Source organism: Saccopteryx leptura, chromosome 7 (genome assembly GCF_036850995.1).
Source record: "Saccopteryx leptura isolate mSacLep1 chromosome 7, mSacLep1_pri_phased_curated, whole genome shotgun sequence".
Classification (NCBI taxonomy): domain Eukaryota; kingdom Metazoa; phylum Chordata; class Mammalia; order Chiroptera; family Emballonuridae; genus Saccopteryx; species Saccopteryx leptura.
Window position 1 is genome coordinate 9460585 of NC_089509.1, and position 71107 is coordinate 9531691.

The following is a 71107-nucleotide window of genomic DNA, read 5'->3' on the forward strand; positions in this document are numbered from 1 at the left end:
TCTCCTAGTCTCCCCTTCCTGAATTAGCAGCCTGGTGATCCAGCTATAAGGCTGCTACTGCTTCTGCCTGGGGAGTAAGAGGCTCAAAGAGCTAGGAAATCCCCACTCTATCCCCACTCAGCGCAAGGCTTTGGGAAAGGCTCTGGCAGTCAGAGCCTCCAGCGTAATCAGGCGGGGCTGGGAGTCAATTGTTGTCAAGGTGACTGTTCAGCGCCTAGCATTCAGTTGGACCACTCAACCCAGGCTTTCCACACTTTGTAGCCTGTTTAGGCTGGGAAGAAGAGGCACTAGTCGCTGCTTGCGACTAGTGTATTATAGATCTTATTATCTGCCAAGTCCCTCTTGTTAGCGTTTATTCCTGAATATGGAGGCTCTGTCAATCAGAAGCTGTCCCCGCCCCTTTAGCAAGAGGCACTAAAAAATATCACGCCTCTTGTCTTGGATCGCTGAACTGAGAGAGATCTTATCAATTAGAGCCCCGTGGGTGCGCAGATTTCGTGGGTTAAGCTAATTTTAGTGATTGGATCCGCAGCTGTGCTCCAGAAAGTATTTCAGGCTGCCCGTGCCCCTCCCCCAATGCTTGATTGTTAGCTTGAATGGCTGGGTGAGGTGCCCCGCCCACGCAGAGAATCTCCCAAATAGGAAGACAGCCCTGGCGCCTCTCCTGCTCTCCCCGCCGCTGGCGGCTGGGGCGCACCAGGCGCGCGGGATAATGGGGCACCCTGGGTGTGCGGGCCAGTGGGGCGCTCTGGGCTTGTGGGACGCCCAGGGCACGCACGCGAATGGGGTGCTCCGGGCACCATGGCTGGGAACTCTCACTCGCAGTGCGCGGGCCACTGGGGAAGCTGGCGGTGCTCGCTCTGCGACCGGACCGCGGCACCGGGCACACGCCGGCGGCTGCTCGCCGTTCCTGAGTGTGGGCCGACTTACCACAGGCGCACTCCCTCCGCAGCTTGAATGAACGTCCCTTCGGTAGTTAGCTTCCTCCACACCCTCGTCTCTCAGATTCAAGTGATAACAGTCCTTTCGCTTTCAGTTTGTGTGGAACTCCAGAATGATCCGAGGATAAATTTTTCTGTTTCTAGTTGATAAATTTGTTGAGATTTTGGGGAGATCTATTGGACGCGCTGCTCACGGTGCCATTTCCGTGACGTCACTCCCACATGTCATTCTTAAACTTCATCCATTAAACAACAATGTCCGATTTTGAAATCCCTCTTTAGACAAGGAGAAATGGTACACGTGTGGGATAAGAATCCTCTAGATAGGTGAACCTAAATTTAATTATGCAAGGAGAACAGGGGTTTAACTTCATTCTTCTTGAAAGTGGTATAATTAAAACTCACTTAGGGGCAGTGCTGGCCAACATCATTATTCGAGTGTCACCTTATTGAAGAGACAAACAACTTGGTACCTCTCACATGGATGCTGGCCTGAAGCCCTTGCGAAAGAAAAAGAAAAAGAAAAAGAAAAAGAAAAAAAAAGGGAGAGAGGTCATTTGGACCCATCCTCTGTCTTTCAACAGTCTTCTAAAAAACACCATTTGTACAATTGCTTCCTCTTCATTTATAACTCTTTGAAATGGTTCTGTCCAAACGTCTAGGTCAAAGGTGGAAAGGGCCATTCAGATGTCTTGTCTAATAATAATCTCTTAAGTGCTTTGATGGACCAGGAGTTTTATATGCAGTATCTCATTTAATCTTTACTTCAGCCATAAGAAGTAGGTATTGTTTTTATTTACAGGTAAGAGAACCAAGGTTCAGTGAAGCTGAGAACCTATAGTCACAGTGATATGAAATGTTAGGGCCAGGATTTAAACCAACCAGCCACTTCCAGAGTCTGCGCTCATTACGTTACACTGACATTTCAAAGTAGTTTTCCAAATAGGTGATATTTGATGTTAGAGGGTATCTCACTCCACTTTTGATTGTGTGACAAACAAAACCCAGAATATTCTGAACTGTTCTTGCATGCACTGTGTTTGCAGGAAGGCCAAGGAGCCGGGAGGTTTCATGGTAAACTCATGCTGGGGTTGGAGAGCGGAGAGCGAGTGGCTTCGAGGGTCATGAAGGTGAAGCACAAGGACATGGGTTATCAAGGTGGAGGTTAGATCTGCACCTGAGCCCCATCTTCAGTTTTACGATATTATCTAATATTATAATCCATTGGATGGGTGACTGCCCACCCTTGACCTCTGAGGACAGGTTGGTGGCAGATCAGAGGATGGCACCTGGGCTGCTCTTCCTCTGCAGAAACGGGCACCTGCCTCTGTCCTCCTAGTGGGGGATGCTGTTTCTTTCTTTCTTTCTTTCTTTCTTTCTTTCTTTCTTTCTTTCTTTCTTTCTTTCTTTCTTTCTTTCTTTCTTTCTTTCTTTCTTTCTTTTTCTTCTTCACTCTCTCTCTCTCTCTCTCTTTTTAAGCAAGAGAGAGATAGGTGGACTGAAGTGATAGACTGGAAAGGAGAGAGATAGAAGCATTAATTCATAGTTGCAGCACCTTAGTTGTTCATTAATTGCTTTCTCATATGTGCCTTGACTGTGAAGTTCCAGCCGAGCCACTGACCCATTGCTCAAACCAGCAACCTTAGGCTTCAAGCCAGCAACTTTGGGCTTCAAGCCAATGACCCTTGGGCTCAAACTGGTGACCTTGGGGTTTCTAACTTGGATCCTCAATGTCTCAGGATAACACTCTATCCACTAAGCCACTTCCTGGTCAGGTAGGAATGCTGGTTCTTTAGGATCAGCTTGGTTGGATTTCCTGCCAAAGCAACTGCTCTTGGAATGTGGCTGAAAATTAGGGGTTAACCTAGGCGGCTTGAGGACCCTCGGTGTGGTTTCCTGCACAAATGGAGCAGCCATGATTCAGAAGAGGGCAGCAGGTGAGTCCAGTGAGCTCATACTAGATTGGAGGATGAATGGTTTGTTGAGTTGTTCATTTATTTATTCATTGATTCATTAATTCATTCACTTAAAACCTACCTGCTTCCAAAATGTACTTGAGATGAATTTAAAACATGTCTAATGTTGAAGGTTAAACAAAAGAGAACATAATGAAACCACTTTAGAAAACTAGAAGTTTTTTGGCCTGACCTGTGGTGGCGCAGTGGATAAAGAGTCGACCTGGAAATGCTGAGGTCACTGGTTTGAAACCCTGGGCTTGCCTGGTCAAGGCACATATGGGAGTTGATGCTTCCAGCTCCTCCCCCCGTTCTCTCTCTCTGTCTCTCCCTCTTCTCTCTAAAATGAATAAATAAATAAATAAATAAAAATTAAAAAAAAAAAGAAAACTAGAAGTTTTTAACAAATGTAAACATACACCTACCCTTTGACCTAGCAATGTTATCCCTAGATCTTTATCCAAGAGAAATAAGTTTATATATGTGCACAAAACACTTGACAAGCATATTTGTAATGTCTTTATTCAGAATAGCCCAAAATGGGAATGTCCTGTTTTCTATCAAAGGAGAGTGAATAATAATAATAAAAAAAAACTACAGTATATTTACACAATAAATTTTTATTCAGTAATAGAAGAGAATAAATTTTGGACTGATAAGACAATGGGGATGAATCTCACAGAAATTATGTGAGTGAAAGAAACCAGACACAAGAGTGTGAGTCCACTTATATGAGGGTCAAGAAGCATCAAAACTAATCTCTAGTGACAGCAGTCAGAGTAGCACTTGCCTCTGGATTGGGGCAGCATGAAGAAGGTCAAGTGCAGAGGGCACAAAGGAACTTTCTGGGATGATGGAGATGTTGCATATGTTTTTATGAGTTTTTTAAAATTTATTTTTCAATTATAAATGTTGTATAGCTTGATTTGAGTATGAATTACACAGGTATATGCATCTGTCAAAACTCATCAAACTGTCCACTCGAGATCTCTGCTTCATGAAGAATAAGCCTAACACAAAGCAGAACCAGCAAAACAACAGAAACCTCCGTAATGACTTTGAAAACAAACAAAGGTGCCATCTAGAGCCAGACTGGCTGCCTTCACACCTTGGCTCAGGTTTTACTAACAAAGTGACTTCAATCATAGTGGATGGTAAGCTCTCAACACTGTTTACAAGAAATATTAACCAACCTGGCCAAATAGCTCGGTTGGTTAGAGCATCATTTTGAAGCACAGAAGTTGCTGGTTCGATCCCTGGTGAGAGCACATACAGGAGCAGATTGATGTTCTCTCTCATTCTCTCACTCTCTCACTTCTTATCTCTAAAATAAATCAAATAAACATTAAAGAAAAATAGAGAGAGCCAGACCAGGCGGTGACACAGTGGATGGAGAGTCAGACTGGGACACGGAGGACCCAGGTTCAAAACCCCGAGGTTTTTGCAGGCTTGAGCGCGGGCTCATCCAGCTTGAGCCCAAGGTCACTGGCTTGAACCAGGGGTCAAGCACCCCGGGGGGCTACTCTGCTGTTCTCAATGAACAACTAAGGAGCTGCAATGAAGAGTTGCTGCTTCTCATCTCTCTCCCTGCCTGCCTGTCCCTATCTGTCCCTCTCTCTGTCTCTGTCTCTCTGTCTGTCATAAATAAATAAATAAATAAATAAATAAATAAATAAATAAATAATAGAAAGAAATATTAACTATTCAGAAAGCTGACCCTTTACCTGGAGACCACAGATGGCAGTCTCCAAATTGGGGCACTATAATGCTGGGCACAGCATGCATTTGTGTTGGCAACCAATCAGACCCCCCAGGAGGAGGTGATTCTTACAAAGGAAGGACAAAGTGAAACACTGAGTCTCCTGGTATCTACCCCCAACAGTGAGCTATTAAATCCAACTCACCTTTAAGGAGAGGGGATTACCCAGAGTATGGCTCTTTGAGGTGCCACCTACAGGTGGGAAAGAATATCACACATGGTTTCTTGGGATTTAACTGAAAACAAGCCTAGGATTGAGTTTTCTCAGCCTTGTAAGGGCAATGATGCTTGTCAGTGTGGACCTCTGAACCAGGGCCAGAGGAGCCAGAGCTGGGTCATGGAAATGAAGGTGAGAGAAATTTCCGAGCTTGTAGAGAAGCTGTGATCTGGAGTCCAGAAAGGAGTGAAGAGGGCCTGAGAAGCAGATAGAATTGAGGAGTGGGAATCCAGGCCCAGGTAAGGGGACTCTCCCCCTCCTGATCCCCCTGTGCCCACTTTCCCTCCAGCACCAGTCCCATCCTTGCCTACAGGCTTCCTGCACTAGGAGAAAGCTGCTGGTGTCTCTCTTCAAGGTCCTGGCAGTGGTTTCTACTCGGAACAGGAAGAAGAACAAAGGACCTTGGTCTGCCCCGCTGTGAGTTGTTGCTGGGCAGCCCAACAAGATGGAAGCAACTTCTTCTGAGACTTTGGAGCCAGGCCAACCAGATTAGAAAGCACCTCCAGTGCACATTTGCTGGAGACCTTTAGGAAGGCTTTTGGCTTCTGTGTGTATAAATGCATCATCTACAAAATGGGGATAAAAGTCTGTCCTTCCTATGGTGTCAATGTCTGAACTGGGTGGAACCTAGCACTTAGTAGGACTCTGCATACAGTAGTCACTGCATGCTCTGACCCACAGCTATGACGGACGCACTGGGAGCTCCTGACCTCTTTATGTTCTGTCACCTGATGAGTTTAGTTAGTGCCATTTGGATATCTTACTCCATTCAGTTAATGAGCCACGAGCCCCTGCTCAGTGCCAGGTACTGTGCTAGAGCCTGTGAACATGGTAGAAAGTAGAATGGGCATGGCCCTGTCCTTCTGGAGCCCACAGGTATCTCTGGAGCCATTGGGGTCTGCTGAGGTCACAGCAGCCTCTGCTGCCATCCAGGGACTTCTCAAGACAGACCCCTGGCACTCCCCTGTCTTCCTCTGCCTGCAGGACATGCTGGGGCAGAGCTGTGACACCCTGGGCCTGGGCTGGGGTGCTGGGCTGCTCACAGGCAGCAGCTGGCTCCCATAGTCCTGGCTGAGAGCACCTCTGATGAAGGTGCTAGATATAATTGCCTTGTTATCTGATTACTCCTGGATGTTGTCAGCCACCCTGGCATCCTCCCCAGCTTGTCGAGGACTCAGAGCCACAGTACATCCAGCAACCCAAGGGGTAGATCCACACATGTGTGAGTTGGGAAAGCAGGTCCAGTTCTAGGGGCTCCTGTATGGGGACTTCGCCCTGGTCACAGCTTTGAGCACAAGCAATGGTCCTTCCTGAGATAGGGCTGATGCAGCCGCCACAGGCCATGGTGGTGATGGTGTCTGGGGACCAGCAGTTCCTGGGAGAAGGGGGAGGGAGAGGACAGAGGGGAGTGCAAGAGGAGGAGGAAGGTTTTAGTCCTGACACACCTCCACCACTGCTAAGTACCAACAATCATGTCAACAATCATTCTCTATAATAAGACCCCTAATCCCTTGTCCAAAACTTTGGGAGCCAGATACATTTAGAAAGTCAGAATTCGAATTTAGCGTTTTCGGAAGGTCATATAGTATAAATACGATGTGGTACCTGACCTCCCCAAGAGGGTCTGAGCAGTACCCTGTAATCAAACACACACGTGGGTGAATGTTCAAACTGAGCCAGAGAAACAAAGATGACAAATGATTCCACACCCACTCAGGAAGGGTTGACTGCGAGCAAGTTGTGCAGAATCATGGTTTCCTAAGACCCTCTGAATTCATGGTCACAAAGAAGGGATTGTGAGAAAGGGCTAATTATAGGAACAGTTATAACAATAATAATATAGTCTTTACAATTGTTTTCCAGATCTTGTTCTAGTGGGTGAAAAAATACCTCTAGAAAACTGCATTTGTATTTTTCTAAAACATGCAGTTTAGGCAAAAATAGCGTTTTGCTTGGTCTGGGCCTGCCCGTACCCCACGCCACCCCCATACCAAGCCCCTACAAAGGTGGTTTCCTGGGCGGCCTGTGTGAAGAGATGCCCAGAGCACTCCTGGAGTCCTCCTGCTTCGCGGAGTGCTTCTCCAGGCCCCGCCCACCAGAGCTGAATGCCATCCTGGTGCTTCTGCCTGAGGCTTTGGCAGAAAATGTAGTCTCTCTTCTTCCTCCAAGGCTGTGAGGGCTGTTCTTGTCTAGCTGTAGGTGATTCAGGTGTGTGTGCGTGAAGAGGGTAGAGAGATGGCCTCATGGAGGGGACATGAGAACAGGATTGGGTGCGGCGTCTGGAGGGGGCTTCTTGGCTCCGAGAGCAGGAGCCACAAAACAGCCAGCTGGATGGACAAACCACAGAAGTTCTTTCATTTATTCCTGACCTTAAATAAAGAAAGGCAAAAGAGAGGCAGAGTCTGCTCTGGCCAGAGCCTCCAAGGACAGTTAGGGCTCTGGGGGCCTCAACTCTGGGGGACTGGTCTTGGGTCACGGGAAGACACCAGGGCAGGTCGGGGTGGTGCACGTGTGTCTGAATTTCATGGAGACTGGTCCAGACGCTGAAGTTTTAACTGCATCACTGGAGAGCATCTGCACACTGAAGTTTAGGGACTTGTGGCAAAGGAGAAGGGGCATCTCTGAGATGCAGGGATCTGAGGATGGGGTTTGAGTTCCAGCCCCTTCAGCCCAGCGGGGATTCTCCACCATCACCAGTCCTGGAGGATCAGGGCTTCCTTAGTGAGCATTATGATTTAATGAGCACACACTATGCTTACATGATTATTATATTGTATCATCAACCTCTGAATAAGGCTGTGTCATTCCCATGCCAACTTTGCACTGAGAAAGGAATGAACCAGTGGCGGTGTTGGGATTCAAACACTGGTCTTTGGAGTCTGAAAGCTTGTTGTCTCCTGCTGCTGTCTGTAATCTAGGAGCACAGGAGCAGTGTGGAGTCTCCACAGTGCTTACACTGTATCAAGAGAACAAGGGAGATGATGCTGCAACTGAGAGAATCCTAAGAACCTCTTTCTCCCTTAGCTTTAACTCCTGTTTTTAAAAGTCAGTCTATTAATCCAAATGACACTGCCAAGCATTGGTACATAACTCACAATTTTAAGTCCTCTCCCATATTGCATAGTGTTGTGATATTCTCAATGAAAAAGCCAGATCCGTAGAGGAAGACCTTGTGTCTCTATTTTAGGAATTTGGGAGTGGGGGCTCACGGAGAACGGGCCTCCCACGGCTGCAGGCCGGCCGGCAGCAGCGACTGGAAGCCAGGCTCCTTCATGACTCAGCCCTTCTTCTTTTTCACACTTTCCTCCCGGGCCCCCTGAAGTAGCCTCTACCTGATTCAAGAGAGGCTTCCTGCTTCAGGTTTCAAGAACCTGAAGATGTATCTTGACTTAACTGACTGATATCATTATAACTAATTGCACTCTAAGAGTTCGTTTCAGGAGGTTGACATCCAAGGTGACCACCTAGCATAAGAGTAACCATTTTGTGACTCCAAGGCCAAGGAAACCTCCCTGGGGACTGTGCCTTCATCAAACCAAACTCATTTCCACAGTCTTAAAAAAAATCTTACTAGGAAAAATTAGCTCCTGTGAAATTTAGAATTCGAGTGCCTTCACCTATGTTTGTGTCTGTTAACTAGATGGTGAGTTCATTTGGGGAAACTTTTTTTTTAAAAAAAACTTTTTAAAATCACAATTGAAAAACAATATTATATTTGTTCCAGATATATGACATAGTTATTAGACATTTGTATAACTTACAAAATGATCACCTTGATAAGCCTAGTACTTATCCATAGTACTTATACATAGTTATTGCAATATTATTGATTATATTCCTTATGCTGTATTTTTCAACTTTTTTTTTTCAATTAAACTTCTGCTCTAAACTATTGATGGGCAAAAATATTGGTTTAGATACATGCAGTGGAGTAGCTTCTATGTGTGTTCCCACTTATCAAATGCAGTCAAGCCCCAGTTGGGGACAGGGTACGAGTCACTCATCCAGCCTGCTGTGTAAGTTCATCCCACTGACTTCATTAACCTCCAAATACTGTGACTCCACATGTTTGGTGTCTGATTTCCTTTTATCCACTTAACACATTGTAGCAGAGTTTTATTCTATTTGCAGGTGCACTCTGAAGTTTTTTTATTCTATCTTATTTTTTTGTTTTTAATGCTGGACCTATTCCACTATATTGATTTTATAATTCATTCATGGGTTTGAAAATTACTGGCTTAAGAGTTCTTACCCACTGTCTTGTCTCCAGTCACCCCTATTTATGAGATGAGTACTTCTGAATCTCTACTTTCAGTTCTGATCTCTCTCCTGAGTTTGGGACTCTAGTCCCAACTGTCAACTGAAAGTCCCTACGAGGGCAACTCAGAGTGAAGGTAACACAAGCAGAGTTCAATGTCTTCTACCTCCTCCCTTGTGTTCCCCATCTTCAGAGAGGATCATCCTTGACCCAGGTGGACAAGCCCGAAAACCTGCTAGGTGTTTCTCTCTATCCGCTCCTCAACACTCATATCCATCAAGTCCTGTCCAATGTCCTTTCTAAATACGTATGTATTTCTTTTTTTTTTTTTTTTTCCTGAAGCTGGAAACGGGGAGAGACAGTCAGACAGACTCCCGCATGCGCCCGACCGGGATCCACCCGGTCTGTTAACTAGATGGTGTCGTCACCAGGGGCGACGCTCTGCCCACCAGGGGGCGATGCTCTGCCCCTCTGGGGCGTCGCTCTGCTGCGACCAGCGCCACTCTAGCGCCTGGGGCAGAGGCCAAGGAGCCATCCCCAGCGCCTGGGCCATCTTTGCTCCAATGGAGCCTTGGCTGCGGGAGGGGAAGAGAGAGACAGAGAGGAAGGAGGGGGTGAGGTGGAGAAGTAAATGGGTGCTTCTCCTATGTGCCCTGGCCGGGAATCGAACCCGGGGCCCCCACACACCAGGCTGACGCTCTACCACTGAGCCAACCGGCCAGGGCCGTATGTATTTCTTAAATCTACCTACTTCTTTCCAACACCACAACCACACCCTCTCCTCTATGTTAGGCCCTCCTTGGCTCTGAGTTACCTCAGCAGTTGCTGGTAATGGGGGGCTCATTTCTCAACAACCAGAAACAAACAAACTGATCTTCTTACTTTCCAGCATGGCTCCTCTCCATCTCATCCCCCACACTGGAGAGGGGTCCTTCTAAAATGTGCACATGATCAGTTCACTCTTTTTTTTTTTTTAACATTTTTTTAATTAATTGTGTTTACATAGATTCTAGGGTCACCCCGAATGCCTCCCCCCTGCCCCTATTCCCCTCAACATCTCCCCTGCCCCACTCCCAACAGCGCCCTCCCCCTTCCCTTCAGGTTTATCCCATCCTATTATCCCCTTTCCCTCTGTCCGCTTTTAGTTCGCTCTTCAGCTGAAAGCTTTGTCTGAGACCCTCATCCATTGCCTTACCTCAACTGCACATCATCAGCCTCTGCTTAGCCCCTAGTCATCCTTCACACTTCGGCTAAGATATTACTTGCTATGGTGGCTCTGCCTCTACCTGGACAGCAAAGTCAGGTCACATCTGATCTAGACACTGCAGTGTGTGTTCCTGTAGCACCGTGCCCTTGCCTTCCCAGCATGTAGCACCCTGTACTATAACTGCATTTTCTTTCTCTCTGTTTAACTAAAAGCCATTGAAGACTATGTCTGTCTAGTTCTCCATCATAGCACCAGTGTCCAGCCCAGTGCCTGGCAGCAAATATTTGCTGAATGAAAAAATGAATGTTGGTATATAATTTATTCTTTACATTAAACACATCATAAAATATTCTGCTACTACATTAGTTTAAAGAGGCTCATATATATATTTAATTTATTGATTGATTTTACAGAGAGGAAGAAAGAAAGGAAGAAAGGGAGGGAGGGAGGGAGGGAGGGAGGGAGGAAGGAATTAAAGAATTAAGGGAGGAAGGGAGGAAGAGAAGAAGGAAGGAAGGAAGGAAGGAAGGAATGAAGGAAGGAAGGAAGGAAGGGTGGGAAGGAGGAAGGAATTAAAGAATTAAGGGAGGAAGGGAGGAAGAGAAGAAAGAAGGAAGGATGGAAGGAAGGAAGGAAGGAAGGAAGGGAGGGAGGGAGGGAGGAAGGAAGGAAGGAAGGAAGGAAGGAAGGAAGGAAGGAAGGAAGGAAGGAAAGAAGGAAGGAAGGAAAGAAGGAAGGAAGGAAGGAAAAAGGAAAAGAAAAAAGAAAGACATATCTATCATAATTCAGATTTGACTTGGGTTTATATGAAAAAAGCATGTTCTGTGATGTTCAGCACAGTCTTATTCATAATAGTCCCCAACTGGAAACAAAACAAATGTCCATCGATAGCAAGGCTATTATTAGTGGCATCTCAGACAGTGTGCTGTCACACGGCACTTGAAAAGAGCAAACCACTGCTGCCTGCAGTACTCCAGATGAGCCTCACAGGCACACTGACTTAAGAAACCCTATGCCAGAAAGTATATTTGATAGAATCCCATTGATGGGAACTTGAGAAACAGGCAGAACTGACCTGTGGTGACTGAAGCCAGAAGCCACCTGTGTGGGGACGTGACTACAGGAAACACAAAGGGGACTTTGGGGCTGGCAATGTTGAATTTCTGGGTGGTGGTTGCACAGGTAAGCACATATGTAAAATTTTCATTAGCTGAACATTCCAGATTTATACATTTTACTGACTTCGTTACATCTCAGTAAAAAAAATAAAACAAAACATACCTTAAGCCTGACCTGTGGTGGCGCAGTGGATAAAGTGTCAACCTGGAAATGCTGAGGTTGCCGGTTCGGAACCCTGGGCTTGCCTGGTCAAGGCACATATGGGAGTTGATGCTTTCTGCTCCTCCCCCCTTCTCTCTCTCTCTCTCCCTTCTCTATAATGAATAAATAAAATAAAAAAAAAACAACAAAAAAAACATACCTTAAAAAATATTAATTGCCTATTCGTTCCAATTCTTTGATTTTAAACTGGGCAGATGTACAGACAAGCTGAGCTTGGAGTTTTCACCTGCTTTCTATGCAAATGAGTAAATGGGTAGGATATATAGCAGACGTGCTGAACTCCTTATGAGTGAAGACTTGTTTGAGAATTGTCCTGAAGGTTTGGAAAATTACTGTATGTGCAATCACACGTGTTCACATTGAATGTGCTAATTATAACCATTTCTTATCTGTTCATCAGATCAGGTTTCAAGTACTGCAGCCAAGGCCCCTGGAGCTGTGCAAAGACTTAATTGCCGTCTCTCGGTCTGAGGACCTATTAAAAAGTACTTTCAGCAAATGCTTGAGTTACAGGAGTTCACTGTGCAATGCTAGAGTGAGGGCCCTTCTGCTACTGTCAGGTCACCCTAATTCACTGGTGGAAGTGCAAGTGTACCCTGGTCGGGAGCCCTCTTCACAGTCTTTCTGGTCAAGGAAGTCTTTATGGAAAGTGTGTAGGCTCTGAGTCCCAGATCCCCTAGAGCAGTGGTCCCAAACTTCCGGGCCCTGGACTGGCACTGGTCCGTGGGCCATTTGGTACCAGTCCACAGATAAAGAATAAATAACTTACATTATTTCCGTTTTATTTATATTTAAGTCTGAACGATGTTTTATTTTTTTTAAATGACCAGATTCCCTCTGTTACATCCATCTAAGACTTACTCTTGACGCTTGTCTCGGTCACGTAATACATTTATCCATCCTACTCTAAAGGGCAGTCTGTTAAAATATTTTCTGATGTTAAACTGGTCTGTGGCCCAACAAAGGTTGGGGACCACTGCCCTAGAGCAGGGGTCGGGAACCTATGGCTCATGAGCCAGATGTGGCTCTTTTGATGGCTGCATCTGGCTCGCAGACAAATCTTTAATAATAAAAAATAATAACATTAAAATATAAAACATTCTCATGTATTACAATCCATTCATTTCCTACCGCTCATGTTCATGGTTGAGGGTGGCTGGAGCCAATCACAGCTGTCCTCTGGGACAACACCAAATTTTTATTGGATAATGCGTAACATACACGGGTCATTGTATGGCTCTCATGGAATTACATCTTTATTATATGTGGCTTAAGTGTCTGTCACCGATAGCTTATTGGTTGCTTGCGTAACTGTACTAGCCAATGGGGTGAAGTTGCCACGGCTGAACGCAAATTGAGCAGGTCAGGGGGAAGGTGAACATTTGTTTGCATTGGCAATCATCTGTTTTACATAAAAACTATGTCTTAACGTAATTTCTTTTAAGAATGCCTCCTAGAAAATACAGCACTGAAGAGAAGAGAAAAGAAGCTAAAGCTGCACAAAAATGGCTTTCTCAATAAAAAGAAACCACTGAGCAGAGAAAGACAAGGCTTGCTTCAGTCGCAGAGCAAATGCGTCTTTCTCGGCAAAATGAGACTGATGAGCATAGAGAAACAAGGCTTGCCTCAGATGCAAGACAAAAAAAGCCTGTCTCGACAAAATGAGTCCCTTGAACAAAGGCAGGAGAGAAATGCAAAAAAACGACAGAGTAATGCTGACTGAAACGCAAAAAGGATTAAAACCTGAGCCTGCATTTGCACACGGTCAACTTTATGTTGCCTGTTCAAAAGTTCATGAAAGAACGGACATAAAATTAAAAATAATTGATGGTCCTCTGCAAGGTGAGCTTAAAAATGATGGAAAGATCTACACAAGAAATGTTGTGTACAAAGAGATCTTTGACATGTGAATTAACATTTTATTATTTAAATCACCTTTATTTATTGAGCTAGTGGTGGCTCTTAAGAAATGTACCGCCAGTGGTTTCCTTCATTGCACTCTACTTTAAGCAATTAAGCAAGTAGAAGGGGGAAACCCCATGGGGCACTAAGCAAAGGGGTGTCCTTGCCGCCTGCCCTGGGTAATTCAGTTTGAATTAGCAGACACCTTTGCACAAATCATTTTAATTACAATTTATAATATCTAGAACAGCGGTCATTTCGTATAACTGCCGGGCTTTCTAGTTTTAAAATATGTGGCATTCATGGCTCTCTCAGCCAAAAAGGTTCCCGACCCCTGCCCTAGAGCCTGGATGGGAGGAGAATTCAGAGCTCACAGAGATAATCACAGGCTCACTGGGTAGAGGCATGGTGCTAGGCCAAACATATAACATGCATTATCTAACTTAATCCCCTCTGTGACCTTCTCTGGGAGCAACAAAAATACTAACCATCCTTTTTGAAGATGAAACAGTTGTAACTCAGAAAAGTTAAATGATTTTCCCAAGGTCACACAGCTAGGAAATGGCAGAGCTGGCACTTGAATCCAAACTTTCTGATATGTGGGTCTCACACCAAGGGTTCAACTCACCCAAACACTAAATCGAGCCCTTCCTGTAAACTTCTCCCCTCCATGCACAGCCCTAGCCTATTCCCAAACAGTTGCAGCCAAGGCCCCTGGAGCTGTGCAAAGACTTAATTGCCGTCTCTCGGTCTGAGGACCTATCAAAAAGTTCTTTCAGCAAATGCTTGAGTTACAGGAGTTCACTGTGCAATGCTAGAGTGAGGGCCCTTCTGCTACTGTCAGGTCACCCTGATTCACTGGTGGAAGTGCAAGTGTACCCTGGTCGGGAGCCCTCTTTACAGTCTTTCTGGTCAAGGAAGTCTTTATGGAAAGTGTGTAGGCTCTGAGTCCCAGATCCCCTAGAGCAGGAGTCGGGAACCTATGGCTCGCGAGCCAGATGTGGCTCTTTTGATGGCTGCATCTGGCTCACAGACAAACAGATCCAGTGCTTGGACAAAAACGAGCTATTCATATATGTATCATGGAGCAAGCAAGGGCGTGGAGAACCTCCCTTTAATAGGCCCCATATGTGGGGAGCTGGGGTTCCCCCTTCCTCTCTAGGGAAGCACTAGCATGTTTGTTTTGGTAGCTGGTTAGTGAATCATGGCACTGTCCTCTCAGGGCCCATGCCAGAGAACCTGATAATAAGAGCAACCAAAGCACCCATCTACTAAGGACAACCATCCAGGAGAAAGGCTTTGCTAAAACAGATTAATGATGGAGTCCAGCAGCTTAGAGCAACTGCTTCTGGGTAAAAAATGGTGGCCCTTTTACTAGCTGTGCTACCTAGGGAAAGTCACTTAACCTCTTTGAACCTCAGTTTCCTCAGTTGTAAAACAAAGATGCTAGAAGACATATCATATGTTCATAGAAAGAAAGACTCAATATTTTGAATATGTCAATTTTCCCCCAAACCAATCCATAGATTAAGTGCAACCCCAATAAGTTCCCAGAAGGACTTCCTGCATAAAACTTGACCAGATTTTTTTAAAATATGGCAGTACAAAGGGCTAAAAATAGTGAAGACATACCTGAAAAAGAGTAAGTTGGAGGTAATTTGATATTAAGGCTTATTATAATGCTATAGAAATTATATGGCAAATAAAACTAGATGCCAGCACCAGACTTACTATATGTGGAATTGTGACATGGCACTGTGGCAGTGCAGACAGCAGGGGAAGAGGCTATGGGCTGGCACTACAGATACAATTAGATCTTTTCCTCTTCCATATATTCTGGACTTTGTGGAAATTCCGGATGTACTGAGGACTTACAGGTGAAAAGCATGACTAAAACTTTTCAAAAAAATGTAAGAAGTATCTTCCTGATATTGAGTACAAGAAGTTTATTCCACAAAAGAGAAAAACCACAACTATAAAGAGGAAAGATTAATAAACCTCACTAAATAAAAATTAAGAACTCTGTTCAGCAGAATATACCAAAAAGAAAGTGAAAAGATAGGCCAAAAGCCAGGAGAAAATAGTTGCAGCATCTACAACTGGTAAAAGATTAGTATCAGAGTATATGAAGAGTTCCTGCTAATGTGTAAGAACAACAGAACATAGCATAAAAAGATCAAGAGCCATGAACAGACATTTCTCAGAATGGAGGACACAATAAACAACCCATTAGAATTGAGGAAATGCAATATAAGAACCCATGAGGTGCCATTTTAGAAAAAATGCCAAGTTCTGGACAAGATGTGAATTAACAGAAACTATACCAACACTTTCTTTTTTCTTTTCTTTTCTTTTCTTTTCTTTTCTTTTCTTTTCTTTCTGTGTGTGTGTGTGTGTGTGTGTGTGTGTGTGTATCAGAGACAGAGAGAGAGTCTGAGAGAGGGACAAATAGGGACAGACAGGCAGGAATGGAGAGAGATTGGAAGCATCAATTCTTTGTTGTGGCTCCTTTAGTTGTTCATTGATTGCTTTCTCATATATACCTTGACTGGGGGCTACAGCAGAGTGAGTGACCCCTTGCTCAAGCCAGCGACCTTGAGCTTCAAGGCAGTGACCTTTGGGCTTCAAGTCAGCGACCTTTGGGCTCAAGCCAGCAACCATGTGGTCATGTCTATGATCCTACGCTCCAGTCAGCGACCCCATGCTCAAGCTGGTGAGCCCATGCCCAAGTCGGCATCCTCAGGGTTTCGAACATGGGTCCTCTGCATCCCAGTCCAACACTCTATCCACTGTGCCACCACCTGGTCAGGCCCAGCACCTTTCTGATGCATGTTTATTTGATAGAGTCTCTTGGGAAGCAATTTGGATACTTGTGGCTTAGCAATTTCTCCTCCTCCTCTTCCTCTTCTTCTCCTCCTCTTTCTTCTTCTTTTTTCAAAATTGGTTGGAGAGAGAGAGAGAGAGAAGCAGGGGGAGGAGTAGGAAGCATCAGCTCATAGTTGCTTCCCATATGTGCCTTTACTGGGCAAGCCCAGGGTTTTGAACTGGCGACTTCAGCATTCCAGGTTGACGTTTTATTCACTGTGCCACCATGGACCAGGTGTAATTCCACTTCTAAGTGAAGGGCCAGCAAGTCACAGCTTGTGGCTGTTTTGTTTTGATTTTGCTAAATAAAATTGTTGTGGAACTCAGCCACATTCCTCTGCTTCCGTAATGCCAGTGACTGAGTAGAGCTGAGCACCAGTAACAGAGACCATAAGGCCTACAAAGCCTAAAATATTCACCAAGTGGCTTTTTACAAAGTTTACCACCCCTGATTCAGAGAAATCTTTTCACAGTGTCATTTTGTTTTTACCTACAACTTTTTAAAAAATCTTTTTATTAATTTTTTATTTACTTACTGATTTTAGAGAGAAAGGAAAGAGAAGCATCAATTTGTTGTTCCACTTATTTATGCATTTATTGTTTTTTTATTTTAAATTTTCCATTAAGTTGAAAGAGAATGAGAGAGGAAGGGGAGAAAGGGAGAGAGAGAAGCATCAATTCATTGTTTCACTTAGATGTGCACTCATTGGCTGCTTCTCATATGTGCCCTGACCAGGGATCAACTTGTAACCTTGGCATGCCAGGATGAAGCTCCATCTACCGAGTCACCTGGTCAGGGCCCCATTGATTGATTCTTGTATATGCCCTGATGGGGGATAGAACCTGCAACCTTGGCATATCACAAGGACACTCTAACCCAGTGTTTTTCAACTGCCAGTGGTAGAATGTCCACCAGAAATTTTGTGCTGGTTGACAAAAGAGTTAACCACCTGATGTTGTATGAAGATCATCAACCCAAGAATCTTAGTCGAATTTGCTTAAGCCCAGGGTGATTTCTGCCTTAGTGATTCCTGAAATAATTCTATTTTCACTGGTTCCCAATTGTAAAAATGTTGAAAGCCACTGCTCTAACCAACTGAGCTATGTGGCCAGAATAGACTTTATTTTTTAGAACAGTTTTACATTTACAGGAAAAGTGAGAAATAGTTCAGAGAGTTCCCATATGCCCCTTGCCTAGTTTCCCCTACATCTTACATGAGCATGGCATAATTGTTATACATTTATACATGACTATGAACTAATAATGTCCATGCTTTTGTTACATTTCCTTCGCTTTTATCTGAATGTCTTCTTCTGTTCCAGAATCCCATCCAGTATGCCTCATGACATTTTGTCTCTTGGCTGTGACAGTTTCTCAGACTTTCCCTGTGTTTGATGACTTTGACAGTTCTGAGGAGTCCTGGCCAGATATTTTGCAGTCCTTCTATTGAAATTCATTTGATATATTCCTCATGGGTTATGGGCTTTTGGGAGGAAGACTAGAGAGATAAAGAAAGTGCCATTTCCACTTTATCAAGGGCACATGCTAACATGGGTTATCACTGCTGATATGGACCTTGATCACCTGGCTGAGGGAGGGTGCCAGGGTTTGCTACTAAGCGATTCTCTCCACAGCCCCTGACTTTATATACTGAGCTCTCTGTAAGGAAGGTGCGATGCACAGCTCATGTCTCTGGGGTAAGAATGCTTGTTCTTATTCCTTAAGGGTGAAGTATGTATATAAATTATTTAAAACTTCTCTGAAAGGGAAAGTTACCTGTTCTGCCCCTTAATTTAGTTATTCCATCATTTATTTGTATTAATATGAGCTCATGAATATTTATTTTATACTTTGGGTTAAGATACAATATTACTTTATTTTGTAGCTCAAATTGTTCCACCTTCACCCATGGGAGTTCTTTCAGTTGGTCCTTTGTCCCTGTGACACCCCCCCACCTTGTAGGTTTTGACATTTTTGTGCACAATTCCTTCTCCAAGAAGCCTTGGTTCTTTATTAGAGAATGCTATTAGAGACCAACATTTGTGTGAGTATGCTTACTACTACTGTGGTGTCATTGCTTCTAGACCTTTCAGTTGATAGAACAAGATACATATACCAATCTGTATGTATACACACATAAATAATTCTATACTTAAACCATATTTCTTCATATTAAGCTAAAATAAATTCATGCTGATGTCTCCAACTCTAATCCATTATTACATGGATCATTCTAGTTTCCTCCCTTTGATCACCTGTAAATTCCCACTCCAACAGTGAGAAACCTGGATCTCACTATCTGCCAGCCATTTCCTTACCTGTTTCACTGTACACGTGTGTAAGGTATTTTTCCCCACCGAGGAAGAAGGAAGGGATGTAGCCACGAAGTGTGGATAAGCAAAAGCTTTATTGAGTACAGCACATTCCACCAGATGATGTTCCCTGGTCCCGGGGACAGAGGCCAGGGAAGTCACATAGGGTGACCTGTGTGGGGAATATTTAAAGGGTCTCTAGGATGGTCGAGCTGATATGACATGGTGAAATCTCACTGACTGGAAGATGGTCGCTCTTTTCCAAACTGCTCCTGGGAAGTTTCTTTTGGCGCACATGGTTGTGGGCGGTTCTAGCCAAAGTTCCCGGGTCTGGGTTCCTCACATGACCTTTCCCCATTGCTGACCACCTTACAACGTGGAGCAGTATCAGCATTATTGATGATGTCTGCATGGGAAACAATGTTATTAACCAGAGTGCAGTGCTCCTGTGCTGTTAAGTTTGATTGGTTTCCAGAATTGCACTTTCCCCCTACCCCTGTCAGTGGGGCTGTTTCATCTATTTGTAATGCAGTCACAGTCTGCGTTCCTTCATAGGAACCCCAACTTCCTAAATGATCTTTCAGATTTCATAGTGTAAAGCCAGTGTCCACGGCCACCATCACAGCCGCCCGGCCCATGCAGGTTCTCATTGGATTTGGACAAATGGTAATGAAACAACAGAGCCACGAACTAGTGGGCCATTATCTTGAATCCTAGCCTGCACCCAGCAGGCAAGTAAAAATACACACTGGGCTCCAAAACCCACTAATTCAGTGCTCACAAAGCTACTGACTTATCTGAGTTTTCTAGAATCAAAGGTTTCTAGCTCACCAGCCTTATTCACCTCTGTTCCCCATCTCCTTCCTTCTCCCTGCACAAACTCTGCACTAACTGACTTCTCCTTCAGTACTCCGCCATCTTGGATGCTTCTCCTGGCCTCCTCCACGTGGCCTCTCTCTGCTCTCCTCTCTGCTCTCTCCTCTAATGCTAATCTCAGGAACCAAGAGAGAGCAAGCTCCCAGTCTGCCCCCATTTCATAGTGTAGATTCAAAACCTTTAATCCAATATACAAAATAGGGAAGTCTCTAATAAAAGTCACTTATCTGAGGCATGATGGGATTGCACCACCTCACATCAAAAAGGGTGGGAACGGCTTAGTCCTAAAACCAAGCCCCAGGCTACAAGGGATCCTGCCTGCCCACAGCCCACCCCCAACACACATTAATATCACCTGGGCAACAGGCTTCCACGTGGGCAGCACCATCTTTAACAAAGTGAACATAATATATTTTATCTGCCTAACACATAGATATTAAGGTTCATTCACTCTTTGTGTTGTAAAGTTCTGTGGTATTTGGCAAATGCATAATGTCATTTATCCATCCTCAAAGACTCACACTTTTTGGTAATAAACTAATAATAGTTCCATCACCTATTCAAGAATAGTTTTCCCCACCCTAAAAATTCCTTTTGGTTTCCTCTATTCATACCCCCACACACAAGCTCCTAGCAACCTCCAATCTTTTCATTGTCTTCTGGAGACATTTTTACATGTGTAGACCAAGAGATACAAATGAGAATGCTCACAGAAACAAAGAACTAGAAACAACCCGGAATGTTCATTGACAGGAGGATGAATACATAAATTGAAATATATTACAATAATGAAATCTTACACCATTGTGGATATGACTCAAGTCCAGTTACATGAAGCATGGCTGAATTTGTCAATGTAAGAAACTTCTAAACCTGTAAGAATTTTTATGTGTTTATTTGAGCCAAATGGTTGGCAACTTTTAGGAAGCAACGTCTCAATGAATTGAGAAAATGCTCCAGAAAATGGAGGTTCTACCACTTATTTTGTACATTAGAATCAAAGGCAACGACGTAAGGGGGTCCATGAAATGGACTGGTGATACATTGGGGAGGCGGGAGAAAGCAAAGCGGGGAGGATCTCTGGGATTGGACAAAAAGTATACACTGAAACTTCTTTTATATAAGCAGTCATAACAAGTAACAGTTAACAGTTAACAATTAACATGATAATAACAACAATGAAGAGGTTTGTTGGTTTTACTCTGGTGGGATGCCTGGCCTAAGAGGGCAGTAAAAGAAGATGACCTTTACATTTCAAAGGCATGTTTTCAGGTTCATTATTGTAGATGCAAGACAACAGACAGGCTTGATTAAGGTAAGCGTTGACCTTTGTTAGAGAAAAGTACCCTCCTAGGACATGACTCCCCACTATGAATTGCTTTTATTTATAAAGTTTTAACTTCAGACCATCCTGTGTGGTTACTTTAGGTCTCTGAGTTTGCAAGGCCACCATGAAGGCCTCCCCTGAGCTTGTCAGGCTGAACATGTGGCCCCATTCTCGTGCACAAATCTTAGAAAAGTAATAGCAAGTGAAAAAAACAAGTCCCATAAGACCATATAAAATCATTTTTTAAAACACAAACACAAGTAAAATTAAACAATATATAATGTCGACAGTATTTTTGAAAGCAAAAAAATAAACACAGAATTTAGGATAGTGATTATTCTGGGTAGAGGCAGGAGAATGAGATGGGGGAGGAATGAACATGTAGAAGCAAGCCAGCACTGATGTTCTAGTTTTGGGGGCAGTTTATAGGTGTTTATCAAAGTATTATAATTTTAAATTTAAAAATTAGGAGGAATAAGAGAAGATATTATCAGGAAAAGACATTCTTCTGTACATTTAGGACTTTTGATATATTGGCCCATCCACTGTGGTAACTACAGTAAGTGATGAGTAGCACCAGGGGACCTGTGGATGGTGCAATACCAAGGAATGGCCACACAATGTCGCCAGAAGCCAGTATTTGGAAAGATGTTAACTAGGACTCCCAGCATTTTCTCTGCCCAAGTTCCTATTTAGCAGAAAGGGAATTTTTCTAAAGCCCTGAACTGGCTTCATGCATGTGATTAACAAGAGAAGGAAACTAATGAGCAAGTCCTCAAAATAGTTTCAGAGGGAAGGGATTACCTAGATCAGTGGTATCTGATAGAAAAATAATGTGAGCCCAAATTCGAGCTATGTAACTTCAAACGTTTTAATAACCACATTAAAAGAAAAGAAACTGATGAAATGTATTTTAATAATATATTTTACTTAACCCAACATATTCAAAATATTATTATGTCAACATGCAATCCACATACAAATGTTGATATTTCACATTCTTTTTGTTGTGCTAAGTCTTTGAAACTTGGTGTGTATGTGTGTGTGTGTTGTTGTTGTTGTTGTTTTCCTGAAGTGAGAAGTGGGGAGGCAGAGAGACAGACTCCCCCATGTGTCCAACCAGGATCCACCCAGCATGCCCACCAGGGGCAATGCTCTGCCCATCTGGGGCGTTGCTTTGTTGCAACGGAAGCCATTCTAGTGCCTGAGGCAGAGGCCACAGAGCCACCCTCAGCGCCCGGGCCAACCTTGCTCCAATGGAGCCTTGGTTGCAGGAGGGGAAGAGAGAGACAGAGAGAAAGGAGGGGGAGGGGTGGAGAAGGAGATGGGTGCTTCTCCTGTGTGCCCTGGCCGGGAATCGAACCCGGGACATCCACACACCAGGCTGACATTCTACCACTGAGCCAACCAGCCAGGGCCTGGTGTGTGTTTTGCACTGACAGCCCAGCCACACTTCAAATACCTGTACTGGGAGGCCACTTGGACAGTGGCACCTTCCCAGGCAGAGCTGAGACAAAGTCGCATGTGGCAGCTCTGAGAAGCAGTTTACAGACCAAGGTGAATTTATCCCAAGTGCAAGGATGACTGATCAGATAGCACTGAGACAGCTTAAACTCCCCCACATTCTTTGTCACCCACCCGGTAATGCTTGATTTTCCACCATCAGCTTCTTATAGGCTTCATATCCTTTAAATCCTAAATGTGACACATCTTGTCCTTTTTAAATTCACTAACCAGAGATGGGATCTGAGTTGGTGTCAGGATGTGGACCACGAGGTCCTCCCTCCATGTGAAAGGGTACACACCCAGAGGGAGGAAGAGCTTCTCTGGCCTACCAAAGGCCTGTCCTGAGGAAGAAAGTACAGGGGTCCCCAAACCTTTTACACAGGGGGCCAGTTCACTGTCCCTCAGACTGCCACATACAGTGCTCCTCTCACTGACCACCAATGAAAGAGGTGCCCCTTCCGGAAGTGCAGCGGGGGGCCGGATAAATGGCCTCAGGGGGCCGCATGTGGCCCGTGGGCCATAGTTTGGGGACGCCTGGTTTACAACGTGGTACCTCCTCCACCTTCCCACTCAGTGAGCCTCCCTAACTCCTCACTGAGAATGCTCAGGACAGCCTAATTTGTAGCCCATCAAAGTAGCTTCCCCAAGAGGTGCCAGAGGAAGCCCAGGCTCTCCCAGTCCTGGTGCTTTCATTGCCCCACCACTCTGGACCTGCACATGGGGCTGGGCTGTCCCCTCTACATGGGCAGGAGCAGTTTCCACTGGACAGAAGTGGGACTGTCTCCATGTGCTCCCCACCCCCCACTACCTTTGGGAGGATTTCAGTTTGGTGGTTGCTACAGGCTTTGACCCATTCTACTCTATGGACTCCTGTGGAGAGTGGGGGTGGGGGGTGAACCCTGTCTCCCAGGCTACTTGGCTGTGGAACCTAATAACATGCTATTATCTGGAGGAAATGCTGAACATTTCAGCTTCCAGCGCCAAACAGCCCACAGTATGGAAACATCTGAATTTCTGGAGAAACTGTTTTTCAAAGTCTGGCATTGTGTCCACAGCCCACAGAGGAGGAAAAGGACTTGCCACATCAAAACAGGAGCCTTCTTTCTTGAACAGCCTGCTCAGATCAGTGTTTTTAAAAAGAATTAACCAAAATTATTCAGCAAGATGTATGGGCACCCACAGCCCATGGCAAACATAGCAGCCAGTGTAGAATCACAGATGCCAAATAAAGACAGGGAATGCTGAGCATGGTGCCTGGAAGAACACCAAATGAAGTTTGTGAGCTACCCTGTCAGGGCAGAGGGGCCAGCCTGAGCTCTGGGCCCTGAGCCCCTCTGCATGACCACGCTCCCCCTCCCTGGCACCCAAAGTCTGGCCCTAATCTCCTTCCTCAACCTCACCCCACACTCTTCACCACCAACCAAAAGAAACCAAAATGCCAAAAATTTTTTAAAAAGAAAGTTTTGCTATGAAATTCTGAAGAAGGGAATGTATTCTGGTGAACAATATCTTCATGAAATCAAAATAGCCGAGTGAACACCTGTTGTCACAAACTTATCTGCAATGTCAAGTGTGTGACTTATCTGATTTGGAAACAAATTCTTCATGATGCAGCAGTAATGTTGGGTGGAACTGAATTAAAAAACAATGACTAAAAAAATGTCAAAGTGTTAAAAAGTAATCTCCACTTTCTTTTTCACATGCAGTGACTATTGGGGTGTAGCCTCGACCCAGAAAATAAGCCAAGAGGAGAGGGGACATCCCTATTCCCCATTCCATTGTCCAGGAGGTGTGACTGTATAACCAGCCTGGCCTGGGAACTGACTATGTGCCTTCGAGACTGCTTGTGAGGTGGCGATGTCTCAGTGGGCAAATCCTATTTTTGAACTGCAATATTTGTAGACAACGAGGGTCACATTTGGAAACTGAGGATTGTGCATATGGATTTCCCTCCTTACGCCAAGTAGCAGCATGCAGAATGGTGTGGCAGAAAGGGCACCATAAGAGTGGGCAGTCTCTGCCTGCCACTAAGTGGTGTGTGAGTTTGCCTGTGTCATACACGTCTCTGTTTCCCAACTAGAAAGCAGATGTGGAAGCTGGGCACTGTGGCACCCAAGCTTCTCATTATAAAGAAATTAAAAGCAGAGCCTATATTTACACAGGAAAGAACAAAGTGGAAAACTCCAGAATTCCTTTTAACTGTGAATGTGTGTTGTGTGTGTGAGCATGTGTGTTGTCAGTGTCTGACCCTTAAAAACCTCCTCAAAGTTTTATTGTGAAATCTCATGTGGCCTAGACCCCAAATTTAACATTGGCAGTGTTAATAATATTCATATTTGGGTGACTTAAAAAATAAATTACCTGGGACCTTGGCCGGTTGGCTCAGCAGTAGAACATCGGCCCAGCATGTGGAAGTCCTGGGTTTGATCCCTGGTCCGGGCACACAGGAGAGCACTCATCTGCTTCTCCACTCCTCCCCCTCCCCTTTCTCTCTATCTCTCTCTTCCCCTCCTGCAGCCAAGGTCCATTGGAGCAAAGTTGGCCGGGGCGCTGAGGATGGCTACAAGGCCTCCACCACAGGCACTAGAATGGCTCCGGTTGCAAGGGAGCAATGCCCCAGATGGGCAGAGCATTGCCCCCTGGTGGGCATGCCAGGTGGATCCCGGCCGGGCACACAAGGAGTCCATCTGACTGCCTTCCCACTTCTCACTTTGGAAAAATACACACACACAAAAAAGACCACCTCCATCTAAATAATATGTAAAAAGTTTTACTTTTAAAAGTAAGGTGTTTTTGAGTTACTGAAGCCTAATGTAAACAAAACAAAGAATTTTGTTTTGTAAGCTTAATGAAGACAAGAATTTCTTCCTGTGAGCACTAAAAAAAAAGTCAGCTATTCTCTTCCCAAATGAGACAAGGTATGTTCTCATGCAGCAGTAAAAGCTGAATCTTGATCCAACTCAAGGATGACAAGAAAAGGCAGCAGGAAGGACCCAAATTTGTAACTACTCTCCATGTCACTATGAAATGGAATTAGGGCAAATCCAAAAGTGAGAGGTGTCAGTTAAGTATCTAGGTGACTCTACAAAATCTCTAAAAGGCCCAGCAATTTCTGGGGTGGAAATTCCCAAAAGCCTCAATCGTGAGTCACTGTAATTTCCTGCCTTTGGAGCCTCCACTGGTTTTGGCACATGTTAGCCCAACTCTCCATTCCAGCAACGTTGGGGAGGCTTTGGAGGAAAGAGGATGGGGGTGAGGTTCGGTGGGGGTGATGGATCCGGGTGATGAAACTGCCTTATAAGGAAGCACTAAGTCCTGGGGAAGGCCTGGTGTTAATCAAAGTAGAGGAATGTTAAAGGGAATGTCCTAGGCTCCTAGCTCTTCCCATCCTCCCATCAAGAGCTCAGAGAAAGAGTAGAGCAAGGGGTATGTGTTCCCTAAGAGTGCCTCTTTTTAAAGAAATGGACCTTGACATGAGAGGATCCTGGAGCTTGTCAGAGCCTAGGAGGAAACACAATCCAATGTGCAGAGATGAACACACTCCAGATATTGCAAATTTCCCACTTTACAGGTGATGGGTTCAAGCCTCAGAGAGTGAAGTGACTTAAAAACGCCCAGCCAGGATTAAACTTGGTCTGCCTCCTGGTGACAAGGGTAGGTAAGGGTATGGAGAGGCATGACTTGGAGTTCCCCTCTTACATTTGACTGTTCACATCTGGGGCTCAGCAGCAGAAAGGATGGGTGTTCCCCAGGATCTCGGAGACTAGCACATTCAGGCTCAGTGCTGGGCTGTCGGAGATGTGCTTCCTGGCACATAAGTATCACCATCAAGATTATTATCAGCATTAGGCATTTACATGACACTTAATATTTTCAAAACATTGTACTGCCATTTAATTATATTTTCCTTGCAACATTCCTGTTGAGTCCACACTTGATAGCTGGGAGACTGACAGGGGAAGAGATAAATGCTAAAGGTTGATGGAGAAGAGAGGACAGCACAGCCTCTTGGCTTTCAATTTCTCTGGTGACTCAGCCAAGATAACTTCTTCCATTCCTTGCAAATTCTGCACCCCAACCCTCAGAGCCCCACAGCAAGTACCTGTAACATCCAAGAATGGGGAGGAGGATCTCTGCTTTGATATATTTTGCCTCTAGGTCCACACACCTTAAAAAAAAAAGCCAGTGTCAAGTTCTAGTTCACATTCAGTCAGAATTGCTGACATCTTGTCTTTTTTCCAAGCACTCCATTAAAGTTACCTATAAAATCCCAGGGTTGTGAGTCCCAAACCTAAGGCAGCTTCTGATAGGAAGGTGTTAGCACTTGACAAGTCCTGATTAGATCCATGAACTTGGTGGAGTGGTGCAGGCCAGAGGCACTGCCCCCTGCTGGCAGCAGGGCTTTCTCCCTCACCCTGAGGCTCTTGGAGGGCTTTGTGAAGCCATGGGTCCTACCTCAGAATCAAAGGCCTTCTCACTGCAAGGCCTCTGTTCTGCTCCCCTGTTTAAAGGAGAAGGCTTCAGGAAGAGTACGAAGAGGGAGGAAGCCTCGGCCGGAAGAGGAGGGCAGGGAAAAGGGAGGATTGCAATCTCAGGCGGTTAGCTGGAGACGGCACCCCCCCCCCCCCTCCGCAAAGCCAGCCCTCTCCGCTTGCCGGCGCTTTCCTAAAGCGGCTGTGAATGCCTCCTTTCTCTCAGCCCAAAGGCCTTTCACTGGGCCTGGGTGGGGTGGAACCAACCCTCAGCGCAGCTCTGGTTGCAGATTTGGGGGCCAGTGGAGTTTCCTACTGGCCTGCAGGTGACCTGGGGTCAAAGTAGGGAAAGGGAGAACTCAGCCTCCTGGCAATGCTGGTCTTACGCCTCTCTTTTCTTGGACAAGCGGCTTCCAGTCCTCTCTTCTCTATCTCCACTGGCATCCCCGGCGCGTGTGGTGACCAATGCACTCACGGGACCTCATTGTGGAGCGATCTCCCGGGCGGTTGCCCCAGCACCGTTGGGAAACGTTACACCTCGGAGTTCTGACGCAGGTCTCAAGAGACCAGGAGCCCCATCACCGCGCCCTGACAGTTGAGGTGCATATCTGTAGAAGCCCGGGAATCTGTTGTCTCTGTGGGACTGGAGCTCCCTGCACATCCCCGTCGGGGAGCTCACCTGCGGCCCAGAAGCACGTCTGGGAAAGCCTGGGTCTTGGCTGTCACCCTGGCACCGGCGGAAGCCAGCCACCGTGCGCGGAGACCTGGGCGCAAGGGTTCCCCCGCAGAGGAGCTCGGGACTGGGAATTGACCAGATCAGGTTTTGTGCCTCCGCCGTGGGCAGGTGCAGCCTACCCAGGCAGAATCCATCCGATGATGGCCTCTTCCTTGTTCACTGATCTTGGAAGCTCGAAAAAGGAACAAGGATGACACCAGCAAGGTGCGGCCTAGGCCACGGAGCTGCGCTCAAGTGCGTCCTTCTAGGCACCGGAAACCCAGGGCCATCTCTTCCAGAGGGCCAAGGTTTTGACACGCCAGTCACATCTAGAACCAAACACTGCGAAACGCGGTGCTCTCCTTGTCACACCCAGAGCCAGCCAAGAAGGCGGGGGCGCAAGGCTCTCCAGATGGACCCTGGACCCTGAAGCCACCGAGAGAACGCAGCCCGGCTTGGGCAACTGGGAACAGGAAGTCTAGCGTCCGCGCGCGGGGGAAATTATAACCCCAGTCCTCCCTGGGACCTTCGAGGGGACTTCGATAGTCCCCTGAGCCTACTGGTCCCTGTCTGGCACCTCCAGAGCTAGGAACCGACTGGGGTCTTCATTTCCAACTTGCTGAGGACATGGTCTTAGGCTAGTTTAAGACTTTCCATGCCTCAGTTTCCTTCTTTATAAACTGCAGAGGATTATATTACATTCCTCAATTGGCTATTGTAAAGATTAAAAGATCTAAACCAGAGGAAGAGGTCAAGGGTTCAGAGCCTCGCCCAGACCAAGCACTTAATACCCACATACACTGGGTATCTATCTACTCCTCTCCATCCTGTCCTCAACTTTCGGAGGCAAGTGACTCCTTCCCAATCTCTCTCTTTCTCTCTCTCTCTCTCCCCCCCTCCCCATCTCTCTCTCTCTCCTGCCCTTTCTCCTTCCTTTTCTACCTCTATCCTCTCTTTCTCCATTTATCTTTCCCCCAGTCTCATTTTCTTCCTAACTCTTCCTATGGCAGACCCATTACCTCCCAAAGAAATGTGAGAAATGTTTACAATAAACCCGTTTGTTTTCCTATGTCAGTTTCATCACTGAGGTTGGTCTGAGCTGCGCAAGTTGGAGCTGACATTCTGGGTTAGAACTGAAAACTTTGAGGCTGGCTCTGGATGGTTCCTCTTGTCAACTTTTGGAACCTTATCTGTCTCTGGCACCTTGATCTTGATTCCTGATATCTGGGTTCCCTGGCCGCCTGGGAGGGTCCAGGCAGGCAGCAGGATGGACACAGGGTCCCTGTTGCTCCTCAGTCCACCAGCTGACAGTGTCATGCTGCCACCCCGCTTTATCCTGCAGCCCACCGTGGGCCCCAGTGTGCACCCTGTGCTAGGCCGAGGCCTGAAACTCCCTCCATGTCCCAGGCCAACCGGGTTAGTGGAGGGCAGCTGGCCCCAAGGCTGCTACGATCCCACAGCGCTAAATTCAGAAGCCCACGGGTCTGTCTCAGAGGCTGGGGAAGAGTCCCTGTCACAAAGGGTGTGATTCCCTGGCACCCAGAACCGGTACCGTCAAACCCCCACAGGCCACGAGTAGGACTAGACCTCGTGGGTACTGGCGAAAAATTAAGAGACACACAGACAGCCCAGACATCAGAGCGAGGCCACCAACTGACCTCTCAGATTTCGGTTCCATTGCCTCTCACAAGGACAAGCAAGCAAACCTCCCAAACCTCGATTTTCCATCTCTACTGCGAACACGGCCCTGAATGTACACAGATTGTCAAGGTCCTGAAATTCACCAACTCCGAGAAGCAGGTGGTCTCAGAACAATTCCTGAAGGCAAAGATAGAAAGCCAAGAAAACCTCCTGCACTCCAAAAGCAAAGGGTCTTGGATTCAAAGTGACAGTTTTTCCGGGTGTCCCCCAGTTTCAGTTCCCAGGGGAGGGGCGTCCCCGCCCGGGCCCTGCAGGCGCAGGATCCAGCCCCGCACCGCCCCTCAGGCGCGGGATCCAGCCCCGCACCTCCCCTCAGAAGCGAGGGCCCGCAGAACGGGCCGGACTGCTGCTCAGCCAAGCGCCGGCTGATCCGGTCACGGATCCGGGGCTCCCCAGCCGGCGCGCCTACGTTGGGTCGGCCTGTCCCACGACGGAGAGCCAGGCCTTTCGGAAAAGATCTGCGCCGAACCGGGCTTCTCTGTAGTTGCGCAAACCCCCAACTCGCAATGGAAGTCGCTCAATCTCCGGGGAACGAGCAAAATACTGCCCTCTCTTCCCGACCCTCGGTTTCTGTGCTTTATTGGTTTCATGGAGAGTTCAGGGGAAAGGAGCTTGAGCTCTGAGCTACCCTACATTAATCTCAACACGGTCTTTTTTGCTCTCAGGGCACTATCTGTCAAAGAGCCCGCCAGGGGCCGCCTCCGCTCAGGGAGACCCGGAACGCCCTGCCTTCAGCCGTCTCCTCTCCAGCCCGTCCTCCTTCCGGGCCTCCCTGACGCTGACCACAGCCCCAGGCGTGGGTGCCCTCCGCTACGCCTCCCACAGGAGCACCTCTAGTGTTCTCACTGGCCCCATCATGCCGACTCTCCCAGCCCTGTCCACACTGCAAGGCTAACGAAGTTTTGTTTGATTCTTTTTTTAAAGTTTAAGTAAATGAGCACTTGTTAGGATAATTCATCCAGGAAACATCCTGATCCCAGTCAAATGAAATCCTCAGACAATTGGGAAAGCAGTACCATAATTGAAGCAGTTCTGCATTAAATATGAGAGATTAGGATATGAATGCCATATAAAGGGCTAGGATTCAATAAGGGCTAGAGATAAAATGAAGTCAAGACACAGGTGTCTATATATATTACTCAGATTCAATGTTATATTGGGATCAATCTAACCCAATTCCCTCAGTTTACAAGTAGAAAGCCGGCCCCGGAAGAACCAGGGGCCTGCCAAGGTCACACAGCACAAGCAGGCAGAGGGGACGAAGGAACCCAACGCAACGCCAGTCACACTGTGTCTCTGGTATTTTCTAAGTCACAGAGCAAACAGTTCTTCATGGGTTTTTCCTTTCAGCTTTGGTTCTTATGAGGTGATGGTATCCCAAGAAGGGTCCCCGTCCCAGAATCACGTTGTCTCTCCCCTGTCAGGCGACAACTGTCAGGACAGAGGTGGACTATCTCCCACTCTAGGTCAAGACTTCAGACACAACCTCTCCCCCCCAGCCTCGCGGACCCGTCAGCACCATCCACGTGCAGTTCTCCGATAGAACGGACAGGTGGCGCGTTTCTCACAGGAAACCTGGTCGGAGTTTGCCTGCGCCCCTGGGACTCTGCTCCTTATCCCAACCGCGGGTCTAGGGTCCCTCTCCCGAAAGAAAGGGGACAAGAAGGGGTACAGAGTGGGGAGCTCAAGCTGGATGCTAAGTGGTTTGAAAAAAGGACCCTAGAAACCCTGATTCTAGCTTTCTAACTCAGAGCGACCTCAGGCTCTGACTTTTAAGGGGCTAGTGAACCTTGGGTACAGAGAGCAGGGCTCCTCCAGCTTGGCTGGAGAACACACCCGGACCCACTGGGCTCACCCCTAGGGGCGTTACTGCCCTCAAAAGTACGTCCACGCACCCGCTCATTCACGACCAATAGGCTGCTACCTTCTTCTGCCATTCTGCCATCAGCCCTCCTAGCCTCCATCCTTCCACGTACTTTTTTCTTTTCTATATTGGGAGGGGCAGAGAATAAGGGCGAGGTGGGGTTTTTTCAATGGCGGTAATAATTGTCTGCGAGAGAGATGGGTTTCTTAATCTACTCATCCATTATTGACTTCTCCTCGCATATTTGGCTTTGTCGCTTTGATCGCTAGATGATCAAACACTTGATTCCTTTGCATAACAATTTTAAGGCGGGCCTCCAAGCCAGCCATCCTTTCACTGACCACCCCTAACTACCCATTCAGGCCTGGAAAGTTCTGAAGGCGAGTGGGTGCAAACAGGAGGCTGCTAACCACTTGAGGGGTCAGAAACCATAAGGGACTGGAGTGGAAACCAACAGAATGTAGGGACAGTCTCCCCTCTTCTCCCACTGAATTCCCAACCCCTAGAGATCTTGCCTCAGCTCCTCCCATCCCAACACACAGGAAAGAAAGTGAATGTTCCTTAGAGCTGATTTGAATAGGGTTGGCAACTGGGGAAGGGTACCACCGCCCCCTGTGCTCTCATCTGAGACTTACGCCTAGTTTGGGGAGTCCTAAAACCAGTGAGACCTTGACCTAGTCACTTTCCCACTCCGGTCTCCGTTTGCCTCATCTGTGCAGCGGGCTTTTGGTCTATGCGCTCCCTTTGACTTTGCCACTTGCTGCCCCCCCTGCAGCCGGGCTTCGGGATCGAATAAGTGGGTCATGGTAGGAACAGAATACCAGTGGCTGTTTTAATCAGGTTTAAACAGCTGCTCCTTCCGCGCTTGCAGAGTTCAGTGATGGTGATGGAGAAGTGAAGATGGGGCTGGGAGGTGAGCAGCTAGTTTGAGGTCAGAGCCCTCTGGTCGTTGCTATTTCACAGATCTCACTTCCGAAGTCCGGGTCAGAGCGACCGGTTCTCCAGTTCCCAGCTCGGCACAAATGCACGAAAGGAGACTATATACACGGACTCGTACAGGAAGTCCACTGTCGCAGAGCCTATGCACACACACATAATTTGCTCACATGAGCACAGTGCAACACATGAGGATTAGAGAGACACAAAATGCACAGAATCTGTATTTGTACACTTGGGCACACACGTGCGTATGCACTCACCTGAAGCCTCTCCCACAGTCACTTACAAACACGCACGCGCGCGCGCGTGGCCGCATGCCCGTCCCACACGCAGCTTCTGCGGGAGCAGGCGGCCCGGGAAGGCGGCCCAGGAAGGCCTGGACTTCGCAGTGACGACCACCCCACACCCTCCGGCGGTCCCTGCTGAGGCAGCCGGTGGGGCAGGGTGGGGGAAGGAACGTGGATTCTAGACCCTAGCTCCCTCACCACTGAGGTTTATGAGACAGCCCTTCCCTACCGCTGTCCCCACTTCGGACTAAACTTTCCGCTCCCTCGCCTCTGCGCCAGCCCCCGCAGCGCGACAGCGCCCGAGCCCGGAGCTCTTCCAGCACCTCCCCTGGAAGAAAGTCCGGAGGCTGAACCTCCGCGGCCGAAAGGGGGGCGCGGCCTGGCTCGTGCTCGGGGCCTGCGGGGGGGAGCGGGGAAGGCGCCGGCCCGCAGCCAGGGCGCCGAGAGCGGGGGGCACGGGCTGCGTGCGCCCTTCCCGGGGCGGTGGGGGAAGAGCCGGGCAGCCCCTGCCCGAAGGGGCCCCGGGGAGAAGCACGGTTACTCCGGGGCAAGGGGAGCAAAAAGAACACGGTCTGGAGACGAAGGGGCATTCCTCTGAAAAAGGACTTGCTGTTGTGTTTTTTTACTCTTTTGCTCGAGTCTTTTTTTCTTTCTTTCTTTCTTTTTTTTTTTTTTTTATCCCCGACTTTGGAGTTGGGTCTGCAGCTCCTCAGCAGCGTGGAATGAGTCAAAGGAGGCAGCGAACCCGGCAGCCTGCTGGCCCCTCCTCACTCGCTGTCACACGAGCGTCCCCCTGGGCGTGCACACGCGGGGACCAGTCGGCGTGGACCTCAACTTCCTCCAGCAGGACGAGGCGGAGGAGTCGCCACGCGGACAGGTGGGGACAGGGCTGGGCAAGGGGCCCCCTCGACCTCAAGGCACCTGCCTCTGGGAACCTTCTGCAGAGAAGAAGGGGCGAGAGAGGGCTGAACGCAAAATAAAGGAGAGAAGGAATTTTGAGCGTAGATGCTGAATTTACTCTGGGTTTGGAGTTGGGGTGTTGGGAGGAATGAAGAGGAGGATTTCGGTTTTGTGCTTTGGGTGGGATGCAGTGTTAAGGAAAAAAGCAGGATGTTTGATAAAAGTGAACAAATAATATTTAGAAAAGTGTGTGTGGTTGTCTGGCTTTTGGGAGCCGTGAGCTCTAACGTTCTCAGCTCCAGGGGCCTGCCTGGCTGTGGCTGCAGCCCCAGAGAGGTCTAAGGATACGGGAAGGCGCAAGCTCCGCTTCCTGCAATTCGAGCCCAGGGGCCCTGGGTTTCACTCCCCGGGGACCTCCCCCGGCCAACAGCCCTAGCTGGGATCTTCAGCTGGCCAGCAGCGACAGGTCGGTGTCTGCTTCCCGGCGTCCCAGGCACCCCGTGTGACCCGCGGCGGGCAGTCCGTAGGACTCCCGAAGAAAACCAGGGCCGGGAGTCCTTTCCCAATCTTAGCTACCAGGTGCCATTTACGGAAATCACTGAAATGTTCCCCCCATTTAAGAGGAGAAAGGACTGGGTTTTCTTAGCTTATCTGGGCATTGGGGAGGAGAGGATGAAAGAAAAACCCAAACTGTTTCTAGAACAAAAAGGTCCGTGCTGAGAACTCCTTCTCTCAGGGGGAAAAAAAGCCCTTCCGAGAAGACAGCATGGTGGGGGCAGGAATCCGGACGCTGCCATCCAAAGGGTGGCAGTCTCCACCAGCAAGCTCTTTGGGGGGCTTTCTAGGAACCTGGGCATTTACTTATACATATATTTCATGCAAACAGAATAAAAGAAATTCTTCCTGCCTCCTCCCCTCTCGCCCCCAAGTCTTCTGGGCCATCTACAAAGTTACCCCCCAATTTCAGAGTCAACAGAGCATTTTATTTTCCTGGTTTGCCCTCCATGCCCCCACTCACCACAGCTTTCCTCTACACCGCCTCCCCCAGTCCCTCTCTTAGCTCCGGCAGAATGCTTTAGGATCCCTGACCAATACCCAACGAATCCCCTGCACCCAGCCACCCCTACATTATTATAGCCTCCAAATGAAGACCAAAACTCTCGAGCGCTAATTGAATTAGTCTATTGAAAGCACTGTCAGGTATAATGACGTGGCTCGAGGCCCCACATCTCCCAAGGTCTACAGGCTTTGGGGACCTGCGATGTATAGTCTGACCTTCCGCCTCACAATAATACCGTGGCACTTGTAGTGGAAATCTCCTCGCATTCACTCCCAACAAAACCGCGGGTCACCCAGTCCCCCTAGGAAGGCTGCATGCTATTGTGTCGGGACAACTCATTCATGTCCCGCGCCACGAGGCCCCACCGCCATCTGATCTACACTCGAAATGCGATTACCACCGTGTGTGTGTGTGTGTGTGTGTGTGTGTGTGTGTGTGTGTGTGTGTATGCAACACGCTCACACTCTCGGCCCTTGGCGCACACGACCGAAGAGGCTACATGGTTTTTGCACAATTCTCCTCACACCCATCATCAGAAGAGAGGTGGAAGCAGGCAGAACCATGACATTTGTCTCTGCCTACATGAAACCCCAAATTCTGTGGAAATGCAGGCTGGTGGGAGATTTCTCTTTCCGGAGCAGGCTGCATACCTCTGAGCAGCATACATCAAAACCCTTAACAAACACATTTCTCTGTGCCCAACTGGTGGGGCAGCCTTGGGTGTATGCACTAACGTCTACATATCCTACCCTCCTGCCATGCACACAAACACACACAAAGAATGTTTCTACAGACTTCTATTTCTCTGGAGTTCTCACATACACAAGCAAATAGACTCAAATACAAGATCTGCCCCCACAGCCACTTTCCGAATTGGTAAGTGGTGTTTCCTAGACTGGGAAAAAGCAGAAACAAAGGAACAATTTCTCAGCCTTCACCTTGAGAAGTGTTCATCAGTCTTCCTACTATATGATTCCCAAATTTCTCTCCAGTACGCAAACACGCTCTTCCTGTCTGTTCGGCTAAGTACCTTTTCCTTAGTGGAAGCTCCTGGTTAGCCACAGAGCATGGGGAAGTCTGAGAATGGGGGAGACAGAGGAGTTGTGGTCTCTTCCTGTCCTGCTCGCCCCATCACACCCCCAATCTAGAAAACTCCTTTGGGCCAACCTTAGCCTCCAAATGAGGGGGAAAACATAGGGTTGTTTTCTTTCTTTTTCTTTTCTTTTTTCCCCCCCTCCACTTTTGGTATTTAAAATAAAACAAAATCATTTTCTTTATTGTCATTCCTCACTTTTATGTGGGTTGGGTATGGAAGCAGAACTTGGGGGAGCAATCAATTTATTGCAGAGATATGGCTAAATCAGTGGCCTTCTGTAGGGTCTCCTACCAGAAGGGAACTGCACAGCTCAGAACTTATGGGCAACGGAAATGAGCACTGAGTGTCCCCAAACTCCCATTCCTTTGCCCAAGACCAGAGGGCATCTTGAGAAAGGGCTCCATTCCATTCCAAGCAGATACCTCCACCTCTCTGCCACCCCCACTTGGAAGTCTGTCAAATCGGAAGAAATTCTTTGATTTCCTACGGCAGAAACAGAACCGCTAGAAGGACTGCCACAAATGTATTCGCATGTTCACACACATCGCTTCACACACACCCTTTACCCTCAAACTTGTACACACAATTCCCCTGACGGTACTTCCTCACCCTCGCGCTTAGTGCTGGGTTCGCTCAGTCGAGTCATTAGGACCCATCGCAAACCCCTCTTGGCCAGCATCTGCTGCCTTTCAACAGTCACACACTTCCCTTTCCGGCTTGCCAGGACACCGACCCGTTAACACCGAGTTCTCAACAGTATGTGTGTTCATTTTCAGGTCGGAGAGAGGGCGTGGGCCCAGGTGGGGGGTCGTGGAGAGCGGGCAGTGCTGGGTGCAGAGCGTCCTCCGCAGGCCTGGTCTGGGAGAAGTGGGGGGACAAGCCAGCGTGCAGAGCGCCTCCTAATCCAGCCGGAGCTCGTGGGCCGAGGGTGCATTTATCATCCCATTACTGTAACAAATCCGGGCTCCACTACATGAAAGGTAAAATGAATTACCGACGTTAAGCCGTCAATAAAGTCATTTCTGTAAATGGTGTCTCCAAAGGGCCGCCGCATTATTCAGCTGGCTTTATCAGCTGGCTGGAAATTACGTGGAGGGGCCGGGCGCGCGGCGCGCAGGGCCGCTCACTTTGATTAAGCGTCTTGCCAGCGCGATGTGACAGAGCTTTTGACCAGGGTTTTATTCACAGGCCTGTGATGAACGCCAAGCTGATCAGGCGGAATGAAGAGTAATTAAAACCTATAAATTATCTTCCGCAGCCCTTCTCGAGGCGTCTCCTGCAGGCGAGATAAGGCGTCGAGACCCTATTTACGGCGCTGAAAGGGACCGCGGCGCACAAAAGCTACGCGGCTAAATAGGATATTGATAGTGTCCTAATTAGAATTTAATTAAGTACCCACGTTCGCTTGCGGGATAAAGATTTCAATTTTGCGAACTTAAATATAAATAAAATCCCACCCCCATTTCGGGGAGAATAGGTGGGGGCACCGCGAGATTTCGGGGAGCCCTCGGGTGCAGGCCTGAAGAGGACCCGGAGAACCCAAAGGCGGGGGTGGGGAGCGGCTTAGGACGGCTGAGTAGGGCAGGGCGGGTCTGGCAGCGCAGCGCTGCGGAAAGGGGCTCTCACTGCCCTCCCGCCGCGCGGGCGAGTTCAGGAGCTCCAGAGCCCCGAGTGCCGAAGACCCTGTGCTGACCGCAAACAGTCGGCAATACGGACTCCCGCTCTGCACCAACCCCTCTGAGGAACTTCGGCTACTGCGCTGGTTCGGCTGCTTGTGGTTTTCTTGACCTCCGAACCCCTGTGACTTTTTCTGAGCAAGGGATTATTCTGCATGCTCCCACCAGACACTATCCCCAAAGAGATCTTTTTCTCCGCCGTCCTAGTTGAGGATGGAGACCAGGGCGAGCAGGTTCTCAGGTAGCTCCAAGATAACATCTCCGCGAAGGCCTCAGTTGCACGAGCCTTTCCAGCCGTCACCCTCCAGTGCAGGTTTTAGCACACAGTCGGACCCTGGCCCTCCCAAACGGCTCAGCAGACAAACCTCGCCGATGCCCAGCTCCGTACCTCTTCCCACCCCAGTCTGGGCGATGGTAAAACAGAGAAAAAGAACCTAGCAGACTGCAGACGAATCTCCGTGAGAGTGGGAGAGGCGAGAGCCCCGCAATCCCCCAAAGCTTGGGAAGAACACGCGGGGACTAACGCCAGAGGCCTCCTGGGAGTCGGGAGCAATCTCAGGAAAATCTGGGCAACCAGGGAAAACTCGCTGTCCACATCGTCAGCTGGCTAGGTCAAACACCTGGGGTGCAGTACTTTCATTCGTCTGATTTCACTTCGCAGGAAAATTTAAAACAGAGGTTGCCCTGAACGCAAAAGCCTGAGCCTTGGTCGCATCTGCACCCTAAACTTGCTTGGCCCAGGGGCCGGGCCAGGCTAACTCTTTGATGCCGGGACTGCTTCTTCTAAGGCAGCCAGGGAAGGAACAGGAGCCCGGCTCCACTGGCGGTCCGGCTCTCTCGCGCCCTCTGGGCCTGGCTTAATGGTGCCAGGACAACTCACAGGGGTTGTTGAAGGTCCGGACAGGGAAGGACATGGGTGCAGATACCCCGGAAAAGACACCCAGTGCAGCCGGCTGGCATGAACTGCAAACCTACAAACAGTTGTAGACAGGCGCAACTGGCCTCTGGGGTTTGCTGTTTGTGAAAAATAAACTGCTTCTCTAAAGTAACCAACTCTTGGTCTATTTCACATCTCCGAGCTTCCTCGTTTTACCCCTCCCCCCACTACACCCACGGACAGTAACAACTTTCACTCTTCATAACAAAAAACAAAAACAAAAATGAGAAAATACAAGGCTGAGTTCCTTAGGCATGGGGGTTCAAAAAAGCAAAGGCCCCAGCCTCCTGACCCTGAACCCGGCGCGCACGCACCCATAACCCTGCATTTCTCCAACAAGTTGTTTATGGAGTTGCCTCTCTATTTGCCTGCGCTCCGAAACCCACCCCGCCTTGGTCTCTTTTGCCCCTTCTTAGGTCCTGGCCTGAAGGAGGGGGAGGGGCTCGGGTGAGAGTGGGGGAGGGCGGGCCGGACACACCGGGCCGGCGCCAAGTCTCCCCGCTCTGCCGGCGGCCACCGCCCCCGGATTATTTATCCGCAAAGTCCCGCGAGCTCCCATTGGGCGAGGCCTGGGTGTCAGCGCGAGTCCTGGTTAGCCATTGGCCCCGCACACGTGCGGCCTTGACTCACGTGCTTCCGGTTTGAAGGCAAAAAGTGTGCCTGGGTGATTTTTTTTTTAAGCGAGAGAGTTTGTGCAAAGATCCGAGCTGTCAGAGATTTGAAAAAAAAAAAAAAAAAAAAAAAAAAGGGCAGCCGGGCGCTGGCGGAGACGCGCTCTCCCTGCAAAAAAAAGCAAAGGCGATTAAAGGCGCTGCCAGCCTCGCGCTCTGGGCACAGCTGAGCGTGACACTCGGGGAAGTCAAACCCCTCACAACTGCCTTGGAAGATGGCTAGACTTTAAAGACTATTTTTTCCCTTTAAGAAAAAAATATTCTTGGAGCTTTCTTCTTTTTTCTTGCTTTCTTTTTTCTTTTATTGTTTTTTGTTCCCTTTTTGGCCGAGGCTTACTCCCCATTTAAAACAAATCGTTTAATCTGGTTGCAGAAAGAAAAGAGAAATAGCCAAGTGTCTGCATATCTGGATATCTACAAATTAGAGAGGGTAGAGACAACGAGATCTATCCGCTCGACAAGAGCGAGAGACCCAGGCCAGGCGCCTGGGCTTTTCTTCCCCTGCAGCCGCCCCGAGCCTCTGCCGAGGCTCCGCCGGCCTCCTTCCTCCGCGCACCCCCACGGGCCGCTGGCAAAGTGGGGTGGGGAGCGAGGCGGGGGGGGCGGCGGCCGGCGCGGCGGCCGGGGCGCCGGGGCGGCCGAGCATGGAAGAACAGCAGCCGGAACCTAAAAGTCAGCGCGACTCGGGCCTCAGCTCGGCGGCGGCGGCGGCGGCCCCGGGCAGCCTCGGCCTGAGCCTCAGCCCCGGCGCCAGCGGCAGCAGCGGCAGCGATGGCGACAGCGCGCCGGTGTCCCCGCAGCCCGCGCCCCCCTCGCCGCCCGCGGCGCCCTGCCTGCAGCCCCTGGCCCACCACCCGCACCTCCCCCCGCCTCCCCCGCCCCTGCCGCCACCGCATCTCGCGGCGCCTGCTCACCAGCAGCAGCCCCAGGCCCAGCTGCACCGCACCACCAACTTTTTCATCGACAACATCCTGAGACCGGACTTCGGCTGCAAAAAGGAGCAGCCGCCGCCGCAGCTCCTAGTGGCGGCGGCGGCCGGAGGAGGCGCAGGAGGAGGCCGGGTGGAGCGTGACAGAGGCCAGACCGGCGCAGGTAGAGACTCTGTCCACTCCCTGGGTACGCGGGCTCCAGGCGCAGCATCGCTTTTATGTGCCCCGGACGCAAACTGTGGCCCACCCGACGGATCCCCGACAGTCGCCGCCGGAGGCGCGGGCGCGTCCAAAGCTGGGAACCCAGCAGCTGCTGCGGCGGCGGCTGCTGCGGCGGCCGTGGCAGCGGCGGCGGCAGCGGCAGCAGCAACGGCCAAGCCTTCGGACAGCGGCGGCGGTAGTGGAGGCGGCGGGGGCAGCCCAGGTGCTCAGGGTGCCAAGTACCCGGAGCACGGCAACCCAGCCATCCTGCTTATGGGCGCAGCTAACGGCGGACCGGTGGTCAAAACTGACTCGCAGCAGCCCCTCGTTTGGCCCGCCTGGGTCTACTGTACACGCTACTCAGATCGGCCATCCTCCGGTGAGTACTGGGCCCCGGGCTGCGCCTTGCCTTCGGCCCCGCGGACGCCGCGAACTCTTAGACGCCGTGCTGGGGAGAGCAAACTCGGCCTGGGCACTCTCTTCGCTCATGCCTGCTTCCTCCTTCTCAGCTCCCGTCCACAACCGAGTGTGCTCCCAGTTTTGCGCTCCTGGCTTCTGTGGCCACCGCCCTGAAGGCTACAGCTCATGGCCCTGGAAGCTTGAGTCTCCATCCTTCGGTTTTGAACCTGTGGGGTCGAGCCTGTGGGGTCTTCTTTGTGTTTTACCTTTATTATTACCAGGAAAGGCGCAATCATTCATTGCCTTTTATTCCAGGAAAAGAGCAGGAGGGGAAGGTGGGCCTAGTGATTAGGGTCTGCAATCCCGCCAGCCTGGTCCTGAAGAGGCCGAAACTCAGCAAGGCTTTGATCTGAGAATAATCTTCACCGTGGTGTTTTTATAGACGTAAAACACCATCTTGATAGTTTCTGTATAGCATTCATTTACATAGAAATAGAGTTAAGAAAGCACAGGAAGAGAGAAAAGCGCCAGATCGCTGTCCCTCTTCCTCAGGCCCAGTAGCCAAGAGAGTCTGACCCGGGTAGGTAGAATTCAGGGAAAGGCGGTTGCCAAATAAGTGGGTGCCAAGAGCCCCTGGTTCCTGATTCTCTGGAGCAGACAGACAGACAGTGCAAGCGGAGAGAAGAGGTCAGGTTCAGGCCAGAATGCGGGTGGGACAAGAGAGCTAGTCTGCGCAGTTTTTCAGCGGCGGCTCACACATCTTTCTCCTTCCTTAACTTCTTCCAACCAAACATCTGCCAGTTAGCAGATTTCCACTAGCCGTAGGCCTGTTTTTTACTTTCCTGTTGCCCAAAAGGAAAAGCCTCATATCCTTTGCGCTTGGAAAACCCAAGGCCGAGACCTACAAGCCCTGGAGAGGAGGTTAAGACCTGTCTGCCTCTCTGGCCCGCTGGGCCCGTGTGACCTCAGGACGCTGTGACCAGAGCGGCAGGGGCGCCGGCCTACGACTGGGTTCCAGGCAGCGGGCCGGGCAGAAGGCAGGGCAAAAGCGTAGCCTTGCGCTTCTCTACTCCGGCTGCAATCTAACGGCTCCGCGGGTGCCGGCCGAGCGCGGATCGATGCGTGCTATCAGCCCTCGCCATCTCGAGCCCCGTTATTGACACGTCGGGCTCCCTGAACCTCCGAAAAGCTGCTATGATTGACTTGCCTGATGGATAGAGTGATTGAGCTGTCAGGCCGCGCGGCTCGGGCTGGCCGCGAGGCTACGATTTTATTACAAGTGTCCATGCCTTTGCAGGCACGCGCGCGCGCGCGCGCACACACACACACACACACACACACACTACTCTAACAATATCTAGTACGCACAACGCAGTGGGGTCTTTCTGGGGTTGTGCACATTTCCTGGGCCGTCTTTGCCTGCTTAGCTAATTACTAATCTAACCCAAGGCCTTTCTGCCTCCCCAGCCCGCCTCCCAGTCCTCTCCCATCTTACTCAGAAGTGGGCCTTGTCTTTGTTCTTGGCCTCTTTCCTTCTTAAGGGAATGGGGAGACAGGGTACTGGTCCTTTTCCTGCCTGGGTAGTAAAGGGAGATGAACCTCAATCCACTTGACTCTCTGTGGTTGGTCAGGCCTGGACTCTTTTGTCACAGGACAGCTGGTGACTCCAGGCGCTGGCCTGCCCCGGGAGCCAGCTGCAGCTAACCCCTTTGTCGGTAGATTTGGACTTGCCAATGAGGACCCTTTTTTCCAGACAGTTTTGGAGATTAACAGGCCTGACAGGGACTTAACTGGGCTCAGTAATCTACCATAACCAAGACAGGGTCCAGGCAGTAAATGCCAGCAGACTCGGGTATGGAGGCTGATGAGCAGAGGTGCTTCCTTCACCCGCCTCCTAGCTCTCCCTCGTTTCTGCAGGCTGGGTCTATAGTAGCTCTCTTTCCAGATTAGGCTTAAAAGGAGAGACCTCACCTTCCTGGGGAGGTGTCCTGTGGTCTCTTTTTAGATCCATTTTAGGGGCAAAGCACTGATTTTGGTCGAGATTTTTGCCATGTCTGTGTTCCTCTGAACTCTATTTTGCTCGCAAAGGGGGGGGGGGGCAAGAAGGATGTAGTCTCTTTGCAAATGACATAGGTGGGCAGAGAAAGGAGGTCTGACTTGTTTTGTTATTCAGAAGTTTTCACTCCTGAAATTACAGCTTATGTGTTCAAACGAGAGAAAGGAGACCCTGCCTGTGCAGTGGGGTGGAGGAATGGTGAGGGCCCTCTTTCTTGCTGGCACCATCCAAGGTTCATAGCAGAGAAGCCAAGGGCCATGTGGGTAAGGTGTGCAACTGGGTGAAGGCCTTATTTCCCCCTTCAGAGAAAGAAGTGGTCAGTGTCTCTCTTGGGCTCTAGAAAGGGCTTCTTTAGGCAAACAATACAAAAAGAAGAAGTAGACAGAGCACACGCTGAATACTTTGGAACTAGGTAAGCCTCTCACAGCCCCTTGCCTACCCCCTTGTTTTCTAGGGTAAACAGCCTCAAGCAAATGGGGTCTTATTGTAGGTGCGAGGGTATAGGTGTGCTTCTCCAGGAGAAAGAAAGGCTGGCTATTCCCCCAGGTGAATTCTGCACTAGTGTCTTCATGGTACCTCAGTCTTTAGGCTTTTTTATTCAAGACAGCAGGCCCCTGACCTCCAACTTTGAGCTGAGAAAGATGGGGCTTCAAATACTTCTTCATCTTAGATTCTGTGATTTAAGCCTGTCAACACAGCTCTCTTGTTATGAACTGGGGTGTGGGTTGCACGTAAAACCTCAGCCAGTTTTCCTGCATGCCTCCCTGGCCCCGAAGAAGGGAATGCGGCGACCCCACCAGCCAGGCAATAGATGCAGGGGCCAGCGGCCGGGAGGGGACCGGGGGCGAAGCAGACGGAGCCTCCGCTATCGCCCTGGAAGCGCGGGGCGCGATCCCCGCTCTGCTCCGCAGTTCTCACGGCTTCTTCTGCCCTCCCTCCTCCCCTCTGCCCTCTGTCCCCACCCCCACCCGGCCCTCTCTGCCGCTGCAGGTCCGCGGACCAGGAAGCTGAAGAAGAAGAAGAACGAGAAGGAGGACAAGCGGCCGCGGACGGCGTTCACGGCCGAGCAGCTGCAGAGACTGAAGGCGGAGTTCCAGGCGAACCGCTACATCACGGAGCAGCGGCGGCAGACCCTGGCGCAGGAGCTCAGCCTCAACGAGTCCCAGATCAAGATCTGGTTCCAGAACAAGCGCGCCAAGATCAAGAAGGCCACGGGCATCAAGAACGGCCTGGCGCTGCACCTCATGGCGCAGGGACTGTACAACCACTCCACCACCACCGTGCAGGACAAAGACGAGAGCGAGTAGCCGCCGCCCGGGGACGGGGCGCCGAGGGCGCGGAGAGGCGGGGCGCCGAGGGCGCGGGGAGCCCGCTCGGCTGCGGCTCCGGACGGGGAGACTCGGACAGGTGCCCGGACTGAGGCCCCGGCCCGGGCGCACTGCGACCCGCACAGCGCTGCCCCGCCGGGCGGCTGCGGCCTTGTATATATTTAAGTTCAGGTAAGGAAAAGAGTATGTGTAGCGATCTCTATTTGCTGGACTTTTTATTAATCTCCTTTATTAATATTGTTATAATTATTATAATTATTTTCTCCCCACCTCCGGCTCGCTGCCCCCGGCCCAGTTTCGTTTTCGTTGCCTCTTTCTTTTGAACGTTACTGCTTCTGCGGGCCTCCCGCCCCGCACCGCCGCCCTGTTTCTCTGGGACTTTCCTTTGTGTGCGTGAGAGCCCCCTCGCGTGTCCGCCCTCCCGCCCCCAGCCCTCCTGCCGCTCCGTCCGGCCCCCCTTTCGTTCTCTGGAGACTCGTGGAGAAACGCGACCCCACAGACTGCGAGACTGAACCGCCGCTACAAGCCAAAGATTTTATTATGTTCGGAAACCTGTAGTCTGAAATAAAGTGTTCACTGTGCTCACGAGCGGCTGGCCGCCCTCCTCTTTGCGGGCTGGGAAGGGCGTCGGCGCGGACACGGGGCCCGGATCCCGCGCAGCGAGTGTGCGGCGCGGGGGCGGCGGGAAGGCGGGCCGCCGGGTGCGGGCCGGGGCTGGACAGGCTGGCGAAACGCAACTTCGTTTCCAGTTGCGTCCAAAGGGTTCCCAAAGCCAGACACGTCCAGCCTGACTCGGGAAGCTGCCGGGCTGTCGAGCGGCGCGCTGCGCCGGCCAGGGCCTGCCCGCCTCGGCCCTCCAACCTCTTCTCGCTCCAGCCTGCCACGTCCTTGTTCTTTCCGTTCTCGTGCGGGCTTTGCTCGAGGTTTTGAGGTTTTCCTCTTCTACAAGCAGGCCTTCCCAGTGCGGGGCAGAGGTGAGGGGCTGCCTCCGGTCCTGGTCCTGGTCAGCCCACTAGTGAGAGGGGCGCTCGGCCTGCCTCTCGGCCTCCTGGATCGCACCGCTCCTCGTTTGAAGAAGAGATTCCGCTGGTGAGGGCAGCACACGTAGCAGCTTCTTGGGGCTCAGCTCTACCGTCTGGCAAAGCCAGCAGAGAGGAGGCCGGGAGGAGGGGAAGCTATGCAAAGTGGCAGCCCCTGGGTCCCGCGGCTGCGGTGATCACACTGGGCCCCGACCTCTGACGTGTGCACAAGCCTACCTCGTCCCCACCTAAAACCTAAGGGGGAGGAAGAAGGAGGCGCTTTCAGAATTCCCAACAAAGCCTGGCTGCTTCCTGACCGAGACTGACTCTGATACAAGCCCCCTGGAACCTAGGTCCCAGAAAGAAATACCTAGATTTTTGCCCCTGACCCCAGGGTATACCCTTCCAGCCCAAGCCCTGGGGTCTCTGAGTAGGAAGGGGAGGGCCCCTCTTCGGGAGATGTCCTTTCACTTTGTTCAGGATTTTTTAAAATAGTAAATTCTGCTCTCCCCCTTTACCCTTTTTTCCTGCAATATGTATGTGTGTACCTGTGCATGCGTGGTTAGCTTATGTAGGTGTCTCTAAAACCCTGTGTGTATATGTGATCCTGTGCAGATATCAGTGCATCAGTACCTGCCTGGTTTTTTGTATCTTTGCACACATATTGTGCAACTGGGTGTTCATTTCTCTAATTAGATGCCTATACATGACTGTGCATCCACATTGTGTGTCCATGTGCTCGTGTGTCTGCACACAGGCTGCTGCAGGTGTGTGTGTGCCGTGTGTGCCTGCACACAGGCTGTCTGCAGGTGTGTGTGTCGTGTGTCTGCACACAGGCTGTCTGCAGGTGTGTGTGTCGTCTGTGTCTGCACACAGGCTGTCTGCAGGTGTGTGTGTCGTCTGTGTCTGCACACAGGCTGCTGCAGGTGTGTGTGTGCCGTGTGTGCCTGCACACAGGCTGTCTGCAGGTGTGTGTGTGCCGTGTGGGCCTGCACGGAAACTGCTGTGTGCTTTCCCTTTGGGTTTCTTTCGTGTTTTTTTGCAAGATTGATTTTGTGAGAAGTAAGAATGGCCTGTCATTCTGCTTTTTTTTTCTTGGTAAATTCCCCATGATTGAGACCTATGTCCAAGGAAGTGACAGTGCTGGGCTCCAGGTCCAGAAAGCCCAAGGGTCCTCAAATTTCTTGCTCCGGACTTTGAAGGCTAAGTTTATGGTGGCCTGGAATTGAAGACCACATTTGACATTGCCATGAGTTCTCAACTTTATTGCAGTCAATCTCTTCCTTCTATCCCTTTCACATCTTAGGGTGTGTAATGTAACCTCTGCACATAATAAATGCTCAACCAACCCATTTGTGAAGAGTTGGGAGCAGTGTGATGGGCCTTTCCTGGTTTGGCCCAGGTGAGTTGTTTTTTGGTGGTTGGAAATACATCCTTTGTTTTCCTTGAAGGAGAAAGGGAACCTGGAATCTTCCATTTCTTCAGGCCTTCAGGTTACAGGGTCTGAGACCTGGGGCCCAGGGTACTCCTTTTAGAATCCAGAACATTAGGAAGTCTCCGGGCTACATCCAGACCCTGTGTTGGGGGGGGGGGGTGCTCAGCTCTACAGAGATCCTTATTGTTTTGAACACCTGGAAACTGGGATACCCGCCCTATCCCTAGTATGGCCCCTTCGGGCACAGAAGCTCCTCAAGACCACCAGACCCAAAGGCTGGGGCAGGGACCAAGGTGAGAAGCAACTTCAGGAGGCATCCTGTTCCTGAAGGTCCCTCTGCACCTCTTCCAATAGATCAAAGCCAAGCCAAAGGCTCTTCCTCTGAACACTGGGGAAGAGGGAGGAGGTGGTTACCTCTTCCACCATTGTATTAGTAAAGTGTTGAAATGTGTCATTACTACATATTTTGATTTCTTGCCCATTATCCTTTTTTCTTTCAATCACTATGGGCAAAGAGAATTTTCTTCCTTGTTCAGTGGAGGAAACTGAAGCCCCCAGGACTTAAACGTTTAGTTCATGCCTCCTATGTGGATGTTTGTCATTCTCTATGCCACCTTTACTTTGTACGACTACCTTTACTTTAGGAATCTGGCCAAGGCCCTAAAATTAGTCTTCCAGAATGATTTTCCCATCATCTCTTTCTCCCTCATCCATTTTTTCCTTCTTCTGATTGGGGTAGAGGACAACTCTGGTCAGGCCTCTTTCTTGTATCCCCTCTAAAAAAGGGAAACGGTAATAACCATAAACAGGCATTGATAGCTCTGATTTATGGGGCTGGCTTAGTGAGCTGCCTGTGTATTAAAATCTGGGGCTGTGTTGAAATGAATGCCAGAGTGTGATATTCCAACTTCCTCATTTTCTATCTCCCCTTTTTTAAAAGATTGGATTGAACCATAAACTTAAATCTTCCTCAGCCCAGGAGGAAATACACACTAGCAGTATCTAAACAGTATCGATCTCTGGCTCTTTCTGAGGCCAAAGGTCTCTGTTTTTCTTCTGGAAACTCCTTTTCCTTCAGTTGGGTCAGGAAGGTGAGGCTGCAGATGGGGGTGAGGAAAGGAGGGGGTATCTGGGTCTGTGGAGCTACACTGTGTTTCTGTGTCAGCTTATATGCATGTGGGTTGTATTGTGTGGTGAGGCTGCAGATGGGGGTGAGGAAAGGAGGGATATCTGGGTCTGTGGAGCTACACTGGGTTTCTGTGTCAGCTTACATGCATGTGGGTTGTATTGTGTGAGAGCATTTGCATAGGGGTGGTATTGAGCATTTTTCTTTGGATTGGGAGGTGGGAGCGTGTATTTTGGGTATGTGAATGTTTGGTGTCTGTGGGTATCTGTGTGCCCAGTTTTTTGGTCCCTTAGGCTGAGCTGCACAGGGCATAGAAAAAAGTGACCTCTTAGTCTGCCCCCTACCTGGCCTGCATAGCCTAAATACCTGTGGCAGGGTTTCCAGACCCCTTGTTCCCAATGTCCTCTGTAAAAAAAGCTTGAGCCGCCCGGCAGAAATGAGCTTTGGCTGACTCCTAGAGGCCAAGGCCAAGGTCCTGGACCGAGAGGCCCTGTGAAGAATTTTTGCTCTGGGTGAAGGTGTCTGTTGTGGCTTGTCTGGGTAGCCATCAGTTCCTCCGACAGTCAACCCTGTTTTTGTTTTTTTCTTTGTGTGTGTGTGTGTGGGGGGAGGAAGCCATTATAGGTTGACTATACAGGAAACCCACATTCTTTGTTTTCTACCATGCACAGACTTGGAAGGGGGCGGGAGGGGCAGGGAAGTCCTGCCGAGACCACGCCTGGTTTTGTCTCATTTCCAGGACCCATCTAATCTGATCTCACCATAGGTTCAAATTGGAGATTGTGTTCTCACCATCTGGGGAGGGGGTTACCCCCACCACCCCCCACAACAGACCTGGCTATCCGCTTCTACTTTGAACTCAGGTGAGAGACTTATTCTTTGTGTGGCAACTGTGGAAAAAGGCAGGGCTGAAGACTGCCAGCCCCTCGCCCCCCAGTGCTTTAGGCCAGTCACTAAATGCATTCCCACTGTTGGAGGGGGTCCTTGGGGATTCTTGAATAGAAAGGTTTCGTTTTCCTGGGGGTGGGGTGGGAGTGATCCTGAGAGGGAGTGACTTACTCAAAAGTCCCCAGCAAGTGGGAGGAAAAATATCCAGATTTCTTGAGCCCCATGCTCTCTCCAGTGTTAGTGCACCTTCACTAGGGTGTTAGTGCACACACAGCCACACATCCCACAAACACACACTTCTGTACATCTAAGTGCGTAAACAAACTCACCCAAGTGTATACATGTACGCACATATAAAATATGTGCACATATGCATATATACAAACACTTACAGATGGTCTGATGTGTAGCACTAGTGTGTAAAGGTGCATGCCCAGTAAGCACATGCACATTGCCTGTGTAGAAGTTTCTGGTCCTTATTTATACAAGGCCCAGTAATACACCTGTTGGTGTCCAAGATACACCTACATGCCCCAGTTGGTGTGCTTCATTCCTAGCCACTATGGAGGGACAGGACATGTTACTAGGGTCTACCTGTCTGCCCCTTGCTTCCCATGGAGGCCACCAAGGAGGACTGGGCCTGGACTGGTTTGATTGTGTGTGTGTGTGTGTGTGTGTGTGTGTTGGGGGGTGGGGGAAGGCTGGAGGCAGGGCAGCCCCTCCCATCTCCCCAGAGACAGCTTGATGTTTGTTGATGTTGGGCGCAGACACAGATGCACCTCTGCAGCCATCTGCACCCTCCAGTGCGTACTGTGCCTTCCCAGGTGGACCTCCCAGGAGTGGGGCGGGCCCAAGGAACCAGCAGGCAAACTTTTTTACTTAAAATTCAACATTTTATTATTTTATTTTAGTCTTTATTTAATTTATTGGGGTGACATTGGTTCACGAAGCCTAACAGGTTTCAAGTGTAAAACTCAACAAAACATCATCTGCACACTGTATCCTGTGCCCCTCATCCCAAGCAAAGTCTCCATTTCTTCCCCTTTGCCCACATCCACCTACCTGCCATCCCTCTTTCCCTCTGGCTATTACCACGCTACTGTTTGTGTTATAGACACAAACTTCTTAAATAGAGCTAAGTAAATTATGAGCCATTACAATTTGATCATTGAGTTTGTTTTTACATGCAGCCTTTTGCCACTGAAGGACCACTCTGGAGGTGGCCCCTCCATTCTGGAATTCTCCCACTGATATGGGGATGGGTGGTTTTGAGGATATTTGGTAAGATTTCAGGCCACAGTCACTGAAGACTGGTTCTGCAGAAAATCAGAGGTTTAGTATGGGTGCACAGGTACACACATTTCATCCTGAAGAGAGGATTCGAGTGAACCATTCCTGACTAGCTTTTGGGGACAGGAATGTGGGATTCAGAGGATAAGGTTCGGGTGCCATGTAAAGGAGCCTACCGCTCCTTACCCCTGCGCTGCGGTGGGGGGTGGATAGGTATAAACACAAACTGCTCTTAGGTACAAGTAGCCACCAGCAGATTCCTCCCGTCTCCACCACCACACAAGCACAGGACATGTGGGCAGTGCTGCTGGGACTGTAGGCACCCCAGGATCAGCAAGCACAGCACAGAGGAAAGGGAGCCCCATGTGGGTGAGGTGGAAGGAATCCCAGAAGAGAGACAACCAGGAGTGTTTAAAATTCTGCCAGAGCGGGCTAGGGTCCTGACAAAGACTCAGCAATTCTGGCAGAAAGACCCACAGTCCTGCCATCTGATAAAGTGGACACAGTGGGAAGCTGGACCAGGAAAGCTCTGCTGCTGTCGGTGCTGCCTCTGGCTGGGAGAAGCGCCATTAATAGTCTCAACGTTGTCCAAGCTGAAGACAACGGAGATGCCGAAGGGAAGAAACGCAGTCCTGCCGCCACCTCAGCAGATCTCTGTTCTGCCCTCTCCCCACTGTCAGCCCAGTTGCAGGTCTTGCCCACAGGACAGAATGGAGGCAATTCAGAAGATGATACATCCAGAAATTGAAAATTAATGATAAAATCACTATTTACTGAGGGCCAACTGTGTGCATTACAAGCTTAATTTACTTCACCGTACACACTGACTTGGAATTTATCATCCCATTTTACAGAAATGAAAAGTAAGGACCAGGGTCGTCTTGCCAAGGTCACACCAAACCACATTAAAGTTTACGTTGGCATTATGTATCATAAACACCAGGAAGATTGCCCACTATAGTATCAAGTCCCAGCTGCCATAAGGAGACTTCCCACAGTGTAGGGAATGGTGCTGCCTTGGGTTAAGGAGTAGGCTCCCTTTTCTACAATCTCAGTAAGAGCAGTCTTTAGCCCCCAACCTCCATGCCCACCCTCTATTTCTCCTTCAATGCAGTTCTGATTTCCTGCTCGGGCACCCACTCCACCCTGGTCTCGGATTAGGTTCCCAGCAGATTCCCATCTGTCCCCCTGCTAAGGTGCCACCCCACTCCCCTAGCAGTTTCAGCCTGCGCGCGCTCGTCTCCCACTGGAGCCCGGGCTGGCTCGGCGGAAACCAGCCCGCCTCATCCGGGCAGCGCGCACTTGGCCTCGCTCCAGGCGGGCGGGAGCGGCCGCCCCCTCCCCCGGCCGCGGTCCGCAGAGGGGACTGCGCGGATGCACTGGTCAGCCCAGCCTAGGCCTCGGCCCACCGCCCGGGACCCCCTGTGTCCAGCGGGGGGTGGACGTGGGAGTGCCTCTGAGGCTAGCCCTCGTACCAGGAACCGCGAAGCCCCGGTTCGGTTCGGCCAGCCAGGGACGCGGGTCCTGCTCATCATCTCGCTGGGAAGCGAAGGGAAAGGAGGCCTTGGCTGCTGCCCAGCGCCAGACTCCGGGCAAGGGCCAGGGCCCCGCGCCCCGGGCGCAAGTGCACTCCCTCCGCCCGCTCTCCCAAGCGTCTGTTTCTTGTCCAGTTTCCGAATTGGTCGTAGGCCGGGTTCGTTGTCCTTTGTGCCGTTTTGTAAGTGCTTCCTGGCCTCTGGGTCCCTCCTCGTCCTCTGCTCCGCGCTGCTCTGTTTTCGCTCCGGAGGCCGCCTTCCCAAGGCCAGCCTCTCCGGGCCCGCGGACCAGGCACCCGCGCCGGGCCCGGGCGTCCCGTCGGCCCGCGGCCCTCCACCTCCTCTCGGCGCCCGGCCCAGCTCCCGGCTTGTCCCCGGCTGCCGCCCTCCGCACCTCGCAGGGAGGCCGTGGCGCGCCGACCTTCCGCTCTCCTCCTCCGGCCGCCGGCCCGGCGCGTGCGGACGGCGCTGACCTTGGTGGCGGACGCGCTGTCCACTTCCCCGTTGTTCCGCGGTCACCCCCGTACCCGGTTACCTCGTGGCCACCTGGGGAGCGCCCTGCCCCGCGGTAACGTGCCCCGGCTGGCTCGCGGTCTCGGCCGCACACACCCTGGTTCCGAGCGCCGGTCCTGGGGTCCAGCTGGAAGGAAGGAAGGGTGGGCCTCAGGGCTGTGCAGACTGACAACTTGCCCTGGACAATTAGACGAGGCCGCTCGCGCGCACCCGCGACGGGGAGGCCAGATCTGCCCCGTCGGGCCGGCGGCGCAGCGTCCTGCGCGGCCGGGACTGGCGGGTAGGCTCTGAGTGCGAGGGCCCCACCGCCTGCCTCTTTCGTGAGTGCCTGGGCCGCACCTGGCCCACGAAGGGCAGCCGATTGAATTTACCCGGACTAGGTGAGCGCCTTACGAAAGTCCCGCAGCGGGGTCCTGGTGTGTTTTTGTTTTTTTTTTTTTTTTTTGCTTGTTTTTTTTTTGGGGGGGGGGAGGTTAAAGTAGCAGCCTTGCTTACTGCCGCCTCTTTCCCAGCAATGTGACCACCTTCGGGGTGCAGATCTTTGCCCACCTCCCTGTTCCTTCTTTGCTGGAGCTGTTTGGCCCCTAGGCACAGCGGCGGTTTCCCGCTCGGTTCACTGCGTACTTGAAATTTCTTTCAAGCTAGCGGCTCCAAATCGCCCTCGCTCCGCGTCTTCTATGGGCGGTGCCCATCCAGGTCCTGCGGAGCTGCCAGAGGGCACGGCCAGGCGCAGTGCGCCAGGGAGGCAGCGGCCTGGCCGGGACGTGTCCTTCGACGATCCTTTGCTTTACTTCCCGCTCCTGCTGCCCCTGCAGATGGAGCTCAGGCCTTCACTCCAAGCTTCCAGACTTCGGGATCAGTCCAAATGCAGATCCTCAGCAGGCAGAAGCGGAGAGCTCGACGGGGAATCACAGAAGCGGAGAGCTGGATGGGGAATCGGGACATAGATAATCCAGGAAGCCTGAGTGAACCCAGTTCCATGTTCATCAGGCCTGGAATTTCTTATCCATTCTCTAAAATTCCCTTACAGGGCCAATCTCATTGGTGGTGCATAATGAGAAGTCTTGTGTCTGTTGGCTTGAAATGGAAGTGAGGGGCCTGGGTGTTGGGTGAGTGTTGGGGGAGGAGAGACTTTGAGAGATACAGCCTCCCCCAGGCCACTTTCATTCAGTTAAAGTGAACAAAGTTCCTTTTCTGGGATAGAATTGGTGAGGCCCTCCAACCCACCAAGCAGAACTGGGGGCTCTGCAGGGTGGGGAAGGGAGGCATTTGATGTTCTGTGCACCCCTGTGCAAACTGTGGCCCCAGACAGAAGCAGTCTCCAGGTGAAAGTAACCAGAAATGCTTGGAGGTTGGGAAAGGCGCCACCACCTTTAATGTTTTGGAGTGAAGTATGAGACACCTGTCCTGGGAAGAACACACCCAAGTCCTCAATCATGACCGGGTCAGGCCTGGACCTTCATTAGGACTGCTCGCTTTCTTTTTTCCAGACAACATGTCTCGATCTCTCCCACCCTGAAGATCCTCCAGCCATTCAGGCACTCCCCCCCCCCCCCCAGGAGTGGAGTGTTATTTGTTCCACGTCACCTTAGGACAGCTGCCCCTGTTTGGACTCGGTGCACCAACTCAAGCAATTCAACACCATGGAGAGGCGTGGCAGCCCTCTCTCCTGACTCCTGGGCTGGGGTAGAGACCCCCTCTCACTAGACACCTTCTAGAGCAAGTGTTGATGATCATTACTGTAAATTAAAAGTCCTTTTCCTCCATTCTGTCTAAGCCTCAACTTAGTTTCAGAGAATGAAGCATGAAAGCTCTTTTATGGAGATTACCAATGCTTCATTTATTCCTGCAAATGGCAAACACAACCTCGGAAAAGTCGAGCGAGCAAGCTCCTTGTCTGGATCCTCAGCCGTCTCCATGTTCACAAGCTCACTTGGCTGTGAGATGGCTTCAGGGAAAGCCCCTGCTGTGGGCTTTCCTGGGGGAGGAAGTGGAATGACTCCTTAGCTGGAGAGGAGACAGCAAGCACTATGGGATGGGGTAAAGGAGAGCTGAGGGATTTGGGACCAGGGTGTGTGTGTGTGTGTGGTGTGTGTTGCCCACTGTTACCCTTGAGGGTCCCTGAGGTGTTGAGTTTACGTGTGCATGGGAGATACTGGTTTCCCCACTGCCACACCTCCCTGTCACCCCTTATTTGCAGTGGAATTTGGTGGAATTCAGGAGGATTGCAGGAGAGAGCCAGGAGACCCACAAACTACTTGCTGACCTCCTTCATGGTCCCATTCTAACCCTACACCAGCTCTGGAGACCTTCTCAATGCTTGGCAAAGAGGTTGTGTTCATCTGGCCAGATCTCTGTCCACAGGTTTATTTTGGTACATATGTATATATACATAGCCCCCAGGGTGGGCAGGCTCCTCTGGAAAGGGTGGGTAATTGTGAAGATGGATCCAGAGACTTTTAACCTTTGGTGTACAAAACTCACCTAGTGGCCTTGCGATTGTCTCCTTCATAATCAAGGATTCTTTGGTCATTTCACAAGGGGCACTTGGAAGGAAGTGAAATGGCCTCCAGGAGAAAAATGACAGAGTGTTCTTATTCTTTTGAGCTAGAGCAGGGAAGTTTGAAGAGAGAAAAGCATTAGCTCCTAGAAGGAGAATTCCCTGAGTTCAGCTTAAATTCCTTTGTGACACTGTGTTATTAACTCTGACACAGTCGCTGTCTCCACATTCCGGCTATCTCACACTGAGAGCCCCTCGAACACAAACGGTAGTTCTTTTTGTAGTGGGGTGGATGACTAGGAAGGGCCACCAGCCCCACTTCTCACCTTACTCAGCTCACAGGTTGCAGGGCAAGGGAAAGTGCTGCTTTAGTTTAGAGGGGCTTGCTTTCCTTAAAAAGATACTGAACAAGAGTGTGAGTGTAGGAGTTGCCTTCGGGTGTCAACATGGACTAGGCTGAAAATGATGCAGTTTTCCTACTTATAGAAGCTGATAACTTGTCTATAGCTTGCAAGGGAGTTGGGTCCATGTAGTTGCCCTTTCTACTTTTAATAAATGATGACTTTTTCACCACAAAGGTTCTTAGTAGCCAAGAGGGGCAGTCTAAACGGTTTTTTTGAGAGTGAGGTCATCTCACAGAGCCTGGGAGGTTCCACTGATGGAGTAAGGAAGGTGAGGCTAGCAGGGTGGGGAAGGGACCCCATGTGAAGTGTATGTGAACATATAACACTAAGTCTGGAAAGGAGGAAGGGCTGGCTGCTTGTATGAATGCTTGCCAACTTTCATTAATTACTCAGTCATTTTAATGTGAAAGCAAATGCCCAAATGTTCTAGTGCCCATTCTGGACTAATGGCCTGAAAAATTAGATGAAGGGGAGACCAAAGAGAGTTCAGGTGTTCAAAAGTATCTACCTTTCTTTAAAATCTAAAGGTCAGCCCTGGCCAGATGGCTCAGTGGTAGAGCGTCGGCCTGGCGTGCAGGAGTCCCGGGTTCGATTCCTGGCCAGGGCACACAGGAGAAGCGCCCATCTGCTTCTCCACCCCTCCTCCTCTCCTTCCTCTCTGTCTCTCTCTTCCCCTCCCACAGCCAAGGCTCCACTGAAGCAAAGTTGGCCCAGGTGCTGAGGATGGCTCTATGGTCTCTGCCTCAGGCACTAGAATGGCTCTGGATGCAACACAGTAACGCCCCAGATGGGCAGAGCATCGCCCTCTGGTGGGCATGCTGGGTGGATCCCGGTCGGGCGCATGCGGGAGTCTGTCTGACTGCCTCCCTGTTTCCAACTTCAGAAAAATACAAAAAAAAAAAAAATCTAGAGGTGTTTTTTAAATTCCCTTCCCCCTCTCAAAAAAGTGAGGTGATGGTCAGTGATTTGAAAATTTAAAACACAGGTAGTCCTTGGTGAACAGAGCCTGGAGTATAATGACAAACATCAGAGGGAAAAGCTTTTATTGTGTCCCAACTGATCAATTATTCAGTTGTTCAACCTGACCTAAACCATGTGCTTGTAAATTGGCTGCAGTGGGATGGACTCCCTGTGTTCCAGGTGCCTAGGCTGCTGTAGTATAATCCAAATTTTCAAATTAGCCAACTCACTTCCTGAAGTCTATATCTGGGTGTTTGGAATATTTTATATATAACAAGAGCCATCTTTTAACTTCTGTAATGTCAGAGGCAACACCTGTAGAACTGGTGTTCAGCTGGTTAACTTAGCTGAACGTATGCACTGTGAAGTGGAAAACAGTCAGGTTTAGGTGCACCTCCCTTATTTATTATGTCAGTAGTGTCAGGGAAAAACCCTCTTACTCTTACCACATAGAATCTGTTTAGGTTAGTAGAATAAAGCACAGATCTACAGAATTTAGATATTATGTTAGCCTTTTCTTGATACTTTCTCTCTTTATCCTTGTCTTTGTTCTCAGGTGCTGTCAACACATGTACCTGCCCCTTTGATGGATTTTTTTCTGCGAAATGTGACTATACAGAATAGTTTCAAACAGCTTTCAAAAGTATGGTCTTGGGTTTGAATGGGGACATTTAGAGATGGAATTCAGGATGACTCCTTGCATTCTGGGTGTCATATAAAGTGGACAAAACTGGAACGGCGTCACTGAGATGACTTTGGGTTTGTTGTTAGGTTATCTGCTTTAGAGTTATTACTAAGGAAGATACCTTCATCATATGTATCACATTTGTGTATGGGCAAAACTTGGGCAGAAATTTGAAACATGCTACTGAGGTCATTCTCTGTTTAATTGCTTGTGGTAGGTTCACCATTGCAGGTCTAACCCTTGAAGTTTATATTCTTGGAATTCTAAGATTCTTGCTGCGATTCTTTTAGGCACACAGATTTTATAGGCAAACCAGTTTGAGTAACAATAACACTGTAAAATAGGAGTTGGCTGAAGCCAAACAAACAGTAATGTGGTTATTGAAATTGCTTCCCTCACCTTTCCCAGACCACACTGTGGATGCGGAGCAGGCCTATGGCTTGTCTTCCTACGAAGTGTAACTTGCGTGTCTGACTTTCTTCACTTTAATAAGTAAAGGACAGGCTGGGGGGAGTCATACCCTAGAACCCTTTTCAAAATCAAGTGAGTTTATACCTAATTAGCACCTTTCATAAAATCCAAGGATGCTGCATTCCAGGGGAGGAAATCAGAGCTGGCCTTTGAACCAAACAATGACTCATTTCTTATTGGTGCTCAGTTTAAGAACTCAATCCCTGGGCTCTGGATGAATGTGTTTCCTTCGAAAGGTTATGGTATTTACCTAAAAAAGCTGCACTTGAACTAATTCAACCTAAAAAAAAAGCCCATTTTTCTTATTAATTTCTACAGTTGGGGACATTATAAAAGAGATAGCTCTGTGTACTTTTCCTTGGGAACTCTGAACAGTGACCTGTCAGCCTTTTTATGGAGCTAGGAATATAATAACATGTAGAGTGGTGGAAAGCCGACAATCAAACAAAATCCCAGAACCACTCAGGAATAAAAATAAAATAAAATAAAACCTCTGGGATGATCTGACTTAATTTCCTTGGCATCGGGACAAACAAGTCATCATAATCCTTAGCACAGTTTTTCTGAACTTATCTAGAGTCTCAGCTCTGACCTTCCGAGAGGCAGATGCCAGAGTGAAGATGGAAGTTAGTGGCACTGCGCGGCCATCCAGGCTGCTATTTATTTACTTCTCTCTGGGAGGAGCGGAGGAATGGAAAAGGACAAAACGTCAAGGAATTTTAATGGTAGATATAAAGCTAACCTTTTTTTTTTTTTAATGGAGCTTGCTATTTAATAAATAAAACTGCACATGTCAGTCTGGGAAATATGACATTTATTGGAGTGGATAAAAGATTCATAACGAGTCAAATCGCAAGATGTATTGGGTGCAGTTTCATTTCATTTCTAGATTTACGTTTGGGAGCAGGCAGGTCTCTTCTCTCAGGTCTCCCAGGGCTCCAGCGAGGCTCTCCTAGTGGCAGGCCAAACTCCCGGGTTTGGGGTCCTTTTTATTCTGGTCTTCAAAGTGCCTGCACTTACCCCACAGTTGAGGTGGTGGGAAATGGAGGTGAATGGCTTTATGGGGAAAGGAATGGAGGAGTGCACTTGGGCTTTTGGTGCTCAGTGTACACTGTTTCTTTTGCATCACTCCCTGTGTCTGAATGGTGGGAACTTTCTATCGGAAAGAGAATTATTTGTGTTCACAATTGTCAGTCCTGCCAGGAAAGTTATGGCTGCCATGTAAAAGGGGACTGCCTATCTCCCTTTGTCCGAGGTTGGAAAGCCTCCTGGTCAATAAATACATATTAATCATGTAAAAGGATTGACATGCAAATGAAGGGCACCATTGACAAGCCCTGGATGGCAGCGGAGAAATCCTTCTGCAGCTGTGGTACTGGCTGGAGGAAGCCAGGGCTGTACCAGGTTCTTCGCTGGGTGTTTTCAAGAGGGTTAAACACCCCTTTCCAATGATTATGTGTAAGAGTTAATTGAACAGGAGATGGCTTTAGGATCTTTTACTTGTATTCTTAGCTTTGCCAAATCTTCAATTCTTTTTTTTTCTTCCTTTTTTAAATTTAAGTCTGGCAATAGGCAGGCCACCCTTCGGATCATGGCATCTCTCGGCCCAACTGTAAGTCTCCAAAGGTACTTTGTTCTTCTGATCCAAGAAAAGTTGAACTGAACAGAGAAATGGTTAAAAGATTAGCTGAGGTTTTTTCTTTCTTTCTTTTTTTTTTTGAGTAATGCTTGATATTGCAGGAGTAATTATTAGTTGCCATTATGAACTATTGCTTAGAAAACAGCATCATGTATACTGTTATGGTTTTCTTTACAAAGCAAAGGCACTCCAAAATAACCTTGGCATAGGGAAGATGAAGCTTTGACTTAGATTTTTCTATGTGTGTGATACAGATGAGTTTTAGGATACATATAGCCACTGAGGAATATGATTTTGTGTCAGGATATAGAAAGAATATTCTTTGCTATAAAGACAGAACAAAGTGCATCAATATATGTTCTCAGGGAGTCTTTGGGATGAATATAGTTGCTTTATCCATTCTAAATCTTTAGAATATAAAGTATTTTAACTCCTTTGATAGACTAAGTTATTCTATAAACTGGAATAGAAATGAACAGAATTATTTGAGCCAATGAATGATCTAACTTTGTTCTTCCTTTTGGGGTGTGGGATGTTTACTAGATGGACAGCTGGAATTTACACAATATAGATTCAATGTTATGCCTATAGGCACTTTGTCAGCTGAGATGCATGCATACAGTCACTTTGGAATTAGCTCTCAAAGCTGGTAATATTTCTGCTCAGGTCATAGGTGTCAAAATGGGCTAGAGTGTGTGTGGTAAAGTCTGTGGATGTTTGGAGCCTCCCCAGGTCAGACCCGGGGTTACCAGGAAAGAGTGTATATGGGCCTGGTGACTGTCTTTCTTTTGTGGGCTGTGTTTAATCTTCTTTAACTCTCTGCAACTGAATAACAGATCCAGCCATACCAACCAGAGAAAACAAGTGGGAATATAAATGGTCTTCTCTCGATATGAAGCACTGACTATGAAGCCTTGTCAATTAAATGTATGAGGACGACAGGAAGACTTCGCCTTTTCTGTATTTTGGGGCTATATTAGCACTGACCAGTGACTTGCCAAAACAATTATGTTTTCCTTTTAAATAAATTCATGAGAATGTTTTTTGATGAAGGCTTGTTGTTTCTGAAAATCCATACCCAGTTCAAGATCAAGTACAAAATCTCCTCAATTCTCACTATAGAAATACTATACTTAATGCACTTCACTACTGTTTATTTAGATTCTAGATGAAGCAAATATTACTTAGAATTCAAACTGAGCAAACATGTTTTCTATTGAATTACTGTTTTTGGTTTTTTTTGTGTGTGTGAGTGTGTGTGTGTGTGTGTGTGTGTGTGTGTGTGTACAGAAGGTAGCTACTACCAGAGATAAATTATTTAACATGATTTTCCTGTATTGTGGAGAGGCAGGCTGAGCCTCACTTTTTGGATTATGATTTGTATTATGAAATGCTTATCAAATGTTTTCTAAAGATTAGTTTAATTTTAATTAAATAAACCTTTCTCAAGAGAAGGCCCTGAACTATTTCTTGTACCCAGAGGCTAACGTACTTGTTGTTTTTAATTATTTTCTGCTGTTACCCAAACTGCTTTGGGTACTCCTGTCCAATTAAATCAAAGGCGCAGGTTCCTTATACACAATATGTTTAATATGTTTAATATTTAATTTTAATTAAATTAATTAAATTGTTTATTTAATTTTATGTGCATTATTGTGCAGGTAATAATGCAAAATTCATGATAGTAGAAATTAGGGTGGGGAGGTGAACCAGAGAGTTTTCAAACAAGCTAATTACAGAGCTTCAAGGAAAGTTCTGCTTTCTAAGGGAAACATCTAACATAATCTGAACTTCCTCCGGGAGCACCAGTGAATAGAGCCGCGGTAGATTTGGGTTTGTTGGCCTCTTTCATCCTCTCTGCAGCCTCGCAATGTGCAGCTGCAGCAGCTGTTAGGCAGAGGAAAGGGTATGTATATGCGGGCATGTATATGCTGTTGTCACGGCTTATGTGACATTTGCTACTTTGCTGAACAAGGAGCCACCAGAACAGGAATCCTGGGAAGGACCATTTTCCTACCAAAGGCACAGGCATAATTTCTAACAATGTCTTCCCACTCAGGAAGGGCCCCTTCTAATGACTTTGAGTTGCCTGATCCAGGCCAGCTCTTAAAGGAGCAGAGGTGGGTGGAAAGGCTCACTTTCTGATTGGAAGCATTCCTTTGAGGGAGGGGTTCAGGGCCCAGGCTCAGCTTCCCTTACAGTTTGCATCTTCAGGGCCGTTTTTTTTTCAGGAGGGTTTCTGTCTGCACTGTGTTAGGCTTACCAGCCTCACACGGAGTGCTTAGTTCTCAGGAAATCTGCTTGAACAGATTTAGGCAGCAGACACCAAATCAAGGCCTCGGAATATGCTGCTTGCTCTGCCTGCCTTTCTCCCGAGGTGTCTCTAAAACAAGCTGTTGAGTATCAAGTTTGAGATGCCTGAGTTGAAGGAGCCCCGGGAACACTGAGGCATTTTATTCTCTCTCTTCTCTTTTCCCCTGACTTATGAATAATGCGATATCACCGCTGTGGCCTGGTACTTGAGGCATCTGAGCCACATTTTCCAAACTTGACCTCATGAAGTGGCATAGTCCCTAAACTGCATTTCAGGGCCTCAGTGTGCCATGTATATTTATCATCCCTCTATACATTTTTGTGTGTAGGGGGGATCGTTTCTTGGAGCCTTCTGCTTATGGAGACTTGTTAACTGCACTTAGTAAAATATAACCTTTAATTTGATTAGTTCAGCTACTGAGGAAAAAAAGAGAATCAAATAAATGAAATGAAGGAAGACAGAGAGAAAAAAGACCCGGAAACTTGTGCCCCCGGTTGAGGCTGTTTTGTTTCTCAGGAGCCACCTAACAGGAGAGCGGAGCTGATGAAAGCACTCTCTTTGTTGTCTTCCCCTCACTCACCTTTAAGACTGGTTTTATTTCAGTAGATTAATATTATCATAAAAGTAGCTGATGATACAGTAAATTAAAAACCATGTTGTGGGATATTTTGCAAAAGCCTTTTTGCTTCTATGGCACCTACCCAGTTGGGGTAAACATTAGTTTTAAACCAAAAACATTTGTCAAGAGGAACTTGCACTTCAAGTAAGAGTTTGGGAAATACTGAGATGCATAGTTAACCAGAACAGAAAAAAAAAAAAAGGTAAAACAGTTAAAAAAAAAAAGTAAAAAAAAGACCCTGATTTTGGAGAGAGATTACTGTTGGCTCAGTAGTCATAAGAAAAATAACTTCCTCACTCTCCATTTTTGTTGTACATCTATAAACTTAAAAAAAAATTTTTTTTAGCATAAAACGTAAGAAGCCTGTGGAGCTGCAAGGCGTGTGTGAGGACAGATGCGATTGAATTTGTGGGGCAGTGCTCTGTCACCACGTTTAGCATCAAATTATGAATTAAACAAGAAGAATGAATAACAAATTAAGATTTGCCTAAGCTTAGCTTTGTGCAGTGGGACAATGAAACTTTATTTGAAATCTGTTCCTTGGTGAGGTTACAGGTTTTCTCCTACCAGAAGGTATACATTAATACTGTGGAGACAATTATTGGAAGTTCATTTTCTGGGCACATCTTAGAAACTTTTCCATGAAAATAGAAACCTTTGGTGCACATTAGATTTTAGAAAAGAAACCCTTACTCTGTTAAACTTTTTCTTTGGAACTTCCAGTGTAGGAATGATTTGTTAAAAACATCAGACATATCAAAGCTGAGTTGTGTGTGTGTTTTGTTTCTGTTTTTTCATTGTTGCTTGTTTGTTTTTTGCTAATGTGTAAGGAAACAACTGCTAAAGAGTGAACAGGCCAGGAAGTGGAGACTTACTTCTGACTGCTGCGCAGCTGATGAAAATCAAAACAAAGTGATACTTCCTAAAGATGAACGCACTTTTAAAAGTGCAGTCAACTGTTCCTTTTCTCCTAACTGGCGCCGGGCAATAATGTGTCACAACCCTCACTAATGCCTTCCCCACATGCTGAACTTGGGATGTGGAAAGGGAAGGTTGCTGGAATGTTAGCAAGGAGCCGACAAGCAGACTACTTAGATAAAAGGGGAGTAATTTCTTGTGTTGCTGCATGTTAAAAAAAAAATTAAGCCCTTAATGTAACCCATGTGCATCATCATTCTGAGCTTATTAAACAGACTAAATAGAGAGGCAGGTAAAATTGATGTAATAATATCACTAGGACACCTACCTAAGGTATTTTGGAATATTAAACAAAACATAACGCAGTATGAGTAATGGTTCTTCACTATATAAATGATGGTACCTTATTTTTTAAAAAATTATTTTTCAATTACAGTTTATATTCAAAATGATTTTGTAATAGTTTCGGGTGTAGATAATCATAAGTAGTCCCCCTTCCCTGATATTTCCCGTGCCCACCTGGCACCGCACATAGCTATCACAATATTACTGACTATGTTCCCTATGCTGTACTAACAATTTTATACCCATTTCCTCAACCCCTCTTTTTAATCAACTTTTTACCTTTGAAAAGTTTCTGATATACAGAAAAGTAGGAAAGGTTGTTGCCTTAGTTTTATGAACTGTTGCCAGTATTATTTACAAGCTTACCTCTTACTGAGTACATTTTCTAGAGGCAGAAGGCTTCCTTTGAGGTTGGGTAGGACGCACTTGGCCACTTTGCATAGCTTTATTAGGGCTTCTATCTCCCTTGAGGAGGAGGGAGGAACTTCACACACAAAATCAGTTTAGAAAATAATAGAACACTTAAATGTATTTAAATAGATTTTTTTTAAAGTAGCCAGGCTTGGTCCAAGAACCAGCTTTGCCTAGATTGTTTTCAGTAGGTGCCCCAGTGTTTTCTAACCTGTCTTCCTCCTGGCCTATTTGCTGCGATAGTCTGAGTTACCTTGCTGTATCTATCTTGATGTCACCTTTGAGATTCTGACAAAAACTGGGCAAAACAGGAAGGCTGGCCCCTTTTTCCCTCCAAGTCCAAGGCAGATTTTTACACCTCCATGCCCTGTCTGGTGTCCCTGCCTTAGTAATTCTGTTCTGAGGCTTTGAGTAGTAAGTAGCTAATTATTATATTAGGTTTTGTCTTAAGTGGGCTAATTTTCAAACCCTGGGAGCTGGGGGTTGAGTGTGCAAGAGGGAACCTTTCTTGGAAATCAATCAGCAAAATCCCCTCAGAGGTCCTAAAAATTTTGAGTTGACTCTCTCTTTCCAGGCCCCCTCTCAACTTCTCCCTGCCTCCACCCCAATGTGCTAATCACATTCAGGCCAAAGGCAGGAACGGGCTACCTGGCTGCAGCCCAGAGGACATTTTATTTTATTTACAGATGAGCTGTTAGCCCCTGAAATATGGATTCATCTGGAAGCTGTGGCACAAGGAAAGCTAGCCCGTTTCGGCAGCTCCAGCCCAGAGCTGCAATAGTACTTACTTTAACTAGTTATGTTATTCAGAACAAAGCTCACATGCCAGGAGGTGGGGAGGAGAGGTTGCCCAGCCCCCTCCCAGCCTTTGCACTGAGGGGGCCCCTTCCACATGTGAGTAGCCCAGGACCTGGCCACAGAGTGGGTTCCACTCCAGGTGCTGGTGGGACCTTGCTGCTTTCTTTTACCAAATGGGGATTGGAAGAGGTAATGATCGCATCATACCTGCGCTTATATAACAAATATAATTGACCCCTTTGAAGCAATGACTTTGAACGGATTTGCCCTTATTCCAACAATACCGCAACTGCTCAAAATCCTTAAGAGCAGAATAACATTTATGAGTTAGTTTGCAGGTCACATATTCATATACATGCCCTTCACAAACATATAAGAAGAGTCTTGTTCATTTATATCTGTTGCTCAGAATAGCACTTCTCAGTCTGATCACTCACCTTATTCATCAGACTTAGCTTAGGACTTTTGACGCCTTCCCGAAGGAGGACACTTCTCCATCACTGAGGGTTTTCAAGAGGGTGCCCCAGGCTGATACACTTCCAGAAAAGTAGTTCTTCAATGTTGCAAACATTGCAATGTAATTGGAGAAAACATATGAGTTCACTGGGAAGGGGACAAAATACATTTGAATGTGAAAGTTCTGGGTTGGTGAACATTTCAGTCTCGAAACATTGTAACCAGCAGACCTGACATATCCCTCCACACCCAACTCCATCTCCTCCAGCTTGCCAGAGCCTTGTTCCCATGGGCAGTTGGGAACCAGTGAATATTTGTTTGAATTTCAAACACAGTTAGACAAACACTTCAGGTGCAAATTAACGGTTGGGTTTTTAGAGCATGTTAAAATGTCTGGCCTGAGTGAACCTAGCAATGGCATGTCTTTTACCAAACCCTTTCTACTTGCGTCTTTAAGATTTTCCCCTACAATAAAGATGTGTACACAACAATGATGCATGCAATTTATTGGCCGTGAAGCATGTTCTGAGAGCACATTTCTGGTGACAGATGACTTCATCTGCACAAGTATTTTTTGTTGTTGTTGTTTCCATTCATATACACACATATGTATGTATGAATATATATAATGTATATATATTTTAAAGGGCCTTTGGAAGAGTGTTGATTAAGATGGAGAGTACAATACATCTTGGGAGACTTGAGCATGTAGATGGGTAAATTAAGAGCTCCCAAAGCAATTTTAGGGGAGAGAATTTGATATTTGACGTTTGAGAGATAGCATTAACAGTCATCATGGGGAAAACATCAGCATTCTTTAGGATGTCTTTAGATCTAAATTTCTGATTAAGGGCTGTTTGACTTTGAATTACATTTGGGGGACTCTGACCTACCCAGGACTAGACCAGGTCCTGTGGGAGGTGTGTTCTCTTTATGAAAATGGAGAGAGAATTCTCTCATGCCCAGTGCACCAGGGGGAGGAGCCCAGGGTCACAGGACACTGAAGGAGGAAGGCTCAGAGTTGGGCAGGGTGTGTGGGTTGAGCAGGCTTCGAGGAGGCGGCAGGGACTCAGCTCAGGAGTGCGCATGGGACAACTTCTCTGACAGCCCTGTCCACCACCACTGTGGGCCCAGCCATCCCTTTTAGCAGAGAACACTGCAATGGGGGCAGGAGGCTGCTCCTGTTACCAGGTGCATGGCCTTGGGTAGGACTTCTGTCATCTCTGGGTGTGCGTCTATCATTTGCAAGATGAGAGGATTGGATTAGCTCAGCAGTCTCTTACTTGAGGTCCTTGAGAGAGATCTGAAGCAGGAGGGGCCTGTGGCAAGGCTCCTTGTTTCCAAGGGATGGCTGGAAGTGCATCTCCACTCCCGTCTCTGAAGGCTGTCCTGGCCAACCAGACTTGACACGTCCCTGCTTTGGGCTGGAGGTAGAGCAGCGCATGGTGTTCACAGACTCTGTTTTCTACCGACCGAAAGCTCTGACTGGCAGTTTCATGTGTCTTTGATTAATAAAAATGTGAAAATAAATTATTAATAAATATATCCAGGTTAATAACATTTATCAGATGCACGGCATATTGTATGCCAGTTAGTAAATGGTAGTCATCATTATTAATAATATTATTGTAGTTTATCTAGTTGACCGAATCGTCCAAATTGTAGACTATAGCAGAAGCATTCAATCCTTCATGAGGAGATGATTGGGAACTCCACTGAGAGTAGTTTCCAAGCCTTTCCAGAAAATAATATGATCTAATATAGGTTCTGCTGGTGGCAGGCTCCTAGTAGAGGTGGGCATGGTAGTTCTTGGTGACTCTTGGGCATTGAACCTCAGGGAGTAGAATCTCCAGCTTTCTCTTTGTCTAGAGCCCACCCCTTTCCCAAGCTGTCCCCAGCTGGCCAATGGACCAGCAGCCCAGCGCTGATGGGCAGAATCCTAGGACTGCACCTGAAAAGCCCAGAAGTTTGGCTGCTTGCTTGTTCACTGACTGTGGGTTGCATGCTCTGATGGGAATAAGGATGGGGCTAAGGAGGGACATAATACTTAGAAGGAAGAGTTTTCTTCTCCAGTGAGTTTCACATCTGGGTCATATAGAGGTGATGCAATTCAGTATACAATTGCATGATTGTTTTCTTAGAATTTTATGCCATGAATCGTGATAACTACCATTTGTTTATTGCTGCCTTTTCCCCCAACACTCTTCTGGGGTTCTTACATATATATTATCACATTGACTCCTTATGATAGCCCTTTGAGTTGTATTAATATTTCCATTATATAATTTCAGACACATGCTCAGAAATGGCAAGTAACTTGCTCAAAATTACACAGCTAGAAAGTTGCAGAGCTGGAATTTAGAGTCCATATTCTTTCCAAATATAAAAGATTTGCTTCTATAGGATGAAATATCCTATGGTATGAAGAAGGCAAATATCAGAAAACTTCTGCAGATTCATAGAGTGAAAGGTAATCTAAAAATGCTCCCAGGAAGTGGAGAGTTTTGTGTTGGCTCTTTAAGGAGAAAGGGAACATGCCGCAGGGGGTAGATGAATAGGGTGCAGACTGAGCTGGTGGTGATGTGTATAAAAGAGAGAGGCAAATTTCGGGATGCTGGTTCTGGGGTGATGATGGAAAGCTGAGCCCCTGAGGAGGGTTAAACTGGGAGTGATGCCGCCATGGCCAATGCTTTGGGGACAGGTTACAAGCATTGGACAACTGTCTCTTTCTCATACCTCTGGCTACCACAGATCTCTTTGTCCACTGGTGGCAGGGGCTTCTTCAGCACTCTGTAGATATATAGCAGTTAGATTCCAGGAAAAACTGGCAAAGGACTTATTTCTTCCCTTTTCACTCTCCCCTTCCATCTTTCTTTTCTCTCTTCCTCTTAATATTTGCTTTTTCAAACTCACATTTAAGCAATAATAACATTTGATTAAAAAATCTCTCATTGTATATCTTACCCGTCTATCATTAAACCATCACTTTTCACTTTTTTTTTAATGAAGAGAGAGACAGACAGACAGACAGGGACAGACAGACAGGAAGGGAGAGTGATGAGAAGCATCAGTTCTTCATTGCAGCATTGATTGCTTCGTTGTTCATTGATTGCTTTCTCATATGTGGCTTGACTGGGGGACTACAGATGAGCCAGTGACCCCTTGCTCAATCCAGAGACCTTGGAATCAAGCCAGTGACCTTGGGCTTCAAGCCAGTGAGCCTGTGCTCAAGCTGGCAACCTTGGGGTTTCAAACCTGGGTCTTCTGCATCCCAGGCCAACACTCTAGCCACTGCTCCACTGCCTGGTCAGGCATCATCTTTCACTTTTCTACAAACCCTTCCAGCTACTATTCACTTGTTCACATCATGTTGACGCAGTGGTAAACATCAGCAGGTGCAACCTTAAGTCTTTTTTATTTCATTACACTTTTATATCAGAACATTTTTCTACATGGCCTTTGTAGTCACAAAATCATAAATGGTTGCCTGCATCCCACTGAGCCAGTGGACAACAGTGCCCACCATGGCTGCATTTCTAGTTGTTTCTTTCTGAGAAGCGTCATTTTAGCTGATGTTGTTGCTGAGGGAGCTATGAGGTTGTCAGAGCCTGAAGCCTGTAGGAATAGAATGCCAAGGAACCTGGGCTTCTGGCAGGTAGAATGGGGCAGACAAGCCAGCTGACAGAGTCCCTTTGGGTTGGTATGGCCTGTGAGAGTGAGCGGAGACCATGAGGGAGAGGTGGTACTGTTGGATTGTTGATATTTATTTCTTGAAACTACTCTCAGGGTTAAACGAGATCATGCTTGCGAGGGGTCTGCATTCAATAAACACTGGTCCCCTTACTGCCTTTTGCTTTTCCTTTTAGGCAGTCTTGAGCAAGCTTGGAGAGACTGATGACAAAGACAACCATTTCTATATAAGGAGGCCTTAGCTATGGGCCTGGCTAGATGGTGGTCAACCAGTTCGTCTGACAGATACATTTATGGAGCACCTGCTATGTTTCAGAATGTGGGCCTGAGGACGGGCAAGACCTCTGCTGTCATGGAGCCTAGTAGTCTAGAGACAATCCATAAACAGGTGAACACAGAGAGAAGAATGTTCTGTAATGATAACTGCTACAAAGGCAAAAATAGATATTATTTAAACTGGAAAGTCAGTGAAGGCAGCTGAATTTTATATGGAAGAGTCTGGAGGGATATTTGGTTAGATAATAGGGCCAGAGGCTTATCTCATAACATTTTTTTTTCTTTCTTAAATTGAAAGTTTATTTTGCGGAGTCTTTGTGAGTGAGCTGTTTAGGATCTTGTGGGGTGAAGAAGATAATGGATCCTTTTACTAGAGCCCATTCCTGGTGCCAGCACTGTGGAGGGGATAATTAATGCTTGAGCCAAGATCTATTGTACCTGTGAGGGATAGTGGTGGGGAGGGCGCTGTGTGCCAGGGCACTGGTTGTTAGGGTTGAATTTCTGCTGCAGGAAGCCACTGGAGGGCTGTGAGCAGGGCTGGCGTGCTTTTATCTGACTCAGGATTTTAAAATATTTTAGATGAAATGACAATTAGGAGCCGCAGCCCCTGGTATGGTCAGGCTTTTCTGTGACTGCTCTGTGTTCTGTGTATTATTGGGGGGAATAGGATGTGAACTGAGAGAAGGAGGCCACCATGCTGTGGCCAGCAAGAGGCTCAGAGACATGACTCAGAAGGGGAGATGCCACAGTTGTGGTGTTTTCTGACCGGAAAGAGAGTGAACCCGTGAGCAGCAGTCCCGGAGACAGCTGGGTAGAGGACAGTGATAGAGGTATGGGGAAGAGACATGTTGTGACCTGAGGCTGGAAGCCACTGGGCACTGGACACTTCTTTTTCCTGGGTGTGGCTCCCCCATTGATGACCTGTGTGTCTGTGGATCCATCAAGTCTCAGGGTACATACTTTCTCCCAAGTTGGACATGAGTTTGCTTGGGTTCCCAAGGACTGGCCACCCTTGCTTCTCTCCAGGGTCCTCCCCAGCCCTGCTGCTGCTCAGAAGAGCAGACTGCCCAGAAAAGGAGGCCAGGCTGGGTTAATGCTGCAGAGAGCCCTGAGCAGGGAGTGGGAGGCTGTGACCCTCTGTGATTCCATTGCTGTTTCTCAGGTCGAGGATGTGTCCATCAGCCCGCATGAGTGCATGCACGCAGACGTGCCCTGTCACATCAGCTTGCCCAGCTTCTTGCCCCCACACAGACCCTTTTCTGTGTGTCGACAGGCACATGGGCCCAAACCACCAGGCACTCACCCCACTCAGGCATCACACCATTTGTTGACTGCCACATGAAACTCTCCACATCTGTTCAATTGCCACCCAAAACAGGTCTCCTGGACCCTCCCTCTGAGGACCAGGCCTGGGCACAATGTACCATCTACCAGACACAAAGTACAAATTCCATCGTTAAATTCCACTCCAATGTGCTATTGGTTTTGAAACTGGCTGATGAGTCATTACTGGGTCACAAATCAATTTATTGGGTTGCAAAAAACTTTCAAAAAAGTGCAATAGATAAACTTGAACAGAATAGGATAAGAATAAGTCTGTCTGTTTTAAGTAGCAAAAGTGAGTATAATCTTGTAAACATTGATTTTCAAATATATACCTATTGTATACTTGTACTAGATGGCAGTGTAATTTTTTTTATTATTATGATTCGCAATAAGAAAAGAATTTCTTGGCCCTGGCTGGTTGGCTCAGCGGTAGAGCGTCGGCCTGGCGTGCGGGGGACCCGGGTTCGATTCCCGGCCAGGGCACATAGGAGAAGCACCCATTTGCTTCTCCACCCCCCCCCCTCCTCTCTGTCTCTCTCTTCCCCTCCCGCAGCCAAGGCTCCATTGGAGCAAAGATGGCCCGATGCTGGGGATGGCTCCTTGGCCTCTGCCCCAGGCGCTAGAGTGGCTCTGGTCACGGCAGAGCGACGCCCCGGAGGGGCAGAGCATCGCCCCCTGGTGGGCAGAGCGTTGCCCCTGGTGGGCGTGCCAGGTGGATCCCCGTCGGGCGCATGCGGGAGTCTGTCTCTCCCCGTTTCCAGCTTCAGAAAAAAAAAAAATACAAAAAAAAAAAAAAGAAAAGAATTTCTTAGTCTAGCCCTGTGATGGGCAGTACACTCTTCCCCTACTCTCTGGAAGTGCTGTCTGGTGAGGAGCCTGGGCCCAGGCAGGCCCGGGTTCTTTGACTTGGCAATGCCCAGACCAAGGCGGGGGGGAGGGGCAAGGCTGGCAGCTGAGGCCTTGTCTGGTGGGCTGGCCGGGGAGGCAGTTGAGAGATGCTTATAAACCAGAATCAACAGGACCAATGGAGGAGGTTGGGCTGGCAGGGGCTGAGGCCCCTTCCAAGTTCGAGGTTTAGGGGACTGAGGCTGACACAAGAATAAGGGCAAGGCTTGTCCCATGTGAAGGCTGATAGATCCATCACATGTTGAATTTGGGGGGTTGGTGAGACTTTTATTTGGGTGTGGCCATGGTGGTCCTCAGTAGAGTCTATGGAAAATGTGAGCCAGATGGGCAGATTTGGGGTCTGTTTTATGGGCAGAAGTAAGAACAGGCTCAGAGAAGGTGTAGAATCAAAGGGAACAAGGCCCAGGGGAGAGCAAGGGAAAGTCAGAGGCAGAAAAGCTGTAACAGTGGCCTCGGGTGGAAGACAGGGGACAGGGTTCAGGGGAAGGGCACAGCCCGTGGTGTCACATGTGGCTCAGTGAGGATCTACCTGGTGAGACAGCCTCAGACAACTAGAGAGCTGCTGGGGGCTGAACTTCCTGCTGCTGGCCCAGTGGGTCAGGAGCCTCAAAGACCTCCGAGAACTTTCCCCAAAGTGTCTCTGAAACTATCAGGAGCCATGGAGGAAGACAGCAAGGTTCGGACTGGGTGAGACAGGGTTCTGTTGGCAGGTGGAACTGCACACTGTCCAGCTGGCAGCGGAAGCCCCTTCCCTGGCCTTCCTTCCCCTGGGCTGCTGAGCGACACAGTCCTGCAAGACAGCCGAGAGGCCTCTGGAGACACAAGTTCTCATGAGGCTGCCAGCAGCATCCCTCACTTTCCATGGGCTTCATTTTCTGACCTAAA

At 48.5% G+C, this 71107-nt stretch overlaps 1 protein-coding gene and 1 long non-coding RNA gene across 2 annotated transcripts; one reads left to right on the forward strand and one right to left on the reverse strand.

Annotated features, from left to right (window-relative positions):
* Positions 1–18843: 18843 nt before the first annotated feature.
* Positions 18844–39817, reverse strand: LOC136378618 (uncharacterized). The gene is made up of 3 exons (XR_010746627.1): positions 39700–39817; positions 26570–26635; positions 18844–19164 (listed from the first exon to the last, which is right to left on the reverse strand). It is a non-coding gene; the product is annotated as an uncharacterized lncRNA (long non-coding RNA).
* On the forward strand, positions 39430–43678 carry EN1 (engrailed homeobox 1). The gene is made up of 2 exons (XM_066345739.1): positions 39430–40294; positions 43361–43678. The coding sequence occupies exons 1-2, from the start codon at positions 39430–39432 to the stop codon at positions 43675–43677; spliced, it is 1182 nt and encodes a 393-aa protein (XP_066201836.1). The 3' UTR covers position 43678.
* Positions 43679–71107: the final 27429 nt, after the last annotated feature.

Excerpts from the sequence above, each read along its gene's own strand:
- EN1 (XM_066345739.1), top strand. The coding sequence starts at position 39,430 with ATGGAAGAACAGCAGCCGGAACCTAAAAGTCAGCGCGACTCGGGCCTC. Across the intron at positions 40,295-43,360 it reads CTCAGATCGGCCATCCTCCG|GTCCGCGGACCAGGAAGCTG; the intron begins GTGAGTACTGGG and ends CTGCCGCTGCAG.